The sequence below is a fragment of the Homo sapiens genome, chromosome 2, assembly GCF_000001405.40.
Source record: "Homo sapiens chromosome 2, GRCh38.p14 Primary Assembly".
Taxonomy (NCBI): Eukaryota; Metazoa; Chordata; class Mammalia; order Primates; family Hominidae; genus Homo; species Homo sapiens.
The window spans coordinates 146,906,279-146,978,367 of NC_000002.12; the positions used below are offsets into that span (position 1 = coordinate 146,906,279).

At 37.0% G+C, this 72,089-nt stretch overlaps 1 long non-coding RNA gene across 1 annotated transcript, besides 2 other annotated features; it reads right to left on the reverse strand.

Moving 5' to 3' along the window:
* Positions 1–8,939: 8,939 nt before the first annotated feature.
* On the reverse strand, positions 8,940–44,616 carry LOC107985824 (uncharacterized). Its single transcript, XR_001739217.2, has 3 exons — positions 44,494–44,616; positions 37,422–37,553; positions 8,940–9,071 (listed from the first exon to the last, which is right to left on the reverse strand). It is a non-coding gene; the product is annotated as an uncharacterized LOC107985824 (long non-coding RNA).
* Positions 38,888–39,057: an enhancer, noted in NCBI's record as "experimental_53189 CRE fragment used in MPRA reporter constructs". NCBI's record gives its function as "activates a minimal promoter by MPRAs in K562 erythroleukemia cells, with activity observed for the non-introgressed 2:147702819 variant allele {active_cell/tissue: K562}" and the evidence as "EXISTENCE:reporter gene assay evidence [ECO:0000049][PMID:34662402]".
* Positions 42,144–42,380: a silencer, noted in NCBI's record as "fragment chr2:147705990-147706226 (GRCh37/hg19 assembly coordinates)". NCBI's record gives its function as "represses an EF-1alpha promoter that drives an FKBP-Casp9 reporter gene in an ReSE screen in HepG2 liver carcinoma cells {active_cell/tissue: HepG2}" and the evidence as "EXISTENCE:reporter gene assay evidence [ECO:0000049][PMID:32094911]".
* Positions 44,617–72,089: the final 27,473 nt, after the last annotated feature.

Below are 72,089 nucleotides of genomic sequence, written 5' to 3' on the forward strand. Positions count from 1 at the left end.
TCGGAATAGACCAATCATCTTGGCACTGCTGTGAGAAGTTCAGTTGTCTTAGTGAGAGGCTCCTGACCAGCCACCCAAGAGCTCTGGTCTCACTCCATGAGGATCAAGCTATACACTGAGAACACTAACTTGTCCTCTGACCACAGCCACAGCTGTGGACTCTGAGCAGCTCATACCTAAAAGCCAACACAGAAAAGGAAACAAAGTAAACCATCCTCCCCACATTTAAAGCTCTAGATCTACTTCTAACAGCTTCCCTAACTGATGCTTTGATCTCCCAAAGTCTTTCTGAACCTTCCAACCTTCACGTAATTCTTGGGTTGAATTTATGGCTTGCCTTATCACCCACAGCCACCAAGTCCTTCGCAGACCCCGAACTTTGGATCCAGCCTGACTTACCACCTACTGCCATGCTCCTACCACTTAGATTTCTAGATCTTATTCTTGGCCAGCTATACTACATAACAGCTTCCTTTTTCCTATGTTCAAAATGGTAGCTTACTGTCATTCTCTTGAAAAAAATTGAGCTGTTAGAGTCTTAACATTCTTTGTGCTGCACAGGCAGTAGGTGCAACTGCATATAGAGATAAGCATTATATATTTTTACAAGGTAAAAAGAATTATGCAAGCACACTTTTCATATCTATGATTGATATGCATTTAAATTAAAAGTAATAAATTCAAGTTAGATCACAAATCTCAGGTTACTTCAGTGAGGTAAATATTAAATTATCACAATGACAACTGCTGGTTTGGCAATGCCAAATTAACAGGCAGTCCAATGCAAGGCTCCAGAAGAAAGAGCTCTTCAGCAGGTTGGGAGGAAATCAATTAAAAACTGGAAGGAACGGCTTGGAGTGGAATGAGAGGAACCAGCTGATACCAAAGACCTGACTAAGAAGTAAGATCAAGATGATTATAAAAGCAGATGACTTTTTGGTGTGGCTTATCTGCTACTAATGAGCTGTGCAAACTCATCTGTCATACCTCAACTGAATCAATTCAATAACAGGTCTCCTTGCCTATGATCTTGGCCCTCCTAAACCTGTAGCCAGAGATACCTTTCCAAATTCAGATCATGACACTGACTAGCTGAAAGCTCTCTAGAGGCACTTTGTTACTCTCAGTATAGAAGCCAAGATTCCTAATTTGGCCCACAAAACACTTCATGACATGCTACTTCCTTCTTCTTTTACTTCATCTCTCTACATCTCCAACCCCCTCTTAAATTCTTCTCCCTAAAATATATTTGTAATATTAAAACATTAATGGTTAAAAAGAAAGCTCTAGATTCAAATCCTCATTCTTCTATATACTTAGCTTTTGTCAAGTTGCTGAACCACTCTGAAATCAATTTCCTTATGTTTTAAAATGGGTAGAATATGATAAAAAATACCTGCCATCAATGTTTTGGAAGAGAAGTAAAGATAACATAATAAAGGATCTACTATTAAGTATTTAATAAATCTCAGGTATTGCTATGACCCCTACCCAATAGACATACAAGATCTACAATTGTTGAACAATCCATATCTGAACACCATACATATATCTAAACATTTATCTGTTCTCTGCCTTACTAACTCATTTTGACACTTAGCCTATGACCTATTCCCTTAAGAAAGACTTTACAGTGAAAGAAGCTGCCCATTGTTCCTGCAGTGCTTGCTCTGTAGAGGGCACATTAAAATTTGATCTTTGTGGAGGGCAATCAAAAACTGGTTTGCATATACACCTTTCCCTCGAGACTGCAGCAATTCAGGACAGGCAGGCACCATGCCTTGTCTCTGCATAGCCTCAGTGCCTACTGACTGCTAAGTTCTTAATAACAGTAATAAACTTTTAAAAAATGAATTAATGATGGTCAGAGAGCATATGCCAACCATGCTTTGGCCTTAAAAATAGAGGCAAGAAGTAGACATGAAATCTAAGTGTCTTCCTCCCCACTCTACCCCTCAAGACTATAAAAGTATTTGAATGAAGAATTCCCAAAGGTATCCTTTCTTCACTGCCTGGAAGGTAGGGAGGACTTAAGATGCTGGGAGAGGCCATGTCTACTCAAAGGTTATACTGGTTGAAGTGCTAGAAATTACAGGTAGATTTTGGGAGGCAAGCATCTTAATAGCTCAAGGGGAGAAAAGTAATATTAAGAGAATCTCATGAGGCCGCCCCTCATAAGCCAGGTTGTGACAAAGATGACAGATTAAATTTGTAAGTTTTATACCATTTTTTCCTTTCCTTATCAGCAAATTATAATGTGAACATTGTAGCTGCAATAATTAATTAATTGTAGTGCATTCACCCTTACAGGCTTAGTGCTAAAACCCTGTGACCCCAATATTTAAATTTATGCAAATTTAAATCCCCGGAGTGATTTTAAAAATCTGCTCCAAGCACTAGCTCCAATTCCAAATTCTGGTGGTGTCTCTAAGGAGTGCCTAATCCTCTTCACAGAGAAACTAGGGGTTAAATCACGAGGACAGGGGAAGTTTATAAAACATACACTGGCAGGCATATTCCTTTTTCCCTATTATTTCTCAGAGGGGGAAAAAAAGGTGGAGGACAGAAGGGATGATAGATAACACATTTTATATCTGTGTGATGTGATTAGGGGACACTGTAGCAGAAAAGAGGCCAGTAGCAGCAGCAGCAGCACCGCCACCATTGGCCCAGGAAACAATGTGCTGAGAACGAACAGAAATCAGCAGCTGGTGAACAGAATGTGTCTGTACATGGCATGGGACAGGAGATGTCTGACGAATGGCATAGAACCAGCATCTGAAACTCATCTCTCCATCCTTTCCATGCCAAAAAATGAACTAGATAAACAAAACCAAGATGGTCAGGTTTACCACTGCATTAATAGTTGGGATGAGGAGATTAATATAGATTAAATGGTTAGACTGGAAACGTGCTCCCTTTTCACTATCCAAAAGCCAATAATATTGAAGGGAAACCAGCAAATTCTTTCATTCATTCATCTTACAAACATTTATTGAGCACTTACCATTTGCCAGGCCCTGAACTTGACACTGGAAACACAAAGAGAAATAAGATATAATCCCTGTCCTATGGTAAATTAGTCTTGTAGAGGCTATGACATGAAAACTCATAAATGAAATATATTCTTACAGAGATGATATTATAGAAATACAAGGCAGAGCTGAGCATAATGGAGAGAATTATTATTCATAATTGGCTAGTGATAGGATTTACACAGCCTTCCTCCAGAAGGAGAGGCTTCGAGTCTCAACAGGGGAGTAGTTCCCAGTCTTATGATACAGAGGAAGCCCTGGGAGGAAATATTAGGAGAACTATAACAGAATGAAGAACTGGGCTCAAAGCAGCTCCTACATACTCCACATGTAACTTTCTGTAGCTTCTGATTTTAGTTTTCAAACTATTCTCAAATATGATATTCACTCTCTCCTTTTTCCACCCTAAATTCTGAGGTACAAAAGCCAAAAAACTTATATTAAAATATTTTAATATAAAGTTTATATATATGAGATACATAAACATAAATATATAAAGTTTACATGAAAAAATATACTTATGATATATTTGATATATTAGATTCCCTCCTTTAATCACTTTCAGATGTCATGTGCTTTCTATATAATCACTAGAATGAAATATATATATACATATTTATTTATTATACTTTAAGTTCTGGGATACATGTACAGAACATGCAGGTTTGTTACATAGGTATATACATGCCATGGTGGTTTGCTGCACCCATCAACTGTCATCTACGTTAGGTATTTCTCCTAATGTTATCCCTCCCCTAGTCCCCCAGCCCCCAACAGGCCCCAGTATGTGATGTTCCCCTCCCTGTGTCTATGTGTTCTCATTGTTCAACTCCCACTTATAAATAAGAACAGGCAGTGTTTGGTTTTCTTTTCCTGGGTTAGTTTGCTGAGAATGATGGTTTCCAGCTTCAACCATGTCCCAGCAAAGGACATGAACTCATCCTTTTTTATGGCTGCATAGTATTCCATGGGGTATATGTGCCACATTTTCTTTATCCAGTCTATCATTGATGGGCATTTGGGTTGGTTCCAAGTCTTTACTATTGTGAACAGTGCTGCAATAAACATACATGTGCATGTGTCTTCATAGTAGAATGATTTATAATCCTCTGGGTATATACCCAGTAATGGGATTGCTGGGTCAAATGGTACAAGCCTGGAACATCTTTTGGTGCCAGAAAGTAAAGAAACACTAAAATAATAATGGGAAAAAATGTCAAAAGAATATGAGAGTTAGTATAAAAGGCTTCCACTGGGCAAGTCTGAAATGATTTGAGCATCAAAATAAATAATAGCTGTAACAGATAGTAATCCTTTGAGTAAAATAGGAATTCATCAATTCATACTGTTATAAATACCATGGTGGGTTTGTATTGTGTCAACTTGGTCAATCTGTAACTACATTTCCCAGAATTCCCTTCCCTGCATAATTCTGAATTAGCATGGGCCAGAAGTGATCATTTGCATAAGATTTGGAATACAAAGGTATACGAACAGAAGTATTCCTTTATGCTTAGAAGGTTGGTGCAAGGAACAAGATGCTGTTACAGCTCACTCACATTACTGGCTCACCTTGTGTCAGAAGGGTGCAACCAGGTCTGCAGGTCACCAACTCCTGTGAGATCCTTGGCCTCCCTCCATCTCTCTGGTACCTGGAGAGGTACATGATTAGCCCCATGGTCAAGGGCACTGACCTTTGCCACAGAACATCCCAAAATCTAACTGGAGGCTTGGAGGTGATGAAAGACCAAGGGACTCCATTCTAACCCTATAGATTCTAGCTTATCCTTGCTTCCCCAACTTTATGTCCATTGGCCTTTCCTCATTGTCTATCCCGTAGGATTCAGAATACAGCTCCAGACACAGAAACAAAAGGCTCACAAGACTGTGCAACCAGTTTCCACTATGGCATTTGGTCATATTCTTATAATAAATCCTTTATTATATATATTTATATTTAATTTATATATATATCTCCTAGTGTCTTGCTTCTCTGCACAAAACCTGATTGGCACAAATACATAAAGATAGGACAAAAGGAAGGATGAAGGAAGGATAAAGGAAGGATGGAGGGAGGGATGAAAGCAAGGAAGTAGGGAAGAGAGGAAAGAAGGAAAGGAGGAAGAAAAGTAAGGGGATAAGGAAGGAAAACAGGGAGGAAGGAAGAGAAGGAAGGAAGGAAGGACTGTACTGTTCAGGGAAAATCTCAAAGCATATTCCCACAAGATACTTAATTATTTATTAATTAATGAGCACAATTTATTAATTAGCTCTACAGTGAAGAAGCCTAGCAGAAGCTGTATCACTCAAGTAATAAAATTTAACATTACCAGTAGTAGTAACATTACCAATGTTGCATACAACCTGATGTGATATAATGAAATAAACACAGCATCGTTTTTGAGGTAAACCTGCTGAAAGTAAGGTTTCAGCAGGCATACCTTTCAGGTATACCTTTTTTTTGGTTTGTTTGTTTGTTTTGTTTTTGTTTGTTTTCTTTTTTTTGAGACGGAGTCTCCCTCTGTCACCCAGGCTGGAGTGCAGTGGCGTGATCTTGGCTCATGCAACCTCTGCCTCCCAGGTTTAAGTGATTCTTCTGCTTCAGCCTCCCGAGTAGCTGGGACTAGAGGCTCCCGCCACCACGCCTGGATGATTTCTGTATTTTTAGTAGAGATGGGGTTTCACCATATTAGCCAGGCTGGTCTTGAACTCCTGACCTTGTGATCTGGCTGCCTCGGCCTTCCAAAGTGCTGGGATTACAGGTGTGAGCCACCGCGCCTAGCCAGGTATATCTTGTTTTATTGCACTTTGCTTTATTACACTCCATAGATGTGTCTGCATGTGTGTGTGTGTGTGTATAACAAATTAAAGGTCTATGGCAACATTGCATCAAGCAAGCCTATTGGTGCCATTTTTCCAACAGCATGTGCTCACTTTGTGTCTCTGGGTCACATTTTGTCAACTCTTGGAATAGTTCAAATATTGTCATTACTATTATACCTGTTATGGTGATCTGCGATCAGTGATCTTTGCTGTTACTTTTGTAATTGGATGGGGGGGTGCCATGAACCATGCCCATAATAATATGGCAAATTTAATCAATAAATGTTGTGTGTGTTCTGACTACTCCACCAACTGGTTATTTTCCTCCATCTCTCTCCCTCTCCTCAGGCCTCCCTATTTCCCAAGACAACAATATTGAAATAAGGCCAAGTAATAACCCTACAATGACCTCTAAGTGTTCAAGTGAAAGGAAGAATCACATTTCTCTTACATTAAATCAAAAGCTAGAAAATAATTAAGCTCAGTGAGGAAGGTATGTCAAAATCTGAGATAGGCAGAAAGCTAGGCCTCTTGTGCCAAATGGTTAGCCAAGTCGTGAATGCAAAGGAAAAGTTCTTGAAGGAAATTAAAAGTGCTTCTCCAGTGAATGCTCAAGTGATAAGAAAGCAAAACGCCTTACTGCTTGCTGATAAGGAGAAAGTTTTAGTGGTCTAGATAGAAGACCAAAGCAGCCACAACATTCTCTTAAGCCAAAGCCTGATCCAGAGAAAGGCCCTAACTCTTATCAATTTTATGAAAGCTGAGAGAGGTGACGAAGTTGCAGAAGAAAAGGCTGGAGCTAGAAAAGGTTTGTTCAGGAGGTTTAAGGAAATAAACTGTCTTTATAACATAAAAGTGCAAGGTAAAATAGCAAGTGCTGAAGTAAAAGCAGCAGCAAGTGATCCAGAAGATCTAGCCAAGATCATTGGTGAAGGAGGCTTCAATATACAACAGATTTTCAACGTAGATAGAACACCCTTCTATTGAAAGAAATCCTTTATATGGGACTTTCATAGCTAGAGAAGTCAATGCCTGGCAACAAAGCTTCAAAAAAAACAAAAAAACAAAAAAACAAGCAGGCTAACACTCTTGTTAGAAGCTAATGTAGCTGGTGACTTTAAGTTAAAGCCAGTTCTCATTTGCCACTCCAAAAATCCTAGGCCCTTAAGAGTGATGCTAAATATACTCTGCTTGTGCTCCATAAATGGAACAACAAAGCATGAATGAAAACACATCTGTTTTACAGCACATGGTTTACAGGAATATTTTGAGCCCACTATTGAGACCTATTGCTTAGAAATTAAGCTTTCTTTCTAAAGATTACTGCTCATTGACAATGTACCTAGTCACCCAAGAGCTCTGATGGAGATGTACAAGGAAATTAATATTGCTTTCATACCTGTTAACACAATACCCATTATGCAGCCCATAGATCAAGGAGTAATTTTGACTTTCAAGTCTTATTATTTAGGAAATACATTTCATAAGGCTATAGCTGCCTCAGGTAGTGATTCCTCCGATGGATCTGGGCAAAGTTAGTTGAAAACCTTCTGGAAATGAGTCACCATTTTAAATGCCAGTAAGAACATTCATGATTTATTGGAGGAGGTCAAAATATCGACATTAATAGGAGTTTGAGAGAAGTTGCTTCCAAAGCTCATGGATGACTTTGAGGGGTTCAAGACTTCAGTAGAGGTAGTATACAGTTGTGGTGGAAAGTGCAAGAGACGTAGAATTAGAAGTGGAGACTAAAGATGTGACCGAATTGCTGCAATCTCATAATAAAACTTGAATGGGTGAGGAGTTATTTCTTATGGATGAGCAAACAAAATGGTTTCTTGAGATGAAATCTACTTTTGGTGAAGATGCTGTGAATATTGTTGAAATGACAAAGGTTTTAGAATATTACATAAACTTACTTGACAAAGCAGCAGCAGGGTTTGAGAGGACTGGCTCCTATTTTGAAAGTTTTACTGTGGGTAAAATGCTATCAAAGAGTAATACATGCTACAGAGAAGTCTCTCATGTAAGAAAGAGTCAATTGGTGCTACAAACTCATTGTTGTCTTATTTTAAGAAATTACCGCAACTGTCTAACCTTCAGCAACAACCACTCTGATCACTCAGCAGTCATCAGCATTGAGGCAAGACCCTCCACAAGCAAAAGATTACAACTGACTGAAGGCTTGATTATTGCTGACATTTTTTAGTAATAAAGCATGTTTTAATCAAGGTATGCACATTGTTTTTGTAGACCTAATGCTATTATACACTTAATACACCACAGCATAGTGTAAATATAACTTTTATGTGCACTGAAAAAAAAAAGTGTGATTCACTTTATTGCAATATTTACTTTATTGTGGTGGTCTGGAACCAAACTTGCAATGTCAGAGAAACACCTCTATAAGTACCCTACTGGTTCTGTTTCTCTAGAGAACCCTGACTAATACAATCATGAAAGACAAGAAAAGACTGAAGAACTATACTAGATTGAAGGACACTAAAGAGAAACCACATTCAAACACAAGAATGACTCTATGTGGACAACAGGACAAATTTTTAATAGATGGTAATGATGGAACAATATTGATTTCCTGATTTTTGCACTCACAGCTAAGTGGGAAAAAATGCCTTGTTTCAGAAAATACTCACTTAAAAGGTATCATGTTTGCAACCATTCTTAAGCGGTTCACCACATATAGTGATATGTATGTTTGTATATATGTACACATATACTAGATTGATGAATTGACATATAATTACACATATATAAGGAGAGAGAGAGAGAGAGAAAGAAAATGGAAATGATAAGGCGAGTATGCTAAAATGTTAACAATTTGCATATACGGATGAAAGCTACACAGGAACTCTGACTATTTTTCATACTGGTTTTGTAACTTCTGAAATTTAAAATCATTTCAAAAATAAAAAGTAAAATACATATATATGTAAAAGAGGAAGGTTAGAAATAGATACTACCCAGAAAAAGAAAAAAGATATGAAATTATCTCTTACTTATTTCACGAGATTCACTGCCCACTCATATTAAGAGAAATGTATACATAATATCTCACCTCTCAGATACATAGTATAAATAATAGTGTAGACCAGTGTGTCAGTGATGGTATGAAGAGGTCAACTGAGCTGGAGATGTCCTGCTTGTACTTCTAGTCCCATTTCTCCACCCTGCTCTGTACTTCAGGCGGCTGACCTGTGGGGATTACATTAAGGGTCTGGTTTAATCTCTGGCCATCTGTCAAGTTTGGGCAATGGATGGTATCAGCAAGGCATCAGAAGGAGGAAGGAGAGTGTGGTCGAAATTATTTACTCCCTAGGCTTCCTTTCTGAGGATTTGCTTCTGGCTGGCTGCCTCCATGTCACCAATTCACAGCCCCTTTCAGGTGGCCCTCTGAACACAACCCTCTCTGCCTTCAGGCTTCAGTGAGTGTTTCCTCCTCTTGCACCCTCAGGTCCCATAGTGGTAACCTCAGCCCCTCACCCCCATCTCAATATATATTCCACGGAAAGCCCTGGGGTTTCTGTATCCTGCCCATACTTTGTAAATAATTCCTTTACTTAGTCTTCTTCATATTACCAATTAATGCATCTGTTTTCTGCCATGCTCCTTAGGATACACTGACATTCTCCAGAATTTCTAGCTGTAAAATGGTACAACTTCAATTGAGGGAAATTAGCAATATCTATCAAAATTATAAGTACATAGAACCATCAACCCAGCACTTTCACATAATTTTCATATTAATACATATATCCCAGCATATTCCAAAATGACAAATACTCTTTGTAGCTTTGGTTGTATTATAAAATACTGGAAAAATTCTAAATATCTATCAATAGAAAACAGCCCTACAATGGAATATTGTGAAGCTATTAAAAGAATGAGACAGCTCTTTATATATAACATAGAATGACTTTCAAGGTGTAATGTTAAAAAAAGAGAAGTATAGAAGAGTCTACTAGTATGCTTCCATTTGAGTAAAATATGTGTGCATGTGTATGTAATTTTATATATATAATACACATATAAATAGACACATACACTCACCATATGCACATATGTTTGTATATACTACATATGCATATGTTATCTCAGAAAGGAGGGTAAAGTACTATTAGCCATGGTTATATCTAGTGAGTAAACTGAGTGAGTGGAAGTGAGGTGGGAGGTGTCACAGATAAAAGCCACTAATTTCTATTGTGGACATTTTGAATGTTGTACTGCATACATGTATTATCCATTAACAAAATAACTAAAATTGTATTTTGCCTGCAGAGTGCCTATGTGGACTTTTTTTAGTGTACACAGGAAAAGAAAACCATCAGGTGAAGTCATGATCAATTTCAATTCAGGCCATTTTAATAAGAGAACTGCTGAGGCCTCAAACTTACAAACGCTGCAGATGTGTGGCTGAAGTTGACTATTGGTTATGGGTATGGAGAAACAAATCTAGGCATAGGGCTTACCCCTCTGAGCAAAGCTTGGTGGTGTAATGGTCAATTTCCAGCATGTACACTATACAATTAAGTATAGCTTAATGTATCATTGACTCTATATGGAAGTCAGGGATGAAGTGGGAAAGGAGGGACCAAAAAAAATCTAATAGATGGGACACTGAAATAGGAGATATTTAAAGTCTAGAAGGTGATAGTTATTAGCACAGTCCAGGAAAAAATCATCCATTCAAGGCAAGACACCAGCCTCTAGCAGGCAGTGAATGAGTTGGGGAAGTAGAACAGGTATGGGAATGAAACAGTAATAAGAAAAGGGCCAGTTTTTTAAGTAGCAAGGCAGTATGGTAGAGTCCCAGAGTCAAGCACCGTGACATCCTGGCCTGGCATTAACCTAACAGGGTGCTGGGGTACCGAGGCTTGTTGAAGCGGGTAGGTCCTGCTATGTAGACACCCAGGTTCACGAGGCATGACTTTTAATGGCAGTGAGACCGCATTGCTGGCTTCCTACTGTGATTATCTCACAAAGAAAGAACATTTTAAGTATTGGTTGGTTGAGCAATAAGCAACCAGAAAAACAGGAAAAATCGCAGTGGGCCTGAGTCCAGAGGTAGGCGGCATCCATAATCCCTGGCAAAGGGGATTAGAGGAGACAAAAACCCATGAAATGAGTCTGTACATGATAACAGATGGGATGTGAGCTATACCTAGACCACCACAGCCTGCAGATACCTTACAACAATTTCTCACTCCTGCTCCATGTCAACAATTTACAGAAATATAAACCAAGTCAATATGTACTTTGCTCACTTTAAATTAGGAGACAGAAATGTTTTCATCCACATCCCTTTCCTTTCTCATGTAAAGCCATTTCCTCGTTTTCAAATAGTTTCTTTGTCAAAAACATTTCTATGTCTACCTGGAATTCTGGAACCTATCAATAGAGTAAAAGCAAAAGCAAGAAGGTCTCCAGGGAATTATGCTCAAAGCAGAGGCACTAAAAATAGCCTAGTGTCTCATCTCAGCCTTTTCCCTTTCATTTAGAGATACACCCAGAAACCCACTGCCTTAAAGGATGTAACAGTTCAAAACCTACCAGTGTTTCAGCAAAAACTGCATTTGAATCTGTGAGTGCCACCTTCTTTTTAAAAAAATTTTTATAGGCTTATTTTCCTCATGATAGTTTCATTGCATTTGTTGGGTTGTAAACCATGTAAAGCTCAGCAATAAAATGACTGCAATCTGTACAAGTAATAGCAAGCATGTCTCATAAACAAGATAAGTTGTGCCTTGCCAATATTGCTACACTTCATAAATATGAACTCAAGTCTGTTTTGTGTTTTCTAGATCAGTAGCATAGTTTTATTTTAATTAAACACAACATATAAAATATTCATTTATGAAACAAACATCATTGTTTTTAAAAGATTATATTAAATTAAATTATACTGCTTTTGCCATAAAGCCATGCACAAAAGAACCATTCTGAATTTTAAGTGGATTGATACAGTTCAAGTGTCCATCAATAAAAACTATATTAGGAACACAGTAATGCTACCATGAATAAATGAGCTATTTATATTCCCTGATAATGTAAGTGCTTATATGAACTCATTCCAATTTCTAAACACTAGGCATTTCAGCTGTGTAGTAATTAAGAAACTATAATATCTACAGAAGAAAGGTAGATGCTGCCAGAGCCATTTTATACAGCAGATTTTAAGAATTTAACTTCATCAGTGACATAATTCGTTGTCATATTTTATTAGATCAGATCTGGATAACTTTGGGAAGCCAAATGAAGAGTCATTAAAGGTGATTCCTATACTAGACCTGCTGTGTAAAGGACAGAGCTTCCCAGTTTCGTTCTTAGTTCTGCTACTAACAAGCTATGAATCAGCTGCCTTTTTGTGATCAAAGAGAACTGCACTAAATTAACCTCTAGCTTGCAGATTCCATGATTATCTTCAAACAGGGGTGGACCTAGGTTTTATGGTGTCTGAGTTATATAAATTGAGGATGCTTTTAAGGAAAAGAGCATAAAATAACAGATACAGAAATAGATATGAAAATGAATATTTACTCTGAATGAAAAAAGAAATCATAGTAAACTACTGGAGGCTTTTTATATCTCTTTAGGTAACCTACCAGAAGCACTTATATAGATAAGCTTTTGTCATGCTTACCTTGCTTCTCCTCCCCACCTGGAATACTGTATAAATTATTGCACTCAGAGGACCAACACAAGTGAAGCCCTGATGTTTTCACCTCCTTTGCTTAACAGTATATCTACTGCTACTCCTAAATGACTAGAAACCGTTATGACATATTATTAGTTAGTGAGAAAGATTCCATCCAAATTCTACCTATAGGATTCTCCTATGTGTTCCATGAAGCTTAGCCTTACTCATTATTTTTCATTGACTTCCTCTTCTCAAAACCCATAGTACTTATAATGTGTACCACACAATTTACCATTTATAAGCATTGGAAATTGCCTTAGATTGTTCACCACTGATTCAAGCACTGTCTTCCCAGTGAGAAGAAATTGAAGGCATGACTTTTCTTATTATACCCCACTCTTACAAAGGTGGCCTTTACTACCAAGTCGATGGTTTTTAAAACTAATTTCTCAACTAAAAGAAAACTTCTTGTGTGTTGATGGTGTAGAATATTTTATGTTAAATATAATCTTCCCAACTCAATACCTTTCAGGCGCATTACAACTTCTCATGTCTATGAAGACTAAAAATGCAAAATGTTATCCTGGATTCAAGTCACAGAACACTGAAAATTTAGAAAGGACTCAATCATGTTTTCCCTTATTGTTCTAGAATGAATTGAGGTGCCCTGAATGCTAAATAAATATTTCCTTTGGAGTATATCACTTTGAGAACAGCTGTTTTAAACATTCAATCTCAACTCTTATGAATCCCCTTTACACATAAAACAATTAATTCACACTTCATGTGAAAATGTAAAACTTTCACAAATCTTAAGCACTCATCTTGGGTTGACACATTTTTAGGGGAAAATTGTCAAGACCCAGAAGAAGAAAGGAGAAAAATAACAAGAAAGTCAAGATCAAGCTCTTCTCCCAAACTATCAGATATTTTATTTTATTTTATTTTTTGCGACAGAGTCTTGCTCTGTCACCCATGCTGGAGTGCAGTGGTATGGTCTCTGCTCACTGCAACCTCCGCCTCCTGAGTTCAAGTGATTCTCCTGCCTCAGCCTCCTGAGTAGCTGGGACTATAGGCACGTGTCACCATGCCCAGCCAATTTTTTTTTTTTTTTTTTTGTATTTTTAGTAGAAATGGGGTTTTGCTATGTTGGCCAGGCTGGTCTCAAACTCCTGACCTTAAGTGATCCGCCCGCCTTGGCCTTCCAAAGTGCTGGGATTACAGGCCTGGGCCTCTGCACCCAGCCTCAAACTATCACAAATGTAGTGTCTTTGCAATAAAGGGTATTTTTGATGCTAAAAAGAATATTATCAACATGTTTGAAAAAAATTATATGCTTACTCATTTGTTTACTCATGTGATAGCTTTTTTGGTGAGGCAAATTTGTTTTTAAAATTACAAATGAATGCAGCTTCTGCCCTTGTAGGATTGCCCATAATTGACCTGGAGCTCAGGTGCCACATACGCTTCACCTTGCTGGAAGCTGGTGATGAAATAAAATAACTAAATATCGATAGTAATGACACCAGTAGAAAATGGGCATGTAAAAAAGCAGAAAAAGAGAGGAGGAGAAGTGATAGAGTAGAGGAAAATCATGTCACATGATAGAGGTGAATGCCAATAAAGAAATATAGATCAGTCAGACGTTCTTGGTGACAGGAATATTCCAAGGGGTCTTTAATAGCAGAGTTGTTTATATTCAAATTTTAATGATTTTCTTCATAGTGGCTATCATGTTATTCCCTCTACAACTACCAACCATGTCCCCTTCTACACAGACACCAAACCCCCAGGAAAATCTGCTACATATATAAATATCTTGTGGGAGTTTCTTTTAGGAAAATCAAAGAAAAGGATCAACATTTTACATCTTCATTGGCATGAAGAAAAGAGGAGCCACTGAAAGTGAGAAGCAAGTGAGACAGAAAGTTTAACAGGAAAATAAACTGGAAATAGATTTTCAGTGACATTGACATTCTTCCACTGAGAAGCATAGGTCTTTGTTCCCTCTCTTTGGATATGAGCCAAATTTAATGACTAATTTTTAACAAATAGAATATGGCAGAAATGATGATATGTGTCTCTCAAGGGTAGCTCATGACAAGAAATGCAGTTTTCTTTCAGGACATTTATTATTCGATCCCACCATGATAGCAAGTGGAAGCCCAGGCAACAAGAAGAGCCAGCAGATAAGTGTTCCAGCTGACATCTTCAGTTTAGGACTCAGCTGACAATCAGCCTCAATCACCAGCCATGTGTGTGGGCATACCTTCAGATAACTATAACCCTAGGCTTTGAGTCCAGCTGGGCTCCAAACATGGCAGAACAAAGGCATAGCTTCCCTGTTGTGTCCTGTCAATATTCCTCACCCACAGAATCAAAAGGCATAATAAATGGATGGTTCACATCACTAAGTTTTGAGATAATGTATTGCCTACCTCAGTTTGGGTAACCTTACATTTCACTTTCTCCTGGTCAATCAGTCTTACTAATCCTTCTCTATCTACAGAGATAGCAGAAATGGAGTTGAACAGATCTACAAAATGGTGTAATGTTGGCTGTTAAAAAGAGTGAGCATTGCTTCTTGAGGTATAAAATATTAATAATGTCAACAACATGAGATCTTGGAAGTGGTTAAAGCAACGCAGGGTGGGTGGATGGGAGGAGGGAAACTATAATTTTATCTGTACTTATCTGTTCATTCAGTTAACAAATATTCAACTAAGAGAAGCAAGAAGATGGATTTATTTATATTTAGTTATCCCATTTCTCCATGAAGAAGAGTTTTCCAATAAAAGGAAGAAATTAAAAAGTGAAATATTTATTAATTTGATTAAATTAAAAATGTTATAGTATAATGGTCTGTGTGTGTGTGTGTGCGTGTGTGTAATAAGAGAGAAAAAATAAAACAGTGTACTTGTAAACAATAAAGAAGTCTGTAAAGTATATAAAAAGGTTAATAACCTTAATGTATAAGGGGCAACACAGAAATTTTCACAGAATAATTAAAAACCCTAGAGAAAAATGGCTGAAGGATCTGAATATGTAATTTACTCCAAATGGCACAAGCACGCACACACACGAAGAAAATTTATCCTTACTAGTAAACAAAATAAGGCAAATTAAAGTAATAAGAAAAATGTTTACCCAAGAAACTGGTATAGTGATAGCATAGCTTTTCCCCACACTAAAATGGCAAGAGCAAAGAGCAAAAGGAGCCCAGTATTTTTTTTTTCTAGAAAGCAAGTAATTTGAAAACATTTCTTTTTCCTTTTTTTTTTTTTTTTTTTTTTTTTTTGAGACTGAGTCTCGCTCTGTCACCCAGGCTGGAAGGCAGTGGCGCGATCTCGGCTCACTGCAAGCTCCGCCTCCCGGGTTCACGCCATTCTCCTGCCTCAGCCTCCCGAGTAGCTGGGACTAGAGGCACCCATCACCACGCCCGGCTAATTTTTTTGTATTTTTAGTAGAGACGGGGTTTCGCCATGTTAGCCAGGATGGTCTCGATCTCCTTACCTCGTGATCCGCCCGCCTCGGCCTCCCAAAGTGCTGGGATTACAGACTTGGGCCACCGCGCCCGGCATTTTTTTTTTTTTGAGACAGAGTCTCGCTCTGTGTCACCCAGGCTGGAGTCCAGTGGCGCGATCTCGGCTCACTGCAAGCTCCGCCTCCCAGGTTCTAAGAGATTCTTGCGCCTCAGCCTCCGGAGTAGCTGGGATTACAAGCGCGCGCCACCACGCCTGACTAACTTTGTAATTTCAGTAAAAACAGGGTTTCCCCATGTTGGCCAGGCTGTCTCGAACCCTGACCTCAGGTGATACACCCGCCTCGGCCTCAGGAAGTGCTGGGATTACAGGCGTGAGCCACCACACCTGGCCAATTTGAAAATATTTGTTAAATGTGCCCACCACTCTCAGGAAGTAATAATGCTCCTGGGAATCAATACAAAGGGAAAGATAAAGATGTTTACTGAAGCATTTAAAAATATATGTGTACTAAGTGGAAAGATGGCAGTGCCAGGGGACTTCTCCCTGGTGCGGTAGAGGTTGCACTGAGGCTGTTGGGCCACAGTATCAAAAGAGCTGTTCATGCAAGCAAACTGAGGTGAGAGCAAGACGACTGGATTTAGAAACCTGATCCCTAGGAGAAAAGGTATCTCCACACACACATTGTGGGATGAAGGAATAAAGTTCCTCCAACAGGACCTTGCTCCTCTCTTGTGGATCCAAGGCTTTTTGATTTTTTAATGATAACACAAATTTATACCAAAAAGCCCTCCAGTTTAACATAAAAAAGGAAGATTTTTGTTTTAGAATACCCCATAGAAGGGGAGTGGGAGGTTCCAAGAACATTGCACACCTCTCATTTGAAGGGAGGGTATATTTGGCTTCAATAAATCTCTCGCCTTTCAAGGACAAGGAGAAGTAAACAGAAATACAGCAGCATAGCAATAAGGTCTTCTTTAAAAATGAATAATCCAGACAGAACAGAAAAGCATTTTTCCTGCAAAATAAACTTTTATGTAATAAAAGTGTAAATTCAGTGAAAAAAAATTTGGAAAATAGAGGTAAACCAAAAAAAAAAAAGTAAACTTCACCATTTGCCCCCACACAGAAATGATGTGTTATAAATATTAGAAGTCTTGAATAGACTAATTTCAAAACTGAATTGTGGTCTTGAAAATTTTTGAGAATGTACAGATTATATGACGCAACTAGTGAAGCCAATATACAAGTATATTGATAAAGAAGTAACTGAACAGCAGAACATAGGAAAACTGAAATATAAAATTAATTTTAAAATCTAAGTAAATGAAAAGGGAAACTAATATTTAAAATAGAATTTCAAACACTAAAATCAAGCAGAAGCATACATAAAATTGTAACAGAACTATATGCAATCAAATTTAATTTTACAAAATGCAAAGACAATATAAAGCCCAAATTTAAACAAAAAATAAGAAAAATGAAGGAGGCTTCTGGCTAAGATGAAGCAAAAGGAACCCAATTTACATTTTCACGTGAAATTACAACAATAATAAAAAGCCAAACAGTACATACACAATGGTTTGCAAGCCCCATTACATTAGGAATGAAGGGGAGTGATCTCTGAAAGATGGGGCGCTCTCAGGGAAAGATGAGTACTACCATCACTCAGCTTAGTGTCCTAAGAAAGTTCTCAGACTACAGCCCAACAAGGGGGAACCTAAGCAGAGCCCAGCAGATTCCCTACAATGGGGAGACAGAACTGAGAGTCCCAGGAAACCAAAGCAGGTCAAGGTCACAAGATAAAAGTACTGAAAAAGGGAACTCCACACATGGAGACTACTCTGGGATCCTGTGATGTGTTCCTCTCAAGTACTGAACTGGGCACTGATCAGCATAAACAAGTGAAAAAAAAAAAAAAAAGCAGACTGGAGATGAACTACCTGAAATAATTAGAGGAAACAGTAACTGGCCAGGAATTCAGTCTCTTACCAGTCAATCAGGAAAAGTTCAGATTTACAGGATATTTGATAGTATACTTAGAAAGGTCTCAGAGGTGAGGATTAGCCCTAGGATAACATTGCTCTGGTCCTACCTAAAAAAGATTAAAAGCAAGATCTAAGAAGATTAAAATCTTTTTAGGTAATTTAACTGTGCTTAAGAACAGAGCTCAAGAACATTTACAGGAATACAAAAATATGAGCTACCCAACAAGGTGAAATTCACATGTCTACTACCCAAACAAAAGATTTTGTCATGAAAGCAAGCAAGAAAATACAGCTTATAATGAAAAACAAAAATCAATCGAGAATAAACCAGAAATGACACAGGTGTTCAAATTAGCAAACAAGGATATTTTTAAAGTTATAACCACATTCCATTTGTTCAAAAAAGTTAAGTAGAGACCTAGAAGATGTATATATATGCCAAAAAGGAACTTTTAGAGATGAAAACTACAATACAGTATGAAGAATCAAAAATACAGTAGATGAAACTATTATGATATTGCAGAAGGAAAAGCTAGTTAATGTAAAGAAGACAAAAACAAACTATCCAAAACACAGAGAAAAATTAATTTTTAAAAAAATTAGCAGAGCATCAGTGAGCTGTATGACAAGTTTAGATGGCTTCATAGATCTGTAATCCAAGTCTTTAACAAAGATAAGAAACAAAGGTGACAGAAAAAAATGTTTGAAAAAACAGTCCTCATATTTCTAAATTTGATACAAATTATAAACCCACAAATCCAAAAAGCTCAAAAATCCACAGATAAGATACATGAAAATACCACACCTATGTATGTAATAATCACATTGCTCTAAAATGGTAATAAAAAGAACATCTTAAAAGCAGTTGGAGGAAGAAAATACACATTATATGGCAGAACAAAGTTAAAGGTGATGCAGATTATTTATCAGAAAGAATGCGAGTGAGAAGACCTGGAGCAGCACATTTAATACAGAAAGAAAATTGAAACCTGTCTGGGTGAATTCTATACCCAGAAATTTTTTTTAATGTGAAATAAGGACTTTAAGATATAAAAAACCTGAAAGAATTCATTACAGAAGTCCTGTACTATAAGAAATGCTAAAGGAGGTATATAAACAATGCAACTTAGGTTAAGCGACATGAACTAGAAATGGAAAGGCAAATGCCACATAATCTCATCTATTCAATCTAAAATAGTGAAATTCATAGAAACAGAGAAGAAAATGAAGGGCACTAGAGGATAAAGGCCGGGGATTGGGGGATTAGCGAGATGTCTGTCAAAGAATACAAAATTTCAGCTATACAAGAGAAATACATCCAATAGATCTATTGTACATTGCAGTGGCTATAGCTAATAACAATATATTGTATAATCAAAAATTGCCAAGAGATTAGATTTTAAATATTCTTACCACAATAATAAATGAGGTAATGCATATGTTGATTAGCTTGATTTAGCCATTCCACAATGTTTACATATATGAAAACATAATGTACACCATAAATATATACAGTTTTTTATTTGTCATTAAAAAAAGAAAGAATAAGCCAAGAAAACAAATAAAATATGTGTCTGATATGGATGGTAATTATAAGTGCGTTCATTTCCCTCAATAAAAGACAAAGATTCACATTGACTTTTAAAAATGCAACTAAAGTCTATCTACATGTGATACATCTAGAAGTAAATAGTTCACATTATTTCAAGAAGTCAAATATATATATATAATATATATAATGCACATGCAATAAAAAGGAAAAAATGTTACCCTGTAAAATTACAATTCAATTAGAACAAATAATATATAAATATGATTGTTTTGTTAATAAAGTTTATAATCAAAATCAAATACCATGTACCAAATACCACAGAACAGACTGTGATAGCATACAAAATAATAATGATAAAAGGGGTAAATAGAATAAAAAGGAAAACAAAGAGAAGAACAAGGAAGATAGAGGAAATAAAAAGGAAAAAAGGGGGAAAGAAGGAAAAGAAAGAGGAGAAGAAAGAAGGAAAAAGAAAAGCAGAGGAAGAATTAAAAGCAGTAGAAAAAATACTGTAATAATGGGAGTCTAATATATTTCAATCTTCACCCAAACAGGCAGAAAGAGATAAATAACAGAAAAAAGAAAAAAAGAAATAATATAATTAATAAGGTTGAATGATGAGAGACTTAACAGAGAATGTGTCTTTTTGCTAGCATCATGGAATAATCATAAGTATTTTCTTATACTTAAGCATAAAGAAGACATCCAAATATTTTAAAAAGAGGAATAATACAGTTCATGTTCTCTTAACACAGTGTAATAAATCTAAAAATTAATAGTGATGTTAACATTTTAATATGTATTACATATCATTCATTCACAAAATAAATACTTTCTGAGCATTTTTTATGAGCAGCCACTATAAAAAACTTCGCTATTATGATATTTTCATATAACATTCCAGCAGGGGATAAAAACAATACCTTCAAAATTAATTTTAAGATTATTTTTATTTTCTCTTTTGCTTTTTTGAATATGAGACCCCTGCTGGTTTACCCTCCACACCCCCAAATAAATATACCTTCAAGCTCTACTGGTTGTCTTGAGTGTCATTTCATGTTTTTGTTTTGTTCTGTTTTGTTTTTAAATTCCTACTGCAAGCTCTCCAACCCTTCAGCAATTTAACAATTTAGCTTGGAGAAATAAGTTGATAGAGTTCACCTGAAATAATAGAAGTTATTTCTTTCTGTCATTAAGGTTTTGATGGAGTCAGGAAGAAGAAAGGCATAATAATGAAGGATGGGAAAAATAAAAAGCCACAGTCTCCAATCAAGAAAAGGAAATCAAGAGCTTGAAAAGGAGCTCAAAAGGATTGTGCTCTTATGTTAATATTCCCCATTTCAGGCTTTGGTCTAGAGCAAAGGAGATGAGTTACATAAGTAAGGTTAATATCAAGGACAGTGGAGGCTCTTACTCCATCCAGTTCTCCCTTCTTCCTCTGGGAAGTCGGGCTGTTCTATAACAACCTGAGCACAGATACATCATTATGTGCTGGACAGCACAATGAGACCAGGAAGCTCCTGAAGTGTGGCTCTTCCCAGCTGCCCCCAGTTCCTATGTGACATAGACAGAACACAAATCCTGGCTTAAAGATTTGTAAGTAATCAAGGAAGTTATTTACAGAGTTGACAAGGTGACTCTGGGCAAAGACTGTGAAATGACCACCCAGTCCAGAGCCAGAAGGGGGAGACACAGGCCGACTTGAAAGCAGTCAGCATCACTGTGAGCTGAAAGGGCTCAGCTCCCAGGCATTGGTCCTGGGAGCATTGTCTGAGCCAAAAGGACAGTACCAGGGTTGCAAAACCATCAACTCCAGTAGGACCTGCTTTAATTAGGACCTGCCCCTCAAATTCACGTCTATAAAAATTCACATGGAAAAAATTTCTCTTTTAATATCAGAGATTCCTGGGAACAAAAGCACTTACACAAACAATTTCCCTCCTCTCGGTCTATGTAGTTGCCTCTATCGGCAAATATTGCACTGGAGTGAGGCTATTTGGGGTTGTGTGAAAAGACAATTTCTAACTGACTGGCATTTGAAAAGAGAGAGAGGAAGGGATAGAACATGCACGAGAGAGAACTCAGATTAACCAAATTCCTCACTGCTTTCTATTGTGCTGTTTCTTTAGATATAAAAATCGCAGTACATGGTTGAAGATAGTTTTGGCTACTGGAATCAGAGAATAAATCCATTTTGGAAACCAGGCAAGTAGAACCATGAATGGTACACTATCTTTTGGTTAGAAAGTACTCAATCAACTCTCTCTAACATGTGGCATATTGACACTATCACATAATTATCCAGAACTTGCCAAAGGAAGGACTAACAAAGAAAGGTGATAACAAAGGGAGGTAGTAGCAAAAACAAACAAACAAACAACAACAAAAAGACAGTAACAAAGAAAGTTACCAACAGAGAAATGTATTTGTGTGAATCTCTGTGTAATGACATGGAGCCAGGCCATAAAAATAAAGTATACACATTCACTATTGATAGTAAAATGACTCATAATCTATTTATCAATACAAAATTTTATTATTATTACTTATTTCCACAATCCACATGAGCTAGATGAAACATAACATTGAAAATACACTGTGGCTAAAGACCAAAGAGAGACTAATACCTCAATTGGGTAACAGAAAATAATAAAATATGGATTTAAATTGCTTTTCCTTCACTAAATTAATAAATTTCCATCAGTGAATAAAAACAGATTTTCCATTCCTAAAGTGTGTAATCAGGGTTGAATGGTTAAAATAAAAAACCTATAATGCCATTTGGAAATTCCTAGTGTCAATTTAAATCATGCTGACTATAAGGTTTATCAGTGCCCAACACACACTAGGTACTCTAATAAATAAAATTAATATTTTACATTTGGATCATTTCCTAAAAATTGCAAAGCACTTTCACATGCCGTATCTTCCTCAATCTTCCTAACAACCTCATGACACTATAAAACAGAAATAAGCTCTTCACACTGCAACTATGTTAGAGTTTAAGTTCACAATTCAGGCTACAAAAGCATATCATTTATGATAGAAATAGAATTAAGACTTACAAATTGACAATTATTCTTGCTGGTTGATGACTAACACATACATGAGTTTCCTAAAGTTAGTGGCAAAATTGAAATGCTAAACATAAGAATAAATAAACAATAGAGGACTTCCACACTGCAGTTTTAAGAAATCCAAACATAAATGCTCCCCTCTCATAATAAGGCCTGTTAGTATTTCATACCCTCAATCATTTCCTACTCCCAGAGTACATGAGCAAATTACATGCAAGAATGACTGGGCAGGCCATACAAACTGTAATTATAATTTAACACACTTGAAAGACTATTTGAAAACTCATTCAGAGTAAGTTTGTTGCAAAGTAACTGTATTTTAGCAAAAAAAAAAAAAAGGGGGGGGTATATGGTATAATCTGAAAAAGAAATATCTAATTAAAAAACACTTGATGTGAAAATTACTATTCCTTTGGTCCTGGTGCTTTTATGTTTTTGGTGTCTTATTCGATGCTTGTTTGAAGTGAGACCCAGAGGATACGTTTTCCTGACTCCAAGTTCTTTGAATTTCTCACTGAACCATTCATACCTCTTTCCTAGAATTTATTAAAATCCATCATGGACCATATATGTCTTCTCCATCTTTGTATATCTTTATTCAGAGGATCGTGTTTTTTTGTTACTCTTTCCTATTTCTGATAACCTTCTAATGATATTCAGTTGTTTTTCTTTTTTTGGCAGCAAGCCTTTTAAAAACTGGTATATGGAAGCCAAATATGATATCATGTTTATAAAATTTACCACGCAGAACTCATATTTAAAAATTATGTAAAGAATGAAAATTATATTTGAAGTATTCCTATTACTGTCTCATCTCTGCATAGCATTCTATGATTTAAAACACTTTATTTACAATATAGAAATTAATTTGTATCTACAAATATTATTTGAATAGTGAAAATATATGTATTTTGAGGAAAGATGAAAAAAATTGGGTCATTTCAACCAGTGTAAAAAGTACTAGTAAATATCTAATACTTTTAGTCTATTTATAAAACAGCTTTAGAAAGAAACACGTTGTCTGCTTTCCTGCACCATCATTGTAATATTGAAAACAATGATAGCAATTGAGTAAAGAATTAACCAAAATAACATATTTAGCTTCTTTTAAAACTACATGATAATAAATGTTTAGATCTTTCCATGTCAATTTCTTTAAAAATGACTATTCAAAAAGCATTTACAAAGTATTTACCCTTATGCTAGGGACTGTATCAATTATCGTATAAGATACCCAGCTATGACCCTCCCTCAAAGACATCATAGTTTAGCATAACACATAGGAATCATAATGGAAGCTGCAGAGTACACAGTGCTGTGCAATACACAAGAGGTATCTCTTAACTCTGAGTTTAAAGGATAATCTTCACTGAGGAGCTAATTTTGAGTCTTGAAAAAAGAATCAAGATTCACCAGGTAGGCTGGGTGCAGTGGTTCATGCCCATAATCCCAGCACATTGGGAGGCCAAGGTGGGATAATTGCTTGAACCCAGGAGTTCAAAACCAGCCTGGGCAACATAAGGAGACCTCATTTCTACATTTTTATTTTTTTTAATTAGCCAGGCATCATAGCGTGTGCCTATGGTCCCAGGTACTTGGGAGACTGAGGTTAGAGGATCACTTTGTCCTGGGAGGTCGAGGCTGCAGTCATCTGTGAGGGTACTGATACAGAAGAGAAGTGCTTGGAAGGGAAGAGCATGGTCCCTTTAAATGATACAGAGCTGGGGAAGGGAAATGCTGGGTAGAGGAGGGTGTGGTCCCTGGCTAGGGCTCCACCCCCACGGACCTAGGTGAGGACAGGCATTTCCTATCCAAATGTTGCATTTCCCAAGACCATTCTGGCCTGCTACGCCCCTATCCTTTGCCCATAAAAACACCCAAGACCCTAGCAGGCAGACACACAGGCAGCTGGACATGGAGAGGAGCACAACACTCAGGTGGCTGGACATGGAGAGGAACTAACCGACAGGCACCAGCACACTGGCAGGCCACCAACCATCAGAAGCAGAAGAATGTGGAGTTTGGCTGAGGCAGTCGGAGGAGAGCCCAGGCTGCTGGGAGGCTCAACTCCAGAGGGAAACCTTCCCACTCCATCTCCTTCTGACTTCCCCCATCTGCTGAGAGCTACCTCCACTCGATGAAACCTTGCACTCATTCTCCAAGCCCAAATGTGATTTGATTCCTCTGGTACATCAAGGCAAGAACCTGGAATACAGAAAGCCCTCTGTCCTTTTGATAAGGTGGAGGGTCTAATTGAACTGGTTAAGACAAGCCACCTATACACGACAAAACTAAAAGAGCACCCTGTAACACATGCCCACTGGGGCTTCAGGAGCTGTAAACATTCACCCCTAGACACTGTCACGGGGTTAGGGCTCCACAGCCTGGTTATCTGTGTGCTTCCCCTAGAGGTTTGAGCAGCAGAGCACTGAAGAAACAAGCCACACCCACATCACATGCCCTGCAAGGGGGATAAGGGAACTTTTCCGTTTCAGTACCACTGCACCCCAGGTTGGGCGACAGAGCAAAACCCCGTCCCAAAAAATAAAAAAAAAGATTCACCAGGTGAATTAAAGCCTGAATAAGAATATATAAATATAGTTATAAAAGTTTGAGAGTCAAAAGAGAAAAGTGAATCATAAAGTTGCATAACCTAGCAACCATAGGTCTTTATATACTGTTGTTGTTTTCCCCCAGGAATCTAGAAAAATACCAATTTGAGTTTCAGTCTTCGCTTGAAGCTCCCTCACATATACTTTTTGGGTGATAAGGATATGAGTTTTGGTTTGATTTTTAAAGAATAATAATATACAAGAACCACAAAAAGCTATTAAATATTTTTAAAAAATAATGAACTACCAAAGGTATCCATTTGAATAAAATGTGAAATATACGACTGGCAGAAGGGGTGAAAAATCAAACTATAATTCAACAATTGAAGACCATGTATATTAATATTAAATATTACAAAAGCTTTATTTAAAGTAGTCCATAAATTAGTCACCAATTACTTTTAGTGATTTTTTAATTCTATTCAAAATACAGTCACATTGTTTTTAAAAATTAATAATGTTTCCAATAAGACACAGAGTTTAAATAACAATGGCAACAATGTTGGAGTTTCTCTAGTGAAAGAGCCAGAGTTTAAAAAATAGTTTAAAAAACAGATTTATCAATTTCAGAAATCTTAAACATGACTTCCCATAATCAATCTTTTTGATGTGTTCATTACAAAGTACCTGTTCACAATAAGCTGATGGCAGTGGAGATTACCATACTGAAAAAGGTAGAGGTTCTACTTTTTATAATTTAAAATAGTATTTGTTATTAGGTGGATTTTTTAAATTCAACTTTTATTTACATCCTATTATATAGAAGATGCTAAGCTACTTTTTAACTTTTAGCTTTTTAACTTTTACTTTTTACTTTTTAACTTTTTACTTTTAACTTTTTAACTTTCTACTTACTTTTTAACTTTTAACTTTCTATTTACTTTTTAACTTTTTACTTTTTAACTTTACTTTTTAACTTTTACTTTTTAACTTTTATATGGTTAGGCTAAATTTATATTTTCTAGCTAGTAAGAGGCGTAAGGAGGAATATATATATATATATATATATATATATATATATATATATATATCTGCATGACTTTCCGTTATCCAGTAACCAACGGGCTAAGTGTGTAGTCTTCATGAGGACATACTTATGAGTCATCCGTTATGTTTATAAACATGAAACAATAAAAGCAACTTTGAGAAAGAAGAACAAAGCTAGAGGCAGCACACTCTTAATTTCAAACTATATTACAAAACTGTAGTAATCAAAGCAGTATGTAATGACATAGAAACACTCACATAGATCAAAGGAACAAATTAGAGAGACCAGAAATAATACAACCATCTAATCTTTGATAAGGATACCAAGAATACACAATGGTGTTAGAAAAACTGAATATCTACACACCAAAGTATAATATTGGACCCTTGTCTTACACCACACACAAAAATTAACTCAAAATGAATTAAAAATTTACATGTAAATTCTGAAATCATAAAACTTCCAGAAGAAAACATAGGGAAGAAGCTTTTAGACACTGGCCTTAGCAATTATTTTTTGATATAACACCAAAAGAACAGGTGACTAAAGAAAAAAATAAGTAAGACTACATCAAACTAAAAAGCTTCTTCCTAGCAAAGGAACAATCAACAAAATGAAAAGGCAACACATGGAATGGGAGGAAATATTTGCAAACCATATATTTGATAAGGGGTTAACATCTACAATATATAAGAAACTAATGTAAGTCAATAGCAAAAATAAAAACAAAAACCTGATTTTAAAATGAGCAAAGGACCTGAATAGACATTTTTTCCAAAGGATACATGTAAATGGCCAAGAGGCAAATGAAAAGATTCTCAACATCACTAGTCATCAAAGAAAAGCAAATCAAAATCACAATGAAATATCACTTCATACCTGTTAAGATAGCTAGTACGAAATAAACAAGAGATAACAAGTGTTGGCAAGAGTGTGGAGAAAAGGAAACCCTTGTACATTGTTGGTAGGAATGTAAATTGGTACAGTTATTATGAAAAACAGTAGGAAAGTTCCTCCCGCAATTAAAAATAGAGCCTCCCATAAAATCCAGTAATCTTACCTCTAGGTATATATCCAAAGGATATTAAATCAATATCTCCAAAAAGATATCTGCACCCCCATGTTCACTGAAGCATTATTCACAAAAGCCGAGCTATGGAAACAACCTAAGTATCTAACAACAGAAGAATGAATTTAAAAATGCTGTACATATATACAATGAAATATTATCAGCTTAAAAAAATTGGGAAATCCTGACTTTTGTGACAGCATGGATGATCCTGGAGGATCTTAGGCTGAGTGTAATAAACCAGACACAGAAAGACAGATACGTTATGATCTCACTTATATGTGGAATCTAAAAAGGTCAAACTCATAGAAGCAGAGAAAATGGTGGTTGGCAGGGGCTGGTGGGTAGGAGAATGGGGAGTTGTTGGTCAAAAGGTACGCTGTTTTCAGTCATAAGATTAACAAGTTCTTTGTATCTAATGTACAGCATGGGTGGTAATGGGTGCGTTAATCTGATTTTGGTAAATATTACACAATGTATACATATATTATTACACTGTATACTTTGAATATATTCAATATTTATTTGTCAATTACATATTTTAAAAAATAATGAGACTACAAAAGGTATCCATTTGAATTAGACTTAGTGCACGTGAAAAAATGTGAAATATATGACTGGCAGAAGTGGTGAAAAATCAGACTATAATTCAACAATTAAAAACCATATGTATTAATATTAAATATTACAAAAGCTTAATTTAAGTACCCCTTGCCTTTGAAGTTATTGAGCTTCTAGGATGTGTAGATTTATAGTTTTCATCAAACTAGATTTTAAAACAGCCATTACATGTTCAGATATTTTTTCTGCCTCCTTCATAGTCTGATTACATGTATATTAGTCCACTGGCATTGTCTACAGTTCACCGATGCTCCCTCATGTATTTGCTGTTGTACTCTTTTGTCTATGTGTTCATTTGAGGATAGTTTCTATTGCTATGACTTCAAGTCCTCTCATCTTTTCTTCCACAATGTCTAATCATCTGTTTTAATCCCATCCAGTGTATTTTTCATCTCACACATGGTATTTTTTCATTTCTATATGTGTGATTTAAATCTTTTTTCATGCATTCTATATTTCTAACTAACATTTTTAACATATGGAGTACAATTAAAACAAATGTTTAGTGTCTTTGTCTGGCTATTGTAATATCTGCATCATTTCTGGATTCATTTGGATGTTTTTATTCTCCTTATTAGGGGGTCTTATATTTCTGTAGCTTTGTGTTCCTGGTACACATCTTATTGGGTACTGGGCATTTTGTATTCCTAAAAATATCCTTGAACTTTGTTCTGAGACATATTTAGGTTACTTAAAATCATTTTGATTCTTTTGGATCTTACTTTATAAGATTTGATAGGCAAGACCAGGGAGGGGTTCATCCTGGGGCTAATTATTTCCACGAGTGAAGCAAGACTTGTTTACTATATACTCTCACCAATGCCTATTAGTTGTAAGGTTTTCCAGACCAGCCTGTGAGTAACAAGACCCTTCTTGGCCTCTGTAAGCACTGGCCATTGTTACCTCTAATTCTTTTTGGTGGTTCTTTTCCTGACCTTGGGGAATTTTTTCACATCAGTGCATTAAAATGTATTCTGCTGAATAATCAAGAGGGACATTCTACAGATCACTGGGTTCTTTATCTGAGCATATCTCTCTTTTGAAATACTTCACTGTGCAATTCCTCAACTCCAGGAGTTTGATAAGCTCCTCTTAGGTTCCTCCTCACACCACCACTGCTTAGAGACTCTTTCAAAGAAGTAAGCTGGGACAATTATGGGTTTCAACTCATTTTTTTTCAGAGTCACTGCTCTGCATTGCCTAATGCCCTGGGTCTAGAAAACTGTTTCATAAAAAATTAAGTAAATAGATAAAAATATACATCATTGAAATGATAAAAGACATACATGAAGTCAAAAGCAAATTTTATACCTAATGAACAAACATGAAAAGCATTTCATTAAAGTTAAGTACATCTACCATTAACATGATTACATTTTTCTAGGACTTCTGATGACTGAAGAAGAAATAAAAGGAGGAATTGCTATTATTTGTAGTTGAAATATAATTGTCTTAGGGAAACAAAGAATGCCACCTATAAATTGAAAAAAAAAGTCATTTACAAAGATTTGTTAGAAAATATTTGACCCATAGTCTCTCCTCGGTGTTTCATTGCTTGTTTTTCAATGTAAAGATTATGAGCTGGAATAAGTATTAATATAATAATGGTAATTATCTATGTAGCACTAACTAGATGTCAGACACTGTCCTAAGTGCTTTATAGGTACTTAATTCTTTTACACTTCACTGTTGTCCCAGTTTGGGTGATGTTTAAAGGAAGAATAAAGATGTTAAATAAATCGCCCAAAATGGAATTGGGATTGTAACCAAGACCAGATGATTTCACAGAAAACACAATCAAAAATCTTAAATCTAATCATAAAATCTATAAAAAACTTGGAAAATGCAGAAATATCTAAAATGATGGTTACCCACGGTTTTCCATGCAAAAACCATTCAGGCACAATTGTAGTTATATGGTCAATATTTGAATTTTGATGACACTTGTCTTCTCCATGCAAAAGATCTAGTCTTCAAATTTTCTTCAGTGATTTCTAGGATTGTTTCACATGCATTTAAGCCAAGTTTGTTTGTATTCTTCCATTCTGCTTTCTTTTGCTATAGCATACTCTGTCACTCTGCCAGTCACTGAAATCTTCCACTAGTGGCTTTCTTGAGCCTTCAGTTTATCAGAAGTGCCCACTGATCTGAGGTAAAGAAAATTGTCAATGGCTCATCTCTGCCAGGACATTGTTTTGTGGCCCCAAAAGAGTTCCATATGTCCCTCTAGACTCAGAGTACCCTTGATCCAATAAGCCCAGTTGGCTTCGAATTGTTCTTCCTCTTTTTTAGGGTATTAAATACAGACCTTTGAGAAAAGTGGGGACGTAAGCCATAGTGCTCTCCATTTATCACCCTTTATGTCTAAAGTGTCCCCCAACAACCATATATATATATATATATATATATATATATATATATATAGAGAGAGAGAGAGAGAGAGAGAGAGAGAGAAAGAGAGAGAGGACCAGGATGTAATTAGTTCACAAAATTCTTATGAAAACACCTGTATCTAAAAAATATGCTTATTTTCTAAATGCATCTATTAGAAAATGAAAGGAAAATGTCTCCCCCAACCAAGGTGTCTTCAATAAGAATTAGATGGCTTTATTTTTCACATTTTATCTTGAAAAATTCAGAATACTGGAATATTTTGGGAAAAGACAACTCACTAGCAAAGAACCGAAAACCACTGTATTATAAGCAAGATACAAATACATTCATTAGTGCAGTGTGAAGAGAATAAGATGATGGTAAAAAAAAAAAAAAAACCTACTGATATTTGTCTCTTGGCATTTTTAATTTTATTGCATTTAAAAGAATCAGTTAAGAAGGACTAGAAAAGAGAATAGAGATAGTGTAGATTTTATCAAGGTCCTGAAAACACATGCTGGCTGGCTGGCTGAATGGATGGATGGATGGATGGATGGATGGATGGATGGATGGATGGATGGATGTGCAGACTTTTTTTTTTTTTTTTGAGACACAGTTTCACTCTGTTGCCTAAGCTGGAGTGCAGTGGCACAACCTTGTCCCACTGCAACCTCCACCTCCCAGGTTCAAGTGATTCTCCTGCCTCAGCCTCCAGAGAAGCTGGGATTACAGGTGTGCACCACCACACCAGGCTAATTTTTGTATTTTTACTAGAGACAGGGTTTCGCCATGTTGGCCATGTGGGTCTCAAACTCCTGACCTCAGGCAATCCGCCCGCCTTGGCCTCCCAAAGCGTTGAGATTACAGGCGTGAGCCACCGCGCCCGGCTAGACTGTCTATTCTCTGTTTGTGATATTATATAGTATTAGGTAAGCAAGCCTGCTGATGGAATGGGTGTGATGAGGGATTGGATAGAAAGAAAAAAGTCAAAGATAATTTTTAGTTTTTTACTTGAAAAAATTAGTGAATAATAATGGAATATACTAACTTTTAGAAATTGGAGACAATAGAGTTGGAGAGGTAAAAAAAATCAAGGTTTTAGTTTAGCAGAGTTGTGTTTTAAATTTCTTTCAGATATCTACATAGAGCTATCTACTGGTTGTTGAATATATTTGTGAAGTATTAGGCAAAAGTCAAGTTTGTGAATACATACGTGTGAAGCGCTGATCTATAACTAGTATGTAGCATTATTAGATGTATGCAGTTACTTAGGTAAAAAGTGTGGATGAAAAATGGAGATCCCTGGAGCATTTAGCGCAGAGGAGAAAGAACTAAGAAAGTGTGTTGTCACAAGTTCAACAAGGTGTTTCAAAGGGGACAGTGTGGTCAGCTAGATACAAGATTCCTACAGAAAAGTCAAGTGAGATGAGTGCAGCAAAGGAAGGCCCCTCCAGTTTGCTCTGTGAAGCTTTCTGGTGATCTTAATAAAAGCAGTTTCAGTGGAACTCAATAGAAGCATATTCATGATACATTATTTATTTGTATTTATTTATTTTTTCTTTTTTGAGACGGAGTCTTGCTCTGTCACCCAGGCTGGAGTGCAGTGGCACAATCTCCGCTCACTGTAACCTCCGCCTCCCCGGTTCATGCCATTCTCCTGCCTCAGCCTCCTGAGTAGCTGGGACTACAGTTGCCTGCCACCATGCACGGCTCATTTTTTGTATTTTTAGTAGAGACAGGGTTTCACCGTGTTAGCCAGGATGGTCTCGATCTCCTAACCTCGTGATCTGCCCGCCTCAGCCTCCCAAAGTGCTGGGATTACAGGTGTGAGCCACCGTGCCCAGCCATGATACATTATTAAGAAAACCATTTTTATGGTCACTTAGCATGCCATCATGTTCAGTCTATGTTGTACTATAATTTATTTTATTTTATTTATTTCTTTTTGAGATGGAGTCTCGCTCTGTCTCCAGGCTGGAGTGCAGTGGTGCAATCTTGGCTCACTGCAACCTCTGCCTCCTGAGTTCAAGCAATTCTCCTGCCTCAGCCTCCCAAGTAGCTGGGACTACAGGGGCGCATCACCATGCCCAGCTAATTTTTATATTTTTAGTAGAGATGAGGTCTCACCATGTTGGCCAGGATGGTCTTGCTCTCTTGACCTCATGATCCACCTGCCTCAGCCTTCCAAAGTGCTGGGATTACAGGTATGAGCCACCACACCCGGCCTCTATGTTGTACTGTAATTTATTTAAGAAATATTTTATAATATATATTTAGTTTATATCCATTTTTCAGTATTACAAATGACATAATTATGACTCTCCTTGTACATATAGTGTTATATCTTCAATCACTTCCCTAAGACAAAGTCATAGTTGAGGTGTTTTTTTAATTCACAGATAATGTACATGGTAAATATTTTGAATATATACTTCCAATTTCCCCCTCTCTATGCAGTTTAACTTAGAGTATAATTCCTGACCTGGTGATAAAATACAAATAAATGAACTAAAAATGATTTATCTTGTTTAAATTAAAGTAGAGGTCTCCAACACCCAACAACCCAATTCATTCCTCTACACTCATTTTGAAACAATAATTCTTATTTAAAACAGTTATCCTTTTTTATACTAGAACTAACTTTCTTCAGCTTACTTTATGTGTGAGAGAGATTTGGAAAGAAAAAGTCATATAATGCTATAGTTTCTGTTACTTTGAGTCCATATTCTATGCATCTCATACTGAACAAAGGTAAGGTTTGAGTAAAACCTACACATTCTGAATTATTTGAGCTACTAGGTAAATCTACCATTAAAACTAATGAAATAACATTCTGGCTAAAAAAGCACTCAAATCTTAAGAAATAAATTCACCCATGTTATTTTAAAAAGCATATAATAGAATAGAATCAGGGTTTAAAACAATCTATTGTGTTTATTTACATCTCACAGAGCAGTAACAATCAAAGTTAAATTAAAACATCCTCGGTGCTTGGCACATTGCCTGGCACTTCACAGGTGCTTAATAAATATTTGTTGAATGAATTCAGTCAGTTCAGGAAGAAATAACATATCAACATTGCATTATCTCCTGTGGATGAACTGCCTGTTTTGCAAGGTAGTCCAAGAATCAATAGTAATTACTTTAGGATTTTGATGATTTGAAAAATTAACTTTAAAAGTGTGAATTAGGTTGTGTGTTGGCTTCTCTATCTCTAAAGTTCAATACTTTGCTTTCTGAAATGAACCTACAAAAGCATTTTTTTTCTCCAAAGGAGTCAAGTACCCTTTAGACACCAAATTAAACACCTTAGTTTATCTTTAGTGCATGGTAATTGAATAAATGTGCCTTCCCAGTAATACCCACAATTTTATTTCTCCTATTACAAATGTTCATCCAACATGAGCATATTTTAGGCTGGTCAAAATCAACACCTCTATTAAACAGTATTTTCCTCCAGTCAATATTTTTCTCATTCAAACATTTACTTTCAGCAATCCTAAAACTCCAGCGATCTAAATATAGGCAACCTCAACTTGAAAAAATTCACAGCTAAAACTAACATATACTCTCTGCCAATCTGTGCACCAGCTGTGGATTAAAATGTGCTGAAAAGCAGAACATTTTGTCTCTCTTCAATGATCAAATAGTCTCTTGCAGCATATACAACTCTTCATTAAATGGGGGGGGGGTGGTGCTGCAGGAGGGAGAGAAGAATCTGGGTGATTTATTTTGAGGTGTCCGGAAGGTGCTGAAATCCACTTAACTTACAGTTGTCACCTGGTTCTTTAAACAAAAAGCTATCTGAGTATTAAATAGAAGCAAGGAGAGCAGTGGTAACTGAGTTAGATTCTTGGAAGGAGAGTATCTTCCTGACTTTTCCAAATTACTTTCAGATTTGCTTCCTGTTTACTTTCTGGCAAACATTTAAAAATATCTGCCCAAATAAGGTCGCATTTGCAGAGACTGTAGAAATTCCATGCAACTGCAAGGTTCCGGGAAAAAAATGACAGATTTATTACAGGGGTTAGCATTAGTCAAAGAGCTCGTTTAATTATTTTAAGTCTCTTGCAAAATGTGAGTTCTTTTTTCCATTAATATAGTATTTACCAATATATATTCTTCTAATATTTGTAGCACAAAATTGCTCAAAATTGTTTCTACAATCCCATAGACCACAAATTCTTTACTTATTTACTCATTTTAAATGGCCTCAAAAACTGTACAGGGATTATCCAGCACAGAATGTCTTACTTAAAAAGATTGATGCTAACCTGATCAGCATAATATACGAATTGAAGCATAGCATCACAAGAAAAAAAATCTTAAAATTGTTGACTGTAAAATCATGATGAATATTTTTTTCAGTTTGCACAATTGTCAAATTTTTGTAGAGACTTTTGTCCAATGGCAGAACAATCTGTTTTACTTATTTAGCTCCTCAAAGTTTAAGTTCTGTTGTCTCCTAACCATATGGCAAAACAGAATTGTCACTGTCTAATCATAGCTTGTATTATTTCACGTTAATGAGCAAACCTTAAGTTCTTCACCATAATTTTATAAATACAAAGTGTATGTATGTTAATCAAATTGCCAAATTTAAGATTATTACTCACTGAGAATCAAAATGGAAATCTTACACTAAATTAAAAAAAAGGAAAAATATTTGTATGTCTATGTATATCATTATGATATTTTTATGTAGATATTTTATCTTTAGATATTATCTCAATAAAAATAAAGAAAAACAGGAAATTTGAGTAACATACTTATCTTTAAAATATGCAATTTATAAAGCAGAAATACAAAAAAATCAAAGCAATATAAGTAGCATTTTTCTTATATTTAAGCAGTACTTTATACTTTTAAAACCTCTTTTAACTATTTCATTGTGAACTTTACAATCACTTTTCAAAATACAAAAACACACTGTTATTCTTAATTTTTAGATGAGAAGGCAGATACAGAAATTAAGTGATTTTCCACAATGTCTTACAACTGATCTCATGGTGGAAGTTGTTTTTAAACTTTCTTAAACTTCAAACACACACACACACACACACACACACACACACACACACACACCTCTGAATTACAATCAGATAGCCAAATAAAAAAAATCTCCTACTTGCCATGTGTCTTAAGAGGACAATAAAGCAAAAGTTGATATATGCATTAAAATAAAATGATATAGGCAAACAGTTCAACTAAAGGCAAAGCAGGAAAAAAAGAAAAAAATGCACAAATGATTGGAAGGAAAAAGTGGTTGTCTTTCTCTCTTCTTAATGCAAAAAAAAAAATCTAATCAGAACTCTAAATGTGAATTTCACAAACACAAGGCCACACCAAGGAAATTAAGAGCAGCACAGTATAGGTTAAGGGCCACTTAATGACAAAGCATAATCAGTCCATTTCAATTGACCTTTTAGAAATAATCAGTGTTTTTGTCACAGAGTTTTATAGTATTTTTTTTCAAGCAACTTAACTTCTCTATCCTTGACTAACTTGCAAAAGGATACAGAATTGAATATACAAATATACCATGTTACGGCTACCATTGATGTTCAATTCTTTTGATGGAGAGAGTACATAACAATCATCTTAATGGAACTATATAAAAAAAGATCAGACTATCTTTGAAATCCAACATCAAAAGTTTTCTGAAATAAGTAGTTACAATTTTTTAAATTTAAGTTTTAAATATTAGGTATTGCACAGAAATCAGAGGTAAACATGATTGATTCCAGACAATTTGCTCTGAAAATAAGAATTGGCCAAATGTTAAGCTCAATTAGACAGCTGTCTATATTATCTGGGGTTATGAAAGACCCTTTTGCTCTTACACTTTTTATCTTACAGCACCTCATGGTGTCTTAAATTCCCACTAGACTTAAGATTCTGAAGGTCACTGAACAAATGTCAATGTTATCAGCACACATTTTAACACATCTCACACATCTAGTCGTTATCAGCTATCAACACCTCAACTTGGATTCATGTAAAAAAAAGAGCCTAATCAGTTACCTGGCAAAGAATAAAATAAAGAACTTGTATATTATGATTGAAGGGAAAATGTGACAAATAGGCTTTCTTGTGAGGTAGAAAGGGTAGATATAATTGGGAAAATAAGAGTGAAGGACAACCAGAGGCCGACAATGGGAAGAATTAGATATGGGTTACTCTGTCTTTGTCTTTTCCAGCTCCACAAAAAACTTCAGCTCTAATCTCATCCATAATTCTAAAGCAGCCATTATAATCTTAGAAATAAACCAATACATTCAGTATTTTGTTTCTCACATTTTTACCATATCTCAGCATCTTCTTTATCACACATGTAGAAGTCTGTGGAGTTGTCATTAAGGATGTTAGGTAAAAGATTTCTACTTTAAGATCTCTGATAACTGGTGTATCAGAGATATCTGGTAACATATCAGGATATCTCCAAATGTGATATTTGCCTCAATTTTCCTGCCTGAAATTCTTCTAATGAAGTCCAGGTCTCTATGTCCATCACAACTAAATGTCACATGTTGTGAACAGCAAGAGGTTAGACCTTGTCAAAGCAGGATCTTGACTGAGCAGGGGTTTATTGGAAGATGCCAAGAACCAACCCAGGATGTACTACAGTCTGTAGTTCAGAGAGAGAGCAAAAAAGTTCATCCAGTGGACAAGAAAAAAAGACATAAGAAGAATTACCAGCACGGTCTGATGTATTTTGATTTATCTTGCCTAGTAGAGTCTTCCTCTGTTTTTTTTTTCTAATATTTGCTTTTTCTATTCTGTAAGTAATTCACGTTAACAAGAGAAGACTTGGAAAACATGCAGATGAAACCATATACCACCTGAGATTTAACCACCTGGAGATAATCACTAATAACATTTTCATATATTTCCTCCCAATCTGTTTTTTTTCTCTGCATATATAGTTGTAGATAAAAATATAGAGGGATGTTTTGCCTCAAAAGGTACATATGCTTGTATAAGCCTTATATCATTCAGTGAATTCTTGCGAATATTTTTCTAGTCCCTCAAATTCTATAACATGATTTAAAGGCTACAAAGTTAAGTCTAGTGTATGATATGCCATCTAAGGGTGCTATTGACCCATAGGAACTCAAAGGCAAACTGATGTTGTCTATTTCTTACCTGTCTTCTCCTTTGAACACTGGAACACTCTTGGCTCTTTGCTGGGTTGAGCCACCACGATGACACCACTGTGTATCTTACTTTGGGTGTCATGCATCCTACACCTCCTTCAGACCTATGAAATTGCACCTACTGGAAAAAAAAAAACATTTGCTGAAATTGTCCACATCTTTGCACTGCCTCTTAGACTGTCTGGCCATCTGTGTCAGAGCATCAACTTCCACAGCCCCATTTCTTCAATCCCATCTAATCCTGCTTTCCTCCCTGCATGTATTTGTGGGTAAGAGATACCATATCTTATTTCTAAGCCTGTTTCTAGAATTAAAACTGTACAGAGGAAATATTAATGAAAATGCATTTATACATGTTATTATCTTGCCTGGCTATCCCTGAACAGGTATGTAGATTTTAGTATGGCAGTTCCTGAACTCAATCTCCACACATAGGTAGGGGATCTTCTTTGGACTTTTGTCATATTTATTCAACAAGTATTTATTGGGCACTTACTATGTGTCAATCACTATTTCATTTGCCTGGTCTTTAAAGACTACATTCCAGGGAAAAAATAAGGAAAACAGACAAATATAATAAATACAAATATAAAAAATGTGATTGAGGAATCAAACAGTTCGCTGGCTTAAAGAATACTTAGGGGACCAACTTTAAAGAGATCAGGAAACACTACCCTGAGGAAATCTCCAGCCCATTGTGGAGACTCGCTTTCCCCAGGATCCCAAAGAATTAAATTCACCTTCTTACCATTTTCAAAAGCACCTAGTATGTTGCAGGCTAGGATCCTTAGAATCTTGCCATTCCTGTCTCACATGTCCTTCATCCCCACCAACGTCCAGTCAATGCAACTTCTCATTAAAATATGTCTATTTCTACCTCACCTGAAGCACTTAAATACCCGCAGTGAACGAGTTAAACGATTAAAAATGCATTTTTCTTCCCAGCCTGCAGCAGTTCAACACATGAATTATGTCTTTGATTCTGGCAACTCTTCTGCAACTAAAAAGATGTTTGAAAAAGGAAAACAGGAAATGCCACAGAGAAATGTGTCTCTTTGTTTTTTTGGAGAAAAACCTTCCCATTAGTGGCGTCCAGCAGAACAAAGTGAAATATGCTAGAGTTTAAGAGTTAGCCAAACCTTGGAATTGGATTCTAGTTCTGCATCTTGCTTACTGTGGTGAGCTCAGTAAATTACTGAATCACATTAAACCTCAATTTCCTCCTCTATAAAATGAGAATACAATACTCTATGTAATGTAATTCTAAGAATTAGAAATAATATATGTAAAGCACTTAGCACAGCACCCTCTCACATATCTCTGGATAAATAGCTATTGTTATCATTTCTTAATGACCTCATGATTAATTATGAATTGTTATCCACATTTTATTTATACATTATCCTCATGGTGTGCCACCATGCCCAGAAAGGTTAAATAACTTGCCCAGAATTAGAGTCAAGGTGAGGCTTCAACTCCAAAACTCTGCTCTTAACTATGGTTAGAGCACTATGAAAAATATAAATGTAGAATAGCACGTCAGTCAATTTCATTAGGTTGCATCTCAGGTTCAAGGCTATCCATTCAAAGTAGCACGTGGCAGACGGAATATTATGTGGTGCCAGGATGTGCCTTAAAATCAAGAACCATGCCTGAGTGACACTGAGAGTACTGATTTGCCTACAACTGCCTTCACTCAAGCAAGACTGAGCTCAAGGGATGGCAGGAAAGCAAGAAGGGTGAGGAAGGTGAAACCCAGTGGATTAAGGGATGGTAAGAGGAGACTACTACAGGGGGTCTCAAAGGAGTACACATATGCACCAAATACCAGTGAGGGAACCTAATTCAGACCACATTTTAAACATATTTTACATATTATGATGGGGAAGAAATTTTAATTGAAAAGATTTGTCCAGATGTTGCAGTGCCCTAGCTACCAAACTGGATTATATACAGGTCGGGAATCTTTTCTTAGGTGAAAAGGACTGACACTAAAGAGAAAATGACAGTGCTGAAACCATGAGATCGTGGTTCAGGCAGAACTAAGGAGCAGGAACCATGGCAAAAATTCAAGCCTTTGAACAGAGCCACAGTGCAGACAGGAAAGAGAAGAAAAGGAAAGCAAAGGCGCACAGCCTCGCAGGGAAAGAACACTCCTGGGGCTTTGGCCATACATAGGTTTCTTGGTAGCAAAGGCATTGGGGGAGCAACAAAGAGCCCAGCAGTCATGACCAGATTAGCTGTTTCTCTGGGGGGCTTTAGTTCTAAGCCCCATCAGATGGAGGGACTAAGGCATTTGGTATATTTTCTGACTTAGCCAAGGTTGCTTTAGGCAGGAGATTGCATTTACATCTGAAAACATCACTGAGTACATCCAGAAGTGTTGCAAAAAATAAACGTAGGGAAAATGGGGCCTAAATTGGACCTCTGTTTATTCAGCATAGGTGGAGATACCTACAAATGAACTTTCAAACAGGGACGTGAACTCTACAGTCACAATTGATCTAGTACTGAGTAGACAGATAGTATCTGGGAAGGTCTGTTACAGCCTAAGATAATAATATTAGCTGAAGGTCCATTTTTTACAGCATAACATACTGAACCCCAGAGGTTAAGAAAGGAATGTGATGCAAGTGAATGTTCATCACAACATTATTCACAATAGCAAAGACATGGAATCAATCTAAATGCCTATCAATGACAGATTGGATAAAGAAAATGTGGTACGTGTACACCATAGAATACTATTCGGCTATAAAAAAGAATGAGATCATGTCTTTTGTGGGAACATGGATAGAGCTGGAGGCCATTATCCTTAGCAAACACACAGGAACAGAAAACCAAATACTGCATATTCTCACATATAAGTGGGAGCTAAACGAGAAGAACTCAGGAACACAAAGAAGGAAACAACACACACTGTGGTCTGCTGGAGGGTGGAGAGAAGGAGGAGGGAGAGGAGGAGAAAAGTTAACTATTGGGTACTGGGCTTAATACCTGGGTGATGAAATAATCTGCACAACAAACCCCATGACATGAGTTCACCTATGTAACAAACTTTCACATGTACCCCCAAACCTAAAATAAAAGTGATTAATTAAAAAAAGGAATGTCAGACAATCAGTGTTAGTTTCTAGTCTAGATAAGAAGTTCTCAGGCACAGAAATATGTCTTAAGGTTTGAGAATGTAGATATTAGAATTATAGCAGAAAATTTGTTAGAGCAGTGATAGGGAGAATACTGAACTGACCTATCATGGTGGCACCAAGATACTCAATGGGCTTTAGTATTGATTTGTTTTTTTTATATATACAGTACTCTAAAGATAGAGCCAGTTACTAGGGATAAGGAAGTGGGTGTGCTTGACAGGGGGTGCAAGAATTACACATCTGAGTGTGCTGGAATGGGGCCTGGAGGACCAGGAGTGGAACCAAGTGTTTTTCTACAGTGTTCATGGAAGCAAAATGGCAATATCAAGGATTCTTTCCCAGGTATTAAACCACCTTTGACAATGAGAATGTTTCCCCTCCATATCGTTGTTCCACCAACACCTTCTTGTCTGCTACTCCTTTTCCCATGAGGGATTATGGTTATCCAAGCCCTTTGATACAGCAGCCTACCCAAGTCAGCCCTCCTGAAATTGTTCCTGACTCTCCTGATGAGGGGCCCTTCAAACTGATTTCTGGATTTTTTGACACAACCCAGTTACTCTGTGATCTTTTTGTTTGTTTCCAGGACAGAAAAAAAAAAGTTCTAGACTCATACGTTTCCTGCCTTAGTTCTGGAATCAATCATTTCTCTGAGGAGCCCTGGTTGCATTTAATGGAGAATGATATTGAGAACTCATGATCTGGGCACTAAGACTGTTCATTCTTTTTAAGATTTTGCTGCTCCCAGACCCTTGCAGTAGACAGAGGTAGGAAAGGTATATAGTCATGCATCACTTAACAGTGGGGATACATTCTGAGAAATGCATCATTATACAATTTTGTCATCACAGGGACATCATAGAGTGTACTTACACAAACCTAGATGGTATGGCTTACTACTCACCTAGGTTATATTGCACAGCCTATTGCTCCTAAGCTACAAACCTGTACAGCTTGTTACTGTATTGAACACTGTAGGCAACTGTAACACAACAGTAAGTATTTGCATATCCAAACATAGAAAATGTACAGTAAAGATACAGTATTATAATCTTAAGAGACCACTGTCATTTATGGAGTCTGTCCTTGACCAAAATATCACTAAGCAGTACATGACTATATATGAGTGTGTGTATGTATACCACAACTTACATCTATATTTATTTATGAATCCACATGTATTGAAAACTTCAGAAATCATTCTAGTTTTATTCATTTCCATACTTGTAACTCTCTTCTGATACCTGGATCACCATACCTTTAGCAGAATTACTTATTTGATCAAACCCCTGTGTATTAGTCTGTTCTCATGCTGCTAACAAAGACATACCCAAGACTGGGTAATTTATTTAAAAAAAAAGAGGTTTAATAGACTCACAGTTCCACACGGCTGGGGAGGCCTCACAATCATGGTGGAAGGCAAAGGAAGAGCAAAGGGATGTCTTACATGGCAGCAGATAAGAGAGCACGTGCAGGGGAACTGTGCTTTATAAAACCATCAGATCTCATGAGACTTATTTACTATCATGAGAACAGCATGGGAAACCCCCCCACCCCATGATTCAACTACCTTCCATAGGGTCCCTCCCATGACATGTGGGGATTATGAGAGCTACAATTCGAGGTGAGATTTGGGTGGGGACACAGGCAAACCCTATCACCCTGTTATGTCACCAGTCCATCTCCAGCTTTGCATAGATGTCCTCCTCACTTCACCTAGGCTCTGACCCCCAGCCCCAGGCCAGGTTGCTCCCCATGGCCTGTGTGGAAGCCCCCATCCCATCTCCAACTCAGATAGTCCAAGTATAGTAATTTATTCAAGTATAAATAGAATTAAAATGTCCATATCTTTGAGTATCTATGGTCTACATTTCATTTTTCAGTATTTAGGAAAAGTTGATTTGAGTAGTTTTCTATTCAGTTTCTAATAAAGAACAATCTTCCCTGTGACACCCTGTATTTGTCTAATACAGGGGCTGGCAAGCAGATTGTGGGCCAAATTCTGCCTATGGCCTAATAGTATACAGCCCTGTATACTAATTGTACATAGATAATATACACACAATATACACAGTTAGTATACAGCAATCTAAGAATGGTTTTTACATTTTTTAAGGGTTGTGAAAAAAATATATGTGACAGAGACCATATGTGATCCGGAAAAACTTAAGTATTTACTATCTGGCTCTTTACAGAAAAAGTTTGCCAACCCTGGTCTGGGATATCTTACTGCTCTGCCAACTTGGCTAACTCATTTACCAGGAGGTAGTGACATAAAATGAAATAAGTTTCTGAGCTGCTTTAAGCCTCAAGGACTAAATAAGTTGCAAGTAACCAGTGAAATCGCCATCATATCAAAACAGAAATAATGAATAACTTGCAAAATCATCAGTGAGAACAGGATAGTGCTAAGGATACAATCTAAGTCACCCCACTCCTTATCTCAGATTAAACATGCCAAGCTCCATTTGCCTCTGATTTGCGTGGTCATTAGTGGAAGCCTGGCCTCCAGTACTATTTATTTCAATAAACATCTTCTTATGCATTACTATTTATTTCAATAAACATCTTCTTATGTAAAATCCTAATGCTTGATTATATGAATTCGTACAACTACAGAATTAATGGAGTATAACCCTAATTCAAATTCAAAATTAAGTCAATTTTGAACTAAAATATAATTGATTGCAGGAAATACATAACCCTGGAAGTGGAGTACTTCAAAAGAACAAGGTCATTATTTCTTAGCTACATGCCAAATATGAATAGGGTGGGAGGGTAAAATTGTCACCTTTGAACTAATATAGCACCCACTTATTAGTAAACCTTGTAGGGCCAGGTGTGGTGGCTCATGCCTATAATCCCAGAACTTTGGGAGGCTGAGGCAGGCAGATCACTTGAGATTGGGAGTTCGAGACCAGCCTGACCAACATGGAGAAACCCCGTCTCTACTAAAAATACAAAATTAGCCGGGCATTGTGGCGCATCCCTGTAATCCCAGCTACTCGGGAAGCTGAGGCAGGAGAATCACTTGAACCTGGGAGGCGGAGGTTGCGGTGAGCCAAGATCACGCCATTGCACTCCAGCCTGGGCAACAAGAGCAAAACTCCATCTCGAAAATAAATAAATAAAATAAACCTTGTATATTTGGTTTACTGCTTTGTATTAGAAACCCATAGGCCTGGTTTCTTAGAGGCAAAATTGCAGTTTCTGGATGAAGATAAGAAAAACCCATTTACATGGCTACAGTAAAAAGTGGAACGCACAGAAACCGCTCCAAAGCTCTGCTAACAAAAGCATGCCTGACACAATTTTCTTTCTTCACCAACACAAGAGAAAGAAAAGCAATGCTCAGCATTGTTTATCAATTTAAGTGCATCAATTCTGTTTTCCACATATTGTGATTTCCCTGCCTTAAAAACAAAAAATCTCTTTTTTTGGAAGAAAGGTTTTAAATAGCTTCAGTCTGTTCCCTTTATTTTCTTTTCTCACCCAAGCAGTGACCCAGACAATTGGGGGCATATAAATGAAAAGTAATATGAAGCGGGGAAAGAAATAACAACTCAAAAAAAAACAATATTCACAGTGCCGTGAATTCATATTCCACTATTAGTTTACAGTCTCACATAACAGCTTAGGCTGAAATATGAGTTCCAGTGCAATGTTTGCACTAATTGTCCTGAATAATTCAGGTTTTACCACTTTCCAGGGCCTCTCTGAAGTGGGGTTGCTGGAAGCCATATTTGTTTCTTCAGCACCCACAATATGATGATTGTTATGCTGCAGACTACACAGTGAGCTGGAGCTGCTTGATTTGGAAGGCCGAACAGAGGAGAAATTTCAGAGCATTGCCAGTCTGAGAAACCAACTGGTGTTCAGTACATTCCACACACACTAAGATTGGAATCTTACCTGAGTTTATGGATTGCTGTGCATAGTCTCCTTTAACAAGGTTAGAGAAATCTCTAATTGCAGTTTTTGTTTTCTTTGGCTCAAGAGTGAAATTCTGAAGCAGGTGATGACTTGAAATAGGTCCTGGAGAGAATAAAGAAAGAAAATTAGCAAAATAAATAAATAAAAATAAATTTAAAAATACCTCATTCAACTGCTTTGTCTGCGTAATAACATTGAGCATGACTGTCACTCTGAAGACATATTAGCTCATTTAGGTAATTAGTGTGAGCAGCATGTTTCCCTACTTATTCCATTCAATTATAGGGTTCTCACTTTGTCATTACTGGAGTGTCTTAATGTGACTTGTAATTAGTGTAATTACAATCCAATGTTAATTATATCTGCCACTTAGACATAATTTTATATAGTAATGGTCTCTAATCTCAATAACCTTATTATGTTGTTTATTCAAACAGGAATTAAGTCTTCTTTCATGCGTCAAATACGGAGATTACAAAAAAGTACCGCTTGTGTCATTTTGATAGTTATGACAAGGGAATCTCTGAAATAGCAAAATCATATTTGAGACAATGTCTGCATGTGCAAACAATTAACAGCAGTTCCTCCCTGTTTCCGGAAATATGCCTATGTATCTCCAAATAACTGTGTTTAGAGGCAGTTTGAGCCTTGACTTGCTCATGAATTCTAGGAAGAACTAATGAGTGTACATGTAGTAGAAGCCTGTTACTGTGGTTCCATTTATTAGAATACCAAATACACTCATTGCTGACCATTTAATGGACCATTGCTCTGAGTAACTAACCATTGTATACAATGTAATAATATCACCTTGCATTTGAAGAGCACATTATCTTTTAAAGTGCTTTTAAAAATATTATTTCAGTTAATCCTGGAAACAACTTCATGGGAATAGGGATGGTAGGTATCAGATCATTGCAATAGATTGAATAAAAATGAAAGGACATTGGCCATGTTCATTTAACAAGGGAAGAGCTACTAATCAGAAGCCAATTCAGTAAAGCCATTAATAGCATGGGCTCTACAGCTAACATTTCTAGGTTTTGAATCCCAGCTCTTCCACCTAAAAATTCAGGGCCCTTCAGTAAGTTTCTTAACTCCTCTAACCATCAGTGTCCTCATCTGTATGTCAGAAATAGCAACAAGATCTAATCCACAGAATAGTTACATGGATTAAATGAGCTATAGAGAAAAAGCTTAAAACAGTTTTGGGCACAAACTAAAAACTAAATAAATATTGGCTGCTATTATTGTTATTCTCAACAGCATTCTCATCTCTTGATTTGTGACCCTATATTTTTTCCCATAAACCACATCATTTTCTTATAGATTTCCATATGCTAACTACTAATTAAAGGTTTGATCTATACACTGCAAGTTTTGTGTGCAGATAGTATATTCATTTAGAAATAGATAACTCTGACCAAGAACTATTCAATAAAGCTAAAAGGAAGGATCCTTTAGCCAACTCAGCTGTTATAAAACGCAATACCAAGAAATTCCTTAGGAAAAGATTCAGTGGTTTTATTGCTACAAGCACCAACACTTCACACTTCCTGACATACTCAGAGTGGTACTTCTTGTTACTATAATATTTCATGAATCCTGAAAAACTTAACACAGCCAAATGCAATAGCATGTGCAAAGTAGTCTTTACACACAGGCCTACAAAAATATTGGTTATTATTTATTTAACAGATCTCAGTATCTGTATTTTTAACAGAAATATTAAGTCAGAATGTTACAATTTACAAATCTTTCCTTTTGAGCTTTCTCATTGCTTTTAAGCTCAAGTTTATATCCTGATTTTCCAGAAACAAATAGGTTGCATACCAAGTTTTGAAATGACTTGCCTTCTCTTAATGTATGGTAATTTCTCTGATGAAGTTGACAAAGAACGAGTATTCTCATCATCTATTCAGTAATAAACAAGAAGATAGTTTTTGCTGCTAACTTCTCTAGGCTAACAACAACATCAACAATGAGCCACTACATTCCTGGCTATTTTTTTTAGGTCATTTTTAAAGTTCTCAGGTAGGGAAAATATTAGCTCTTGGAGTGTGCTCTAGGCTGGGGGAAAACGCTGGACCCGCTGGAGGTTTAGCAGTATAAACACAACCTGTTGGGAAATCTTTGGAATGTGCACTGCTGCCACGGAGCTGGTTATTAAATAGTAACTAGCAGCTCTTCTGACTTTTTGTTTTATTTTTAATTATTTGCATGCAATGTTGAGATAATTTTGCTGAACAAAAAAAAAAAAAAGAAACAAAAAAACACTAAAAGATATCAATTCCTCCCTCTCAATTCTTGGAGCAACTGCAGTGACCCAGGTTTAAACCTGAAGCTTCAAAAGATGTGGATGAATTGTCACTCCCAGAAGAAACCTTCACAAGGAGGCATCAGGTTTTAATGTTCTCAAGTGCATGAAGACTGCCGGCCTTTCAAGCTGCATGAGGCTTAAGAAATCACAAGCCCTCCAGCCTGTTGGCCATCCTTCTGATTAGTCAATGACGACCCCAGACTGCTTCTCCTAGAGTGCGAGTCTCCATTCTTGTCTGAAAACACGGATATCGAGTGGTAGTGGTGTGCAGCTTAAGAAATACAGGTAGTGGACAGGCACAAAGGCTCATGTCTGTAATCCCAGCACTTTGGGAGGCTGAAGCGGTGGATCAACTGAGGTCAGGAGCTCAAGACCAGCCTGGCCAACATGGTGAAACCCCGTCTCTACTAAAAGTACAAAAATTAGCCAGGCGTGGTGGTGGGCACCTGTAATCTCAGCTACTCAGGAGGCTGAGGCAGCAGAATTGCTGGAACCCGGGAGGCGGAGGTTGCGGTGAGCCAAGATCGCGCCATTGCACTCCAGCCTGGGTGACAACAGCAAGATTCTGTCTCAAAAAAAAAAAAAAAAAAAAAAAGAAAGAAAGAAATAGAGGTAGTATTGTCATGAAGAAACTCCCACAGGCTGACAGGAGGCCATGGTAGGAAAAGGCATTGCTCAGAGGCTGGTGATGTATTTCTATTCCTCTTTCCAGAATCAGCTAACTTGGTTACCTTGACAGTTCTCTTGACCTCCTTACGGCTTACTTTCCCCATCTGAAATTATTTCTTGACTCCATCATTTTCTGAATATTCGTGAAGACAAAATACAAAATTAAATTATATTTATTAAATACTTTATGTTCTTGGAAAAAAATATGAGTTGCTAATAGTGGTGATGATTTCATAGGTGAGAGGTTGTCTGAGAAGCCAAAACAATGTTTGTCTAAAACGAGGGCAAAAGTTTGGAATTTGAATATACGTACACATATTAACAACAGGGATGGTAGAATTGTGTAAGGCGTTGGGATCAGACAGGACTAAGTTCAAAGCCAGGCTCCACTGCTTTGCAGCTGTAGTCATGCTGGATACTTAACCTCACTAAGACACAGTTTCTTTATCTGTAAAATAGTGACATGAATAGCATCTTGAAAGGGCTACTGTGAGGATTATATGAAATAATGAACGCAATGTACTTAGCAGGTTCTGGACTCAAAAAGGGCAACTGTTATGATGAGAGTAGACCATGATAATGAACATCAATTTTACGCTACCTGCCATAAGAAACAATTAGAAGGTTCTAAAATATGAAATACACTTTATGGTTTCAGAAGATTATTCTGTTGTGAAGAAAATGGATGAATGCTAATAGGCTAATGCAGGGAAAATCATTGGGAGACTGTCATCCAGGTAAAGGAAAACAGTTGTTTGGATATGAACTTTTGCAGTAGAAATGGTGACAGGTGAACAAATTCAGGCGATATTTGGGAGGTCTCATCAAGCGGACTCTGATGGCTTGGATGTGGGACGTGAGAAGAAGAAGGATCCAGGTTTTGAGCCGGAGCAGTTGTGGGATGGTGGTGTGATGTAGCAGATGCTGTGGTGTGCTGCCCAAATCCTTCCTTCCCACGTTCAGGAAAAAGGCACTCATTCCCCAGCCTCTGGGAGTGTTGACTGCTGACTGCTCATAGCCAAGTCCCTCCCTGGAAACTGCTCTCAGCTGAAAGTTGCTGCCTTGCCCAAAGTTGAACATCCTTCCCAGAGACAGCCTCTAGAGAAAGACTGGTAGAAAATGGGCTAAAAAGTCTTGGCCCATTAAAATGTGGGGCAAAATCCAGAACAATTCTAAAGTGCCACCCCAGCTCAGAGATTTCCATAGGTGCATTTGAGGCCTTTGTTGTGGAATGCAGTTCTGCTTCTTTCTCTGTCCAGTCTTGATTCCCACTCCCTCAGATGGTGTGGTTCCAGAAAACCCTCCCAATCATTTCCTTTACGCAGATCTCTGCTTCAGAATCTGTTTCCAGGGTATCCAACCTAAGGGGATTTGTGTTAGTTGAGGCTCTACAAGCAGAATCTAAAAATGTGATGTTGGAACTAGATCGTCACCTGCTGGCAGGCCAGCCATGAGGACCCCTTCCCTGATAGACATTGATAGTATTGTAGCATGCTATAATGGGTCCATTGTTACAACTGTCACAATTAATGAAATGGAATGAAATACTGATAGAAAGGGAAGCACTGGTTAGTGTATTAGGTCATGTGATTGAGAGGTTCAAGACTATGGCTTTGCGTGGCTTTCTGGAAACTGTCAATGAACAGAACAAGTTAATGACAGTCTGAGGTTGAATGATCACCAACTTGAAAAAAATAAAACAAAAAAAGCAGTGGATGTTTTTGGCAGAATGTAAAGATATATTCACCTACCATAGCTGCAGTGCACACAAGGTGTTTATTAAACTCAGAACTAAGGTAGAAGATTAGCAGAGCCCAGAGAAGATCAAATTCCCAACCACCAGAACATCTGATAACTATGGTCGAGGTTCTGATTGAGAAGAAGTGAGATCCTCAGAGGTAGGAGGGGCCTATTTGAGTGGATGAACAACAAAAAAAGTTGAGTCACTAGGTTTCCCTGAACTGACTTCCCTGAAGAAGTGGCCTGTCCTCCTGGTGAAAGGTGTAGGTGTGCTCCACTATTGTCTAATGACCATATCGAGGCATCTGCCTTGCAGGAGAACATTTCTCCCTACCTTCCTAAATGGGCTCTAGAGCAATAATTATAAGAATATGACATAATCCAGCTGCAAGACTGTTCGGTCTGTTGAGAAACACAAGGTAATATACACTAAAGGAGCTTCAGGATGCATCCAGCATTTTCCAACAGAGGTTGAGAGGTAAGCATGGACTTGGATTCTGAGACTATGGGTCAAGAGGAGGAGGGCAGAATACAAAGCTGGAAAAGGGATCATTTATTTTTAAAAATCACGTTAATGTATTTATTGAGATAAATTTATTGATAGGGAAACACCATCCTTTGACAACACTAGATTTAACACTATATCACTGAACTCAGAGCTCACCCAAAGAAGCAGAACCAACAGGAAATTGTGCCTGTGTGTATACCATGCATACACACGTATAAACATATATATGTACATGTATACACACAATTTTTTTACAAAGAAATTGGCTTACACACTTATTGGGGCTGGCTAAGTGTGTTCTAATTCATGGAGAAGGCATTCAATAAGGGAAGATCAAGAGCGAGATGACAATTCACAAACACAGACCAAAGTTGTAATCCACAATTATTTCTGTCTTTCAGAGAAGCCTCACCGCTGCACTTAGGGTTTCCCAGATGGATAGTGCCTCTTATATAAAATCAACTGATTAAGAACTTTAATTATATCAGCAAAATCCCTTCACAGTAACACCTAAATTAGTATTGATTAAAAAACTGCAGCTCTTTGGGAGGCCAGGGCGGGTGGATCATGAGGTCAGGAGATCGAGACCATCCTGGCTAACACAGTGAAACCCCATCTCTACTAAAAATACAAAAAATTAGCAGGGCGTGGTGGCAGGCACCTGTAGTCCCAGCTACTAGGGAGGCTGAGGCAGGAGAATGGCGTGAACCCAGGAGGCGGAGTTTGCAGTAAGCCGAGATTGCACCACTGCACTCTAGCATGGGTGACAGAGAGAGACTCTGTCTCATAAAAAAAAACAAAAAACAAAAAAAACTGGAGACTTTAGCATAGCCAAGTTGACACACTGAAAAAGCCATAGCCCATGTTTTCTTGGATATTACACAAACAGCACAAAAAAACAAAGTAAAAAATTAGTTAAATTTGACTTCATTAAAATTAATAACTATTATACTTCAAATGACATCATCAAAAAATTAAAAGACAACCTACAGAATGAGTGAAAAAATGTGCAAATCACATATCTCATAAGGAACTTATATCAGGAATATATAAATATCTCTTAAAACTTAAAAAACAAATAGCTCGGCCAGGCACGGTGGCTCACGCCTGTAATCCCAGCACTCTGGGAGACTGAGGCGGGTGGATCACGAGGTTAGGAGATCAAGACCATCCTGGCTAACACGGTGAAACCCCATCTCTAATAAAAATACAAAAAATTAGCTGGGCGTGGTGGCGGGCACCTGTAGTCCCAGCTACTCGGGAGGCTCAGGCAGGAGAATGGCGTGAACCCGGGAGGTGGAGCTTGCAGTGAGCCGAGATGGCGCCACTGCACTCCAGCCTGGGTGACAGAGCGAGACTCTGTCTCAAAAAAAAAAAAAAGCTCAATTTAAAACTAAATTAAAATAGGCACTTCTCCAGTGTTATTTTATGTGTCAATAGGCACATGAAGACATTCTCAACATCATTAGTCATGAGTGAAATGCAAATAAGAACCACGATGTGAAACCACCTCACATCCCACTAGGATGACTATAATAAAAACAAATAAATAACAGGTTTTAAAGAGGATATGGAGAAATTGAAACCCTCATACACTGCTGGTAGGAGTGTAAAATAGGACAACTACTTTGGAAAACAGACTGGCAATTTCTCAAAAGGTTAAATATAGAATTTCTATAGGATCCAGAAATTCTACTCCTAGGTGTATATGCAGACTAATTGAAAACATATGTCCATATAAAAGCCTGTATATGAATGTTCAGAGAAGCAATATTCATAATAGTAAAAACTGAAAACAAAAAAGTCCAACAGATAAGTAGATAAACAAAATGAGGTATATACATACAATGAAATATAAACAGCAACAAAAAAAGAACGTTGTAGAATATGTGCTATGACATATATGAACCTTGCAAACATTATACTAAGTAAAAGAAGTCATTCATAAAAGGCCGCATGTTATATGACTCAATATATATAAAGTATCTAAAAAATATAGCAGGCAAATCTACAGGACAAAAAGCAGATTAGTGGTTGCTCAGAAAGGGAGAATGGGGAGTGATATCTAAAGAGTACTGGGTTTCTTTCTAAGGTGATAAAAATGCTCCAAAATTAGTTTTGGTGATGGTTGAACAATTCTGTGAGTATTCCAAAAACCATTAAATTGAACACCTTTAGTGGGTAAAATGTGTGGTATATGAATTATATCTCATTAAAGCTGTTCGTTATAAACAAACAAACAAGCAAACAAAAGGCACCACCAACACCCTGGATTAGAAGCTGGGAAAGTTAGAAAAAGTAATCATTCACATGGAGTGAAATGCTAGAACTGCCACGTAAGATGGTGGAAGAAGGAACTCAAAGACTTGGGGAAGTAGTATGCTTGAGTGGACATACTACATACAGGGACAACCTCCGCTGACTTTATTCTGTGATAGAGCCTACAGGAATATCCTATTATCAAAGTGATACAGAATGCATTGGTAGAAAGGGCCCAATATCATGAGAACCCTACCCCTGATGGTATAAGGAACACTGCTAGTTTCTGTCATACTGTAGCAGTGCAATTATTAAAACCTTCACAGTGTGTGAACTTATGGAATACTGGTGCAAGGGAATAGACTGGTTAGTAAAATATTTTGAGAGGTTCTGGCAAACAATAATTATAAAAACTATAAAATAAGCAGAGACTTCTCTTGCAACTGCACTGTACTTTTCCCTCTGCCTACTCCTGCTTTCTGACTGTTCATTCCTTTACAGGTGTTGTACTCTTGTACTCAAAAGCACAGCCCAATAAAATGTCTTCACACAAATCTCCATCTTGGGAAACCTGAACAATACTGGGCCATTTGCTGAAATGAAAAGAGTACAACAGAAAAATAAAAATTAGTGGGAAGGGCTGGACATGGTGGGTGGTGCCGGTAATCCCAGCACTTTGCAAGGCCAAGGCAGGAGGATCACCTAAGTCGAGGAGTTCAAGACCAGCCTGTGCAACATAGTGAGACCTCATCTCTTCATCTCTACAAAAAAATCAAATTAACTAGGCCTGGTGGCATGTGCCTCCTATAGTCCTAGCTACTTGGAAAGCTGAAGTGGAAGTATTGCTTGAGACCACGAGGTTGAGGCTGCAGTAAGTCAAGACTGTGCCACTGCACTCCAGCCTGGGTAACAGAGCGAGACTCTGCCCCCACTCCCAGCAGAAACAAAACAAAACAAAACAAAAAAAACGGTGGGCAGAAAATCAAGGAAAACCAAGATGGGGTGGGGGCTGGGGGAGATACTAAACCCACACACATAAACTCTCAGTAAAAAAAGAAATAGAGAAAATAACCTAGAGTGCTATATTACTCTTTCTTTCCATCTATTTGGCTGATTTTCTCAAGATCCTTTCTGGACTATAATCAAAGACTAATTTCTAAGATTTCTTTCTGTCCCCTAAGATATGTATGTGTTTTCATTGAACAAATAGCAAATTCTTCTTTCTTATTCTGTGAATAAGATAAATGAGACTAACAAGTCTATGAGACTAGGAAAGGACTCTTGAGATAATTCAACCAAGAGTTTAATGATTTTTGAAAATCACAGTAATTTTGATATATGAAAATATGATTTTTCTCTTCTCTTTTAATTACAATTATTTTTTTAACCAACTCTGTCATGTCATCATTTTCTTTATCAAAGAGTCTATTTTCTGTGTGGTGATGCAGGGGTGGGGATAATTACTAGAATAAGAGAAAGTAAAGAGGTAGTTAGTAAAGGATTTGTCAAACTAACAACTGATGTTATAACTTATTTACCTGCCACATTCAAGGATTTCTGAAGCTTTCTGCTTCCTACCTTTTATTACAGTTTTGATATGAGATTTAAAAAATCATTTACTGTCTGGCACAGCAGTTCACGCCTGTAATCCCAGCACTTTAGGAGGCTGAGGTGGGCGGATGACCTGAGGTCAGGAGTTCAAGACCAGCCTGGCCAACATGGTAAAACTCCATCTCTACTAAAAATACAAAATTAGCTGGGCATGGTGGTGGGTGCCTGTAATCCCAGCTACTTGTGGGGCTGAGGCAGGAGAATTGCTTGAACTCAGGAGGTGGAGGTTGCAGTGAGCTGAGATCGTGCCACTGCACTCCAGCCTGGGCAACAGAGTGAGACTCTATCTCAAAAAAAAAAAATTATCTTCTAAATATAGTATATTTTATTTTCTAGTTTAAATTTCCATCACTATTTTTCTAGATCTGATTAATTTAGTGAAAGGTCACAAATCTGAATGCCCAAAGGAACCACACCAGTAAAAGCTAAAAGCCAGATAATGGATAAGATTTTAAAAAGTGAAATGGGGATTGTGAACTGGGACATGAATTTTGTTTAAAGGGAGCAAACACTACCCAGTTCCTGCCAGATTGATATCCTGTGGGAAAGTGGGTATACTGCACCAGATCTTGCTCTGTCGCTCAGGTTGGAATACAATGGCAGGATCTCTGATCACTATAACCTCTGCCTCCCAGGTTCAAGCAATTCTTGTGCCTTAGCCTCCCAAGTAGCTGGGACTACAGGCATGCACCACAATGCCTGGCTAATTTTTTTTTTTTTTTGTATTTTTAGTAGAGATGAGCTTTCACCATGTTGGCCAGGCTGGTCTCAAACTCCTGACCTCAAGTGATCTGCCTGCCTCGGCCTCCTAAAGTGCTGAGATTACAGGCATGAGCCACCACACCCTGCCATTGCCCATTTTTAAATGTTGACAATTAAAAAAAATTAAACAACAATTTGTGAGTGTGTTAGTCAGCTCAGACTTTCACAACAAAATTACTTAGGTATTCATTTCTCACAATCTGGAAATCTGAGATCATGGATTCTGGTGAGGGCTCTCTTCCTAGTTTGCAGACAGCCACCTTCTTGCTGTGTCCTCACATTGCAGAGAGACAGAGACAGCAAGTTCCCTGGTGCCTTTTATTATAAAGGCACTAATCCACCATGGGGGCTCCATCCTTATAAACTCATCTAAACCTAATTCCTCCCCAAGAATTTGATGGTGGAGGGTGGAGAAGGGGACACAATTCAGATGATAGCAGTGAGTCAAACAACAGCCTGCAAGTGCATGACCATCAAAATAGGTATTTACTAAATTACCATATTCATCATTTTTTAAATAATTACTGTTACATTATTATGCCTCTTCTTAAAATCTTTATTAGAAAAACTTGTGTGTCATCATACAACACTGACTCTGCAGAGGATGTTCTCTGGGTGACAAGATCTCCCTGGACACTAGCCCTGCTGTTTGGGCAGGTCCCCACATAGATGTTACAGTATGTACAGTTCTACACTGGCTCTTCCACAGCCATGATATTCCTAGCCTGAACGCTAAAGTCCCTGTGGTCTCTCTGCCTTGTATACTCATTTTTGTACACCATTTCCCCAACCTACAATGATGCAGTTAATTCTTTCTAACCTCAGGTCAAATGTCCCTTCCTCAAGTGAGAATTCTGTATCATCCAGACTTTGTCTCATCTTTCTGCCATATGTTTCCATAGCAACCCAAGATTTTCCTTTAAAGCTTCTACCACAGTTTTTAATTTTACATTTATTTGTGAATCTCCATCCCCCAACCAGACTGAAAACTTTGTGAAGCCAGAGCTCAGGTCTGCTTACATCACCATTATAACCCCAGTGCCTACTATTGGGCCTACCTTATATGGTGATTGATAAAATAAGTGTTGAATGAGTGAAAGTAACTTCCACAGAAATTATCCAAGAAAGGAGAGAGACAAGCACATGCTTCTACCCACCATTATTTTTGTACAAAACATATATTATAGTGATTTCATTAATCACTATAATATAAACATTATTTTAAGTTTGTATGATATATACAAAGACTGAAAGAACTATAGAGTATGTATCAGTACCCCAGTTCGTTGGTATCATTGTTTGCCTAACTAGATTTTACTTTTGCTATAAATAGAAAAATTATACTCTCCCTTAGGTATTCATTTCCTACCTTTGGCTTTTGAGTGATTTACCTTGCTCCTTAATCCAACCAACTCATCCAGAAGCATCAATGCTTACCATAAAATTTTGCCATTCTAGCTAGATTGACTTGCTAGGAGTTTATCTACTTTGGACACCACTGGTGGTTGAAAATCTCAGCTCATCAGTATACTGCAAACCTTGTTGAATCTTGCCTTATACCTGTGAGAGCCTCCTATCCCCACTCTTGTCAGCAATATATACAATCTGGAAAGAACCCCTACATTACATTTCATTATGCTTCTCTCTTCCCCCTATGATGTTCTTTTCTCCTACTCCAGTGAGAGCTTTTGTCAGTTACACTCATCTCTCCTCAATAAGTCATTCCTCTCTTAATTTTCCCTTTCAGTTGAAAGAAAGTGTCTTCTCTTTCTAAATGTGGAATTGTTTTTTTTTTCTAAATTTCCTGCTTACATCTTAAAATAAACAAGCAAGTATACCTTAAAATGAAATATTAAAATAAAAGCTTGAAGAAGGATAAAGCTGCAGAATTAGTATTGTGAGGTTTATCCTTTAAAGATGAGCTTGGAAAATTTGCTTTGATTTATAAGTTAATTTGCCTCAAAGACATTGTCAAAATATTAAACAGTGAACAATTTTATAGGGGGCCTATTTTATATACTATAGTCTTAAGTGCTAGTGGGTCCCTGAGCTCACAGAGTTGATTTACAGTGTAGTCAGAGAGAAAAAATGGTTTCCAAATAAAAATAAACTAAGTGTAGCCTCATATGCTGAAAATAAAATCATATAAAGAGTCAGAAAGTCTATGCTATTGGTCTTGGCTCTTTAGAAATTTAGGCAAATTACTTAATCCTTTGTCTTCCCACATAACAAAAATAGAGATTATATCCGCCCTGACTATCTCACAGAATAAAAAGGAGATAATTTACATGAAATTGCTCTGAAATTTAAAATATGCATACTATGTAGGGTAAGGTATTAAGATAAATAGCAGTACAAGGTATCTTATCACCAAATGTTCATCACTGAAAGAGACAAGTGTTTAAAATTTATGGTCAGAGAAAGTGTCACAGAGGAGGTGGTAATTCTTGAAGTAGGTGGCATTTAGAGTGACAATAGCATGGCATCCAGGTAAGTACAGAAAGGTGAGTTAAAAACTTGCTGTATAAAGTACTCTCTTTCCACTAATATGTTATTACCCAGTAGGGCAGAATTGTGGATTGAGGAAGCAGAAATAAAAATCACAAAGGAGCATCCATATCAAATGCAGATAGTAAAGTCATAGGAGGTAGACATATGTGCATACACACACACACACACACACACACACACACACACAGAGAGAGAGAGAAAAAGAGAGAGAGAGAGAGAGATGAGTATAAACTTAAGTATAGGCAAAGAAGCAAAATGAGAAGAATCATCATCCAAAATCTTACTATGCAGAATAAGCCTCTGGTAATTTTGTCTTACATCCTTCCAGACATTTTCCTTGTTTATTTAAAACACTTTCTCCATAATCGTTGATTTCTTGTACATATCTTGAGCATGTTGTGGTATCTGGTAGGCACACAGTAGACACTGAATAAGTGTTTACTGAACTGAATTGAAGCTTTCTGACTCATTTCTGTATAAAGTTTGGTAAAAGCTTTTGATTTTCCTCTCCTCAAAATTGAAGTTTAGAAAATGATTTGATTTTTTTAGGGTTTATTTTGCTAAACTAAAATCCATCAGAAGTAACATCAACTTTGCATTTTATCAATTCTCCTTCTGATTGTATTGATGCTGCGGTTGAAATCCAGTCACTAGTATTGACTTTGAATAACTATATAGTGTTCCATTCCAATTTCTCTAAGGCACAGGTTGCTTCATGATTGATCAAGGGGATTAGGTAGCTACAAGTCAATTCCTTGAGTGGGTAGAAACCTAATGGACATTTTCTTATTTTTCTTACTTCTAGTTAAACAAACACATAGTTTTTTTTTTTTAATTTATAAAGTATAATAAAAAATTAAAATCATAATTATATGACCCAGAGATAACTACATTAACAGACATAAATGAAATAAAATACATTTTAGACTTGAAAAAGTAGGCATTGATACACACTGTGAGAGATGCTTTGCTTTCAAGGTAGGAGCAGTATAATTAGTTTGTTCAAAATCAAAGCATTAGGTTAAATTAATCTTTTATCAGACATTCAAATATATACATATGTACATACATACATACAAATACATGTGTGAATATTTATACATACATACAAATATACATGTATATATAAATACACATACAAGTATATATGTTTAGGGATCAAAAAATGTGTGTGTATATATATTTTAAAACCAGTTTCTTCAGTTTTTCCACAATAATATCAAACATAGGCTTCTGAAAAGTCCCTGGTCTTTACCTATTTGTTTGACAGGTTCATCTTTATTAGCCTTTATGTTAGAAAATAATCAGGAAACAAGTCCCTCAAAAAGGTAACAAATAAGAATGGCTTTTTCTTTCCACAGTGTTTGAATTTCCTGAAGTCACTTGTGAAAAATGCAAAGATTTTTTTCAGTTGAAATGTTCCTCTAATTTCAGGTATGATGAGGAGATAATGAAAACCAGGGTACTTTGGAGACCTTCTGAAATCTCACCATTCAGGCAGCTGCCTCTTTTTTCAGCCACAAAACTTACCACAAAACAAAATGCATTCCATTTCAGACAGGCCCCAGAATAATTAGGCACCATGAAAACCAATTAAGAATTCTACTTTCATTTTTATCCTTGGCCAGAATCAACCCCACGGAGGCCCAAGGCACAGTTCCATGTATATCCCACTTCACAAATCTTTTTTTATAATTAAAGAATATTAAAATGAGTAACAGGGACACCCTACAAGGCAGAAGAAATCACACATTTGTTTTAAAGTAGTTAGGAATATTTATGGAGTCAGTGATAGTCCCATTGCCATAGTTTCCTAATGAGAAGGTTTATAGGCTGAGTGTAGCATGTACACATGTAAGAATACATGCAGATATAAAAGTACAGAAAAACATACACACATACATATGCAGTTTAAATGCTGTTTCATTACAGGCTGACAGACTGGTCTCTTTTTCATGCAATGACTGCCTATTGTAGTCAATGTGAGCTTAATTTCCATAGCAATCTAATAACTAATATATCACCTCCTCATCCTTGAAAAGTCAGAGGTCAGTGGAAATCTTCCCAACTCACCACACTCGAAAGAAGCTCCAACCACCTAGGAAAGAAGATGATATTAAATACGATGGTAGCTTAGTGTTCTAATTGCACTGTGCTAAATGTTTAATAGACCTGATCTCTTATAATCCTCCCAACAATTCTTTGTGGTAGATAATATTATCATCATCTTTATTTTACAGGTGGTGAGACTAGAGATCAGACCATTTAAGTGGCATGGAGAAAGTGACAAAACTAGAAGTGGTGGAGCTAAGATTCAAACTTGAGAGCTCCCGAGCCCAAGTCCTGAACTGCTACACAGATTGCCTCTACTAAAAAAAGACAAGTCTCTATTATGAACTACCCCTGAGCAACATAGATGGCCTCCACCTATATATAATTGAAACATTTTTTAAAACTGAAAATAAAACTCTCTCTGCTCTTATGGAAAGTACCACATGCTGTTCACAACCAGTATATTTACTTTGTTGGCTAAATTCAGGACTTGGAGATATACAAATGAAGGATGCTGACTGACTACATCTTCAAATACTTTTGAATCAATGATTTTCAAACTCAAAACCCTGAGAGATACGGCTCAATATAAGCCTTTACTCTTTTTATCCATTAGCCAGCCTATATATTATTTTAATTATTTAATTATTTTAAATAAAAATATTAAAATGAATATCGGGGCATCCTACAAGACAGAAGAAATCATACACTTGTTTTAGCTAGGAATATTTATGGAGTGAGTGACAGTCCCACTACATATTAAAAGCTATGTTTTACAACTCCATTAATACAAAAACATTGTGTTGACGCTGTGGTTGAAATCCAGTAACTAGTATTTATTTTGAATAACTATATAGTGTTATTCTCTCTATATTATACACACACACACACACACACACACACACACACACATATATATACACACATATGTATGTGGAGAGAGAGAGAGAAAATCTTATAAAGTCAGGCACTCTTAATTTCCTGGGCTTCTTCAAGAAACAAACCAAGAACCTTGCTCTCAAGATTATAATCTAGTAGGGAAGACAAGAAGGTAGAAAGCAATGTTAATTCTTTATGATGAGATATGGTGTTAGATGTGAACAAAATAAGCCCAATATCTAGGAGATACTCCTAATCCTATCTTTTGGTGGAAAAGATTCTAGAATGTTGGAGGTCATTTCGAAAGCAAGACCTGAAGATAATGACAAGTTAACTAGTTAATGTGAAAATATAAGGACACTTAAAGAAAGCAGAGGTGATGGCTGCCACATAAAAATCAATTAGAAACAGCAACCATTCAACAAAAAGCTAGTAAAATATATAGCCAAAAAGAAACGTAGACAATAAACATATAAATGAAATGCTTATCCTGACTCATAATTTAAGAAATACAAAGCAAAACAGGGATATATTTCACTCTTCATGTCGGCAAAATATAATAGTTTGATGATAATGCCACCATGCTCATATATTTTGAGGGAGAATATGATGATTTCAGGGGTGCAAAAAGGCAATACTAATGAAAAGTATTAACTAAAATGAAGGTACTCTGCAGTCTCCTCCTAAGAAATTAGTGCTATAAATACCTGCATTTGAATATATGAATTGAGACATATATTCAAGATGTCTCTTAGTACATGTTTGTAATAGCTCAAGCTGAAAATAATGCCCACTCATATGATTCTGGTTAAATAAGCATTGGCAAATCTACTTCTTTTTATGGGCTGAATTGTGGAATTGTATCTCCCCATGTTCACCCACAATTCACATGTTGAGGCTCTAACCCACCAGTATCACAGAATATAACTCTATTTGGAGACAGAATCTTTAAAGAGGTGATTAAGTTAAAATGGGGTCTTTAGAGTGGACCCCAATCCAATATGACTGGACACAGACAACACAAACAGCAGGATGACCATGTAGGACACTGCAAGAATGTGGTGATCTGCAAGCCCAGGACAGAGGCCACAGAAGAAATCAAACCTGCCAACAAAAACTGGGATTATTAAAACAAATTAGAGGAAGGGCACCCATGGAGGTGGGTCTCAGAGCTTTGGGAAGGAGGCACTTCTTGGCTGATACTGGTCCTTCTGAGCTAGGATGAAAAGCCAATGGGTCTGAGTCTGAGACCTAGGTCCAACTTATCCATAAGGCAATGTAGGCACGGTGGTGAAGCCCAAAATACTTTTGGGAGCCCATGAGAATGTTGTGACTTGTTTTAAAATCAGAAGAAAAATGAACTTTTAAGTCAAAGAAATTATTTTGAGATGTAACACTTATGTACTTGTTTTGTGTTAATGGAGTTGTAAAATATAGATTTTAATGTTTTTTGTGAAAGATGGAGCCCACAAAAGCACAAGTGCCAAAGGCCTGTGAAAGTCATAATGTGGCCCTGCACAGCCTTCTGAGGAGTGGCTTCCATGGTCAGTCCTCATGTCTCTGAGAGGATGCAAAGGAGTGCATTCTGGGTATTTCAATCAGCTGCTGCTGCTGAATTAACCGATACTTTCGGGAGAAAAAAAGTGATACTGCGATGATAGACAGGACAGACATCAAATAGGAATAAAGACAGAAGGAAATAGACAGAAAACAGGACATTCTCCATCCTCCAGCCTCTCATTCTTCTACTGCCCTTTACTGGCAGAGATTAATAAAGAGGAAAAGTGGTAGGCAGCACATGGGAAGGAAAACGTAGTTTACAGAGTTCTAGCTACCGCATCATAAGGAGTTTTAGAAGACTAGGTTTGAAACCAAGAAAAAATAACTTAATTACTGGCATATCCACATAATTGAGTAATACATAGCTGTTAGAAAATTAGATAATGCTGTGTGTTCATATAAATAATATTCAAAATATACCATGATGTATAGAAATAGAGCAGAATAATACACAGAAATAAAGATTGATAGATAGGTAGATAATTAATTAGATTGATAAATATTCCTATATCCCACCTTGGAAGGAACTCAACAAAACTTTAAATGACAGTTAAATATAGGGAGTTTGATTAGGCTGACAGATAGAAGCTTTCATTTTTACTTTATTCTTTTCTGCCTTATGTGAAAATTTTTATTTTTCACATGTAGCTTTGTTCATTTGTTTTAATATCAACAGAAGTTATTTGGATAGTTGGATTATATCCCTTTATTTGCTTTTAAAATTATCTGCATTAAAAATTAATAACTACTATTTAAACGCAATGAGGATAAAGTTCTAACAAATATTTAGAAATCTTCCAAAGAGAGGCCTCTATTTGGTGTTCTCTGATTTCATCTCTCACCACTCTCTTTCTTGTATTCTGCTCCAACAAAATTGAACTCCTTTTAGTTCCTAAAATATGCCTCTATCTCCTCCCACCAATCCCTTTTTCAGCTAACCACAACTTATCCTCCAGCTTTCAACTTAACACCACTTTCTCAGAGATACCTTCCATGATTTCTGGTTTAGAAATCAGAAATCTGTCCACTATATGTTTTCAAATTTCCCTTTGTCTACTACGTGTTTTCAAAGCTCTCTGACCTTTTCTGTAATAACACCATGAGACTTCTGCTTTACTATTTATTTAATAACAGCTTTCTCTAGTAGACTGTAAGTGCTATGATAGTAGGGGCTGTACCTCTCCATTCGCCTTGAAAATTGCCTGGCTCTCAGTAAATCATTATTTCGGACACGGACAGATGGATGGATGAATGGATGGATGAATACATACCATTAAGTCGGTTATCACTTAGCTAAGAACCTATATGTAGTTATTTAAGGGTAAAGAAAAAAATGTTCCCAGAACTATGAGATAGTGTCAGCTTTAGGTTTAAACTACTTACAATTAATTAAATATAAATGAGGGTAACTGTCTTCAAATTAACTTAGGGAAAGGGAACGCTGTATAACAAAATGACTAGGGTATAAACACAGAGAGACATCATGAACGCAATGTAGATTTTTTTTGAACCTGTAAACTATCTGAGAGAAAAAATAATCTAAGTTTAAAAAAATGGTTGCCAAACATTTTAGAAGAAAATAAAATGAATGAATTTAAAAGAAGGTATATTAGTCTATTCTCAAATTGCTACAAAGAACTACCTGAGACCGGGTCATTTATAAAGAAAAGAGGTTTAATTGACTCATAATTCCACAGAATGTACAGGAAGCATGACTCGGGAGGCCTCAGGAAAATTTCAATCATGGCGGAATATTGGGGGAACCAGCCCCCAATATTTCAATGTAGGTTCTTTTCTATTTTCCCTAAGTGTCGGCCGGTCTGAGAAATAAAGAGAAAGAGGACAAAGAGAGAAATTTTACAGCTGGGACTCTGGGGGTGACATCACATATTCGTAGGTTCCGTGATGCCCCTTGAGCCACAAAACCAGCAAGTTTTTATTAGGGATTTCAAAAGGGGAGGGGGGTACGAACAGGGAGTAAGTCACAAAGATCACATGCTTCAAAGGGCAATAAAAGATCACAAGGGCAGAAGGGCAGAGCAAGATCACAAGGCCAGGGCAAAATTAGAATTACTGATGAGGTTCCATGTCCCGCTGGGCACACATTGTCTTGATAAACATCTTCACAGGAAACAGGGTTTGAGAGCAGACAGCTGGTCTGACTGGAATTCACCATGCTGGAATTTACCAATCCTGGTAAGCCTGAGGATACTGCAGGAGACCAGGGTGTATTTCATCCCTTATCTTCAACCTCATAATACAGACACTCCCAGAGCGGCTGTCCATAGGCCTACCCCTGGGAATGCATTCCTTTCCCAGGGTTATTCCTTGCTGGGAAAAGAATTCAGTGATACTTCTCCTATTTGCTTTCTCCAAGAAAAAAAATATGACTCTCTTCTGCCCGGCTCTGCAGGCAGTCAGACCTTATGGTTATCTCTCTTGTTCCCTGAAAATTGCTGTTATCCTGTTCTTTTTCAGGGTGCCTAGATTTCATATTGTTCAAACACACATGTTTTACAAACAATTTGTACAGATAACACAATCATCACAGGGTCCTGAGGCGACATACATCCCCAGTTTACGAGGATGATGGGATTAAGAGATTAAAGACAGGCATAGGAAATTATAAGAGTATTGATTGGGGAAGTGATAAATGTCCATGAAATCTTCACAATTTATGTTCCGAGACTGCAGTAAAGACAGGCGTAAGAAATTATAAAAGTGTTAATTTGGGGAATGAATAAATGTCCATGAGATTTTCACAATTTATGTTCTTCTGCTGCAGTTTCAGCCAGTCCCTCCATTCGGGGTCCCTGACTTCCCACAACAGTGGAAGACGGTGGGGAAGCAGGCACATTTTACATGGCCAGAACAGGAGGAAGAGGGTGAAGAGGGAAGTGCTACACTTTTCTTTTATTACTATTATTATTTTACTTTAGTTCTGGGATACATGTGCAGAACATGCAGGTTTGTTATGTGTGCCATGGTAGTTTGCTGCACCTATTGATCTGTCCTCTAAGTTCCCTCCCCTCACCCACTACCACCCAATAGACCCTAGTGTGTGTTCTTCCCCTCCCTGTGTCCATGTGTTCTCATTGTTCAACTCCCAATTATGAGTGATAACATGAGGTGTTTTGTTTTCTGTTCCTGTGTTAGTTTGCTGAGGATGATGGCTTCCAGCTTCATCCATGTCCCTGAAAAGGACATAATCCCATTCCTTTTTATGGCTGCATAGTATTCCATGGTGTATATGTCCCACATTTTTTTTTTATCCAGTCTATCATTGATGGGCATTTGGGTTGATTCCATGTCTTTGCTATTGTAAATAGTGCTGTAATAAACATATGTGTGCATGTGTCTTTACTGTAGAATGACTTACATTCTTTTGGGTATATACCCAGTAATGGAATTGCTGGGTCAGATGGTATTTCTGGTTCTAGATCTTTGAGGAAACGTCATACTGTCTTCTACAATGGTTGAACTAATTTACATTCCCAACAACAGTGTAAGAGCATTCCTATCACTCCACAACCCCGCCAGCATCTATTGTTTCTTAACTTTCTAATAATCGCTATTCTGACTGGCATGAGATGGTATCTCATTGTGGTTTTGATTTGCATTTCTCTAATGATCAGTGATGTTGAGCTTATTTTCATATGTCTGTTGGCCGTGTAAATGTCTTCTTTTGAGAATTGTCTGTCCATGTCCTTTGCCCACTTTTTGATGGGGTTGTTTGTTTTGTCTTGTAAATTTGTTTAAGTTCTTTGCAGATTCTGGATATTAGACATTTGTCAGATGGGTAGATTGCAAAAATATCCTCCCATTCTGTAGGTTGCCTGTTCACTCTGATGATAATTTTTTTCTGTTGTGCAGAAGCTCTTTAGTCTCATTAGATCCCATTTGTCAATTTTGGCTTTTGTTGCTATTGCTTTTGGCATTTTCATCATGAAGTCCTTGCCCATGCCTATGGCCTGAATGGTATTGCTTAGGTTTTCTTCTAGAGTTTTTACGGTTTGGTTTTACTTTTAAGTCTTTAGTCCATCTTTAGTTAATTTTTGTATAAGGTGCAAGGAAGGAGTCCAGTTTCAGTTTTCTGCATATGGCTAGCCAGTTTTCCCAGCACCATTTATTGAACAGGAGATCCTTTCCCCATCACTTGTTTTTGTCAGGTCTTTCAAAGATCAGATGGTTGTAAATGTGTGGTGTTATTTCTGAGGCCTCTGTTCTGTTCCACTGGTCTATGTCTGTTTTGGTACCAGTACCATGCTGTTTCGGTTACTGTGTGCTACCCACTTTCTAACAACCAGATCTTGTGAGAGCTAGCTCACTATCACAAGAACAGCAAGGGGAAAATCTGCAACCAGATCTTTCTAACAACCAGACTTGTGAGAGCTCACTCATGATCACAAGAACAGCAAGGAGGAAAATCTGCCCCCATGATTCAATCACCTCCCACTACATCCCTCCTCCAACACTGGAGATTATAATTCAACATGAGATTTGGGCAGGGACACAAATCCAAACCTTATCAGAAGGATATCTGCACTTGTCCAGCACTCTTCAAAGGAGAGCGTGTAGAGAGAAGACTTGTGTTCTGATCATACCTTATCAAGGAACAGAAATGGTTTATAAGCCTTTGCAGCTTACATGAATTATCCTTTAATATAGCCACTTTTATTTTACTGTACTAAACAATATTTTGATTACTAAGTTTATTTCCTTCCCCAAACCCACAGCACCAGAAATAGTATGTCCTAACACAAATGCATAAGAATGATATAATGGACTTTGAGGATTCAGTTGGGGAAAGGTTGGGAGGGGGCTGTGGGATGAAAGACTACATATTGTGTACAGTGTATAATGCTCGGGTGATGGGTACACTAAAATTTTAGAAACCACCACTAAAGAACTTATCTATGTAGCCAAAAACCACCTGTATCTAAAAAACTATTGAAAAAAGAAGTCTTTGTTTATGCACATATTAGCATTGTCAATTAAAACCTACAAATCACAATAAATAAAACAATATGCTTAACATATTAAAAAAAGTCCTGAAAAGAGGACCTGGATTAATCATTAAAAAGCATATTTACTATTGTATTTTAATCAATAGCAACTGTAATGTATGCATCAATTTCTTATGATTTTAGACAGCATGAATCAGTTCCCAAAATTTGACCAACTCTAGGTATATTCACCAAATTTTGTTTCTGGCCTGTGAAACTTACACCCAAGTCCAAATCTTGCTTTCCAGTAAGCATAATCTTACCTGAAAGATGAACAAGCCTATCTCTCTGAGTTTGGTTAAGTAATCAAACATCTATTGAATATATTTTCCAGTTAGTATGCTGGGTACAGGAAGCAACACAGATTTTTTAAAAAGACATGGTTCTTTCCTTTGAGAAGTTTGCATTTCAATCTAGTTGAGAACACAGTAAAATAAACAGATTATTTTAATTTAATCTAATAGGTAATGAGAAAGAGGTATAACCTGAACTCTTAGAGTCCAGAGAAGAACCTAACCAGGAAGCTTAAGAAAGGCTCCCTAAAGAACAGAACAGCTGAGTTAACTCTAAGATGACCCATGTGTTGAAATTATTCCAAAAAGACTTTAAAGAAACTATAATAAGTGCACAATGTGGTAAAGAAAAACATGCTTGTAATGATCAAAAACATAAGATATCTCATCAAAGAGCTATAAAATATAAAAAATATAAATGAAAAATTTAGAGATGAAAACTATAATATCTGAAATTTTGAAATGCAGTAAACAGACTTAAGTATATATTGGAAATAATGAAGAGTTAACTTGAATGCACATTAGTAGATAACTGACCTGAAGAACAACAACAAAAAAATTATTTTAATGAATAGAACCCAAGAATCTATGGGACAACTTCAAGGGCTTGACATAAAGGTCATTGGAATCTTAAAAAACAGAGAGAGAGAAAATGGAGCAGAAAAATAATAAAGCCCAAACTTTCCAACAGCTTGGACAAAGTGTTTCTGTGTGATATGTCACCCAAAATCTTTATTAGAAAAAGTAGATAAAAGTCTTATAGCACAGTGAGTGACATTAGGAAGAATGTAGCAGTGAGAGGAAAGCCTCATTGTCTTACTATGTTAATGGCCAAGGGCTTTTCCCCCTCAAAAACTGTAGGGATATTCACATTTGTCTCTCACTTTTATGTTAATGAAAAATCTTGTATAGGAAGATAGTAGAGATAAGATAGCCAGAGACCTAAGTTTTATATTGTTTTAGCTGGTATGTTCATTTGTGCTGTAACAGAAATTCTATTTAGCTGTTTAAGCAGAAAATGTAGTTCTACCATTTCCTTTTTATTTTTTATATCACAAGATAATAAAACGAGAGCTATTTTAAAAGACCAAAGATTTATTTTAAAATATCTTATTTATTGCACAAGATCAAGTTAGTTGTTTACAGAATAAAATGCTATGGAAGATAGTGGGTGAGAAAAAATAACGTTTTAACAAATGTCTAGTACACACTATATATACTATATTTGCTCATCTTTAGTGATGAAATAATTGAAATAAATGCAAACACTAAACCTATATTGAAAAAAGTCAAATTGTCAAAACTTTCACTAGTTCAGTAACTTCATTGTATTCATCAATTATTAAGTTGGAGGTTATTGAACTCCAAAAAGGATTGTGTTACTATTTATATAATCTCAGATCAATATTTACTTCTTTTCATTGTCATTTAAAGGTTTTTTATATTCACTCTCAAATATTCTTCACAAGATCACCATATGCTTTCAATTTGTCAAACTGTTACTCATATTTCAAAGAGAGACAAACTGAAGTATAATTAAGTCAAAGAGATTGCCCCTAACCAAAAAGTAAATAGTAAATACACAAATAGCAAAGATGAATTAGAAGACAAATCTTAAAGTGATTAAATTCATCTTGGTGCAGTCTCATGCCTACAATCACAGCTACTTGGGAGGTTGAGGCAGAAGGATCACTGTAGCCCAGGAGTTCAAGGCCAGCCTGGGCGACATAGCAAAACCCTATCTCAAAAAAAAAAAAAAAGTTAAAAAAAAGTGATTGAATATAACCAGAATATTTATAGAGCTACGCAATGATAAACTAAAATTACTTTGTTAAAAATGTGGATTAAACATGGACTTTTGAAAAATAGGAGGAGAAATATTTTATATATTTAGTCAGAGGCATTTTATGACGCATTTTATTTACTAAACACACCTCATACTTTGGAGCTCACATAAGACAAAACACAAATTTTTGAATCCATATAACCATTTTTAAATTTTTATTTTATTTTTTATTTTATTTTATTTTTTTGAGATGGAGTCTCACTCTGCCGCACAGGCTGGAGTGCAGTGGCGCGATCTCGGCCCACTGCAAGCTGCAATCTGCCTCCTGGGTTCACGCCATTCTCCTGCCTTGGACTTGGGTGTAAGTTTCACAGGCCAGAAACAAAATTTGGTGAACATACCTAGAGTTGGTCAAATTTTGGGAACTGATTCATGCTATCTAAAATCATAAGAAATTGATGCATACATTACAGCTGCTATTGATTAAAATACAATAGTAAATATGCTTTTTAATGATTAATCCAGGTCCTCTTTCCAGGACTTTTTTTTTGTATGTTAAGCATATTGTTTTATTTATTGTGATTTGTAAGTTTTAATTGACAATGCTAATATGTGCATAAATGAAGACTTCTTTTTTCAATAGTTTTTTAGATACAGGTGGTTTTTAGGTACAGGCTCCCGAGTAGCTGGGACTATAGGCGCCCACCACCACGCCCAGCTAATTTTTTGTATTTTTAGTAGAGACAGGGTTTCACCATGTTAGCCAGGATGGTTTCAATCTCCTGACCTTGTGATCCACCCGCCTCAGCCTCCTAAAGTGCTGGAATTACAGGTGTGAGCCACTGTGCCCGGTCCTTTCTTCAATTTTAATAGTGATTTAAGGTTGTATATAAACTTTGACCCATAAAATAATAACAGATTCACTTATTTAATGGCATTAACCATATTCAAAGAGGGTCTGTACAGCAATGTAAAAGCTCTGGAAAATAACAACCTTAATGGTTACATTACCTTTTAAGATTTGGATGACTTTTCTGAAAGGGTACCCAAATTAGTTCTCAATTCTTTTAATAATTATCAATAAGTAAACAAATACTTAAAATCTGATGGAATTCTTACTCATATTTCACTATCCTCTTAAGATTTCAAGAGGCCTACTGATGCTCAGCAATGGTTTCAATAAAAGATAAGGAAAAGTAGAAATTTGATCATATCAGTCCATGTCCAATTAGCTTCTAGAAATCACACAGTATTTTGAATAGGGAAAATTTAATATCAAGAATTATCAACAGAAGATCAGAGTAATAAAAAATTGGCTAGGAAGAGTTAAAGAGAAGTATAAGCATTAGAGGAATAGTAGGAAGAGGAGATGGCCACTACACTACAGCTGAGATAGAGTGCCCAAGGAAGAGTCAACCATGACACTTCTGCCCAACCAGACTAAGATTGAGACTTCCTTGGAAAGGGCACAGCTAGACCTCTCTTGAAGATGGATAAATGGCTGAGGAGCCCTGCTGGTGGAACCTGCTGAAAATCTGCCCTCTGCAGATTTTCCTCTGCAGGGGAATCTATCCTCAGGAAGGTACTGCCCCTCAGAACTTTCTGTGAAAGTCACGTAAGAAATGCCAAGAGAGGTCATTCAAAGGGAGGTACCTCATCAGCAATACTCTGTCATGAAGGCACTGAAAGAGGTACTGGGGAAAGCTGCTGGCCACTGGTTCCTGTTGCAGGAACCAAGATCTGTAGAAGCAGTGCTTTGCATGGCATATATGCTGGAGAACCCAGAGAAACTGGTGGGCCGGACCCTAGCACTAGAGAAACTACACTCTGTAGGAGCCAAATGATGGATAAAGCTGCATGCTGCAGGAAGCTGATCTAAAGGAACAATAGAACCAAGAAGAAATACACCCCTTTCTCCTCCAGTGTCCCCCTGGCCTTTTCAATAGGCAAGACTATCATTCTAGCTGGCAAAAGAGAAATATTTATAAAGTCTACTTCCATTATCACATAGCAGGCAAAGAAGGGTAGATTTGGGACACAGAGACAATAAATTGAAACCTGGTATATTTGTTTTCCTAACCTAATCAGATTTTACCCTGCTATGCTTTAACACCAAAACCAGGAATTATTATTATTATTATTATTATTATTTGAGATGGAGTCTCCCTCTGTCACCCAGGCTGGAGTGCAGTGGCATGATCTTGGCTCACTGCAACCTCCGCCTTCTGGGTTCAAGCAATTCTCCTGCCTCAGCTTCCCGAGTAGCTGGGATTACAGGCTTGCGCCACCATGCCCGGATAATTTTTTGTATTTTTAGTGCAGATGGGGTTTCACCAAGCTGGCCAGGCCGGTCTCGAACTCCTGACCTCATGATCTGCCCCCCCCGCCCCCTTTGGCCTCCCAAAGTGCTGGGATTACAGGTGTGAGCCACCACACCTGGCCTGGAATTATTTTATAATCTGTGTAAAAATTAAATATATAGCCCGGGTGCAGTGGCTCATGCCTGTAATCCCAGCACTTTGGGAGGTCAAAGCAGGCGGATCACCTGAGGTCAGGAGTTCAAGACCAGCCTGGCCAGCATGGTGAAATCCCGTCTCTACTAAAAATACAAAAAAATAACCAGACGTGGTGGTGTGTGCCTATAATCCCAGCTATTCAGGAGGCTGTGACAGGGGAATCACTTGAACCCAGGAGGCAGAGGTTGCAGTGAGCCGAGATCACGCCACTACACTCCAGCCTGGTCAACAGAGCAAGGCTCTGCCTCAAAGAAAAAAAAAAAAAAGAAATTCATAAAGTACTTTTTTTTTTTCCAGAGATTTTCTTTCTCCTTTTTGCTTAGTTAGGACTTTGCCGATTAATGTTCTTGCAGAAGGCTAAGCCACCTAGTGTGCATTGCCATGACAGAGTTCAGCCTCCATATTTGCATGGCTATAGGCCTTCCCATTAGGTTTATTTGCTGGCCTTGCTCCAGGTTTTGCCAAATATTGAGTGCTCGGTAACCACTAATTGTATCGTTCGTTATTAGGTACAAGGTATTTTCACATTGAAACAACACTATTATTTTTCCAAAAGTAAGCTAGAGACACAGCTAATGTGACAAAGCTAATAAGAGTAAGAGTTGAAATTCCAACCAAAGTTGTGTATTTTAAAATTAGTACTTTTTGTAAGACCCTTGTTAGCTCTCAAATTAGTATGATACCTAATAAAGAAGTCAAAAAGTCAAAATATTTGCAAAATAGGGTATTTTAGAAAATGCAAAGTAAATTACAATTTCCTCTAAGTACTCAAGTACAGGAAGGTTAGCCCAAGGTTATGATCAACCTTTTTCCAATTTTGGTTTGGATAAAAAGCAAGAAAATTGGGACAAGAGTTTTAGCAGTGGTTTTAGCTACTCACGAGGAAGATGGATCTGATTTTCACTTCAGGTTGAATTCAGTAGTTCGACTGAAAATTTGAATTCACAGAAAGTGGTAAGTTACCATAACCTATTTTGGCTGATGTAGACCTATACACTGAAATAATTTGTGTGTGTGTATGTCACTTTTTTTTCAAGTGAATTGGCCTGATGAACAATATTAAGAGGTGCAATTTCATTTTATTGCTGTAATCATTTAAAAGA